The sequence below is a fragment of the Somniosus microcephalus genome, unplaced genomic scaffold, assembly GCF_052327205.1.
Source record: "Somniosus microcephalus isolate GS21.2 unplaced genomic scaffold, FLI_Smic_1.0 unresolved_chr9, whole genome shotgun sequence".
Taxonomy (NCBI): domain Eukaryota; kingdom Metazoa; phylum Chordata; class Chondrichthyes; order Squaliformes; family Somniosidae; genus Somniosus; species Somniosus microcephalus.
Genome location: NW_028225187.1, coordinates 9,162,593 through 9,234,681, shown reverse-complemented (window position 1 = coordinate 9,234,681; position 72,089 = coordinate 9,162,593). Strand labels below are relative to the sequence as shown.

Sequence of the window (72,089 nt, the reverse complement as noted above, 5' to 3'; positions counted from 1 at the left end):
GTCTGAGCAGATCCTGTGTATTCGCAGGGCTTGTCCATAGGGGATGGCTTCTTTAACGTGGTTCGGGTGGAAGCTGGAGAAGTGAAGCATCGTGAGGTTGTCCACCCACCAGGTACATGGTACATACTCATGTGACTCGGCCAACGTTGTCTACCTCATACGTTGCAGGAAAGGATGCCCTGGAGCATGGTACATCGGCGAGACCATGCAGACCCTGCGACAACGGATGAACGGACACCGCACAACAATTACCAGGCAGGAGTGTTCCCTCCCAGTCGGGGAACACTTCAGCAGTCAAGGACATTCAGCCTCCGATCTTCGGGTAAGCATTCTCCAAGGTGGCTTTCGAGACACATGACAACGCAAAATCGTCGAGCAGAAACTGATAGGCAAGTTCCGCACCCATGAGGACGGCCTTAACCGAGATCTTGGGTTCATGTCATGCTACATGTAACCCCACCTGATGCAGGGTCATCCAGACTCGAGTCGACATTGGCTTGTTCTCTCTACACAGATGCGGCTGGACCTGCTGTGATTTCCAGCCAAAAAAAATGTTTTTTGTCTGTTTTTTTGTTTTTCATACAGACCCCAGCATCTGCAATATTTGACCCCTTGTGACCCCACCTCATTGTTCTTTGATGTAATGTTTCCCTGACTGACCTGTTTGGACACCATTCACACCTTTGACTGCTGTGATTATCTCTCTGCCGAGGTGCGATAAATGGCAGTTGGAAAGGTTACCTATGTCATGATTCTCTCACTATATAAGCTGTGTCTTTATGCATTTCTCCATTTCACCTGAAGAAGGAGCAGCGCTCCGAAAGCTTGTGATTTCAAATAAAGCTGTTGGACTATAACCTGGTGTTGTGTGATTTCTTACATTTGTTTAATCATTGAGTACATTCCTAACTGAGATGGATTTGGACATTACGGGTATCAAGGTATATGGGGCTAGGTCTGGAAGCTTCAGTTGAGGTAGAGGATCAGCCGTGATCTTAGTGAATGGTGGAGCAGGCTCGAGGGCCGAATGGCCAAATTCTGCTCCAATTTCTTATGTTCTCTGTGGTGTATTTGCCTTTAAGAGCCCCTGTGTACTGTAATTCCGGTAGTGGCCACTCGGGCTATATAAGCCTGTATAGTGTCTTGTATCTGTTAGTTCACCTCCAGAGTTTGTCCAGTAAACACCTGTTAACCAACTCCTGCATTCAGTGTCTCCATTAACACACAGATACAACAGTGGTGACGAATTGGAAACGGACTTACCTGCAATTCGGCAGCACCTCAAGGAGATCGATTCCTCAGACGAAGGAAGAAGAATAAAAGAAAAAAAAAGAAAAAGCTGTGGTATCACCAGCTAGCCGGGCTGGTGGCAGGTACTGCAATAATCCGTCCTGCGCGGCGGGCTGTGGCTCGATCGGCTGGCTCTACAGCGGGGCCAAGCAGTCAAGGCGCAGGCAAACAGAGACGAAGGGTGGAGCACTCGGGAGAAGGCCAGCTCTGCAAAGCAGGTCGGCGTTCGGACCATGCAGAGGGAGGGGAAAGTCCCAGAGAGTCTGGCGGGAACAAGTCTCCGACTACAAAAAATATTTGTATAAATAAAAACCGCGGAGAACAGCGTTGTCAGCAGCAACAGCGGCGGGAAAGCGTGGGAGGCGCCATTTTTCTTTTCTCAGCAAGGAAGAAAGGAAAGCGCGGGAGGTGCCATTTTTTTTCAGGATGCCTAAGACTGGCAATATTATTATTTTCGATAGTGATGTAGAGGATTGGACCACATATGTGGAAAGAGTGGAGGTATATTGCACAGCAAATGAAATAGAGGATGATAAAAAGGCATCGATACTCCTAAATCTAATGGGCGCAAAGGAATATGGGCTGTTACAAAACTTAATCACTCCAGCCAAAACGATGGACAAGAATTTTAAGGAAATTGTTGATACCCTATAGGAACACTTAAACCCAACACCGCTGCTGATAGCGGAATGGTTCAAATTCTTCAGGAGGAATCAGCACAAGAATGGAAGTAACGCTGATTACCTCACCGAATTAAGGAAGCTATCAAAGCACTGCCAATTCGGAGCAGGACTGGCAGATTCTCTTCGAGACAAATTCGTCTGCGGTCTCCTAAGTGAAGGAACACAGAAAAGGCTACTTTCTGAGAAAGATTTAACACTGGACAAGGCTTTCAGTATGGCTGTATCATACGAAGCAGCAGCGAGATGAGCTGCAGAGATACAGCAAAAGCCACAGGATTTCGGCACCCATGAAATGACACAGGGTTTCGAGAGATGTTATCGGTGCGGCAGATCCACCCATGACCAGAGGGACTGCTGGTTCAAGGGCAGAGCATGCAGGCAATGCGGAAAGATGGGACACATTGCACGTGTATGCCGATCTGGAAACAAAAAATCCACTGACAAAAAGAAATCAATAAAGAAAAGTACAAAAAGGTACAAATGATGATGGACAGTAGCTCCGAAGACCAGAAGAGCGATAGCGACTCCGAAAACAAGAGACTAAGCTGTCTCAAATTAAATAATGCAATTACCAAAGAAGATTACCAGATCATTTGGGTTACCCTCACGATAGCAGGGTCCCCAGTTAAAATGGAGCTAGATACAGGATCAGCTCTGACCGTCATAAGTCGACAGGATTACAAGCGACTGTTTCCGCATATACCATTGAAAGACACATCCATTATCTTAAAAACATATATGGGGCAGAAAGTATACCCCAGAGGCAAAATAAGGGTGCCTGTTGTATACAACGGCAAGGAAATACAGAAGTTGTATTTATACGTTCTGCAAAATGGTGGTCCACCGCTGTTGGGACGTGAATGGATCAGAAAGATACGTTTAGACTGGCACTCCATTCAGGCACTGACGGTGACCAGTAAGAAAAAAAATGATGATGACATCATACCTGAACGATTGAAACACAACTTGGCCAACGCCAAAGAAGTGTTCCAACAGGAACTAGGAACCTTGAAAGGCGTCACCGCCTCAATAAAGGTGGAAGATGCGGCAAATCCCAAGTTTTTTAAAGCAAGGCCGGTGCCATACGCAATTCGCCCAGCAGTCGAGGCAGAGCTGGAGAATTTGGAAAGGACAGGCGTGTTATCCAAGATAGATTAGAGCGAGTGGGCAACACCCATCGTCCCGGTCATGAAGAAAACTTTGAATAATGATAAATCTGAAGAACAAAGAAAAATTCGCATCTGTGGGGACTTCAAGGTGACTGTAAACCCGGTCCTTCACACGGTACAGTAACCTCTACCGAGGATAGAAGATATTTTCACCTCACTATCCGGAGGGAAACGTTTCACAAAAATTGACTTGGCACAGGCATATCTACAGATGGAGGTTGAGGAGGCCTCTAAAAAGTATCTCACAATAAACACACACAAAGGCCTGTACCACTACAATCGACTGGTTTTCGGAGTAGCATCAGCTTCAGCTATCTGGCAGAGAGCTATGGAGCAAGTCCTGCAAGGGAATCCTGGGACTCAATGCTACCTAGACGACATCCTTGTAACAGGAGAAAACGACAACGAGAACCTTGCCAATTTGGAGCAGGTGCTCACTAGGCTGAGAGAACGGGGCCTACGAGCAAACCGCCCGAAGTGCGAATTTTTCCAGAAACAAATATCATATTGTGGCCACGTAATTAACGAAGAAGGGTTGCATAAGTCACCTGAAAAAATTGAAGTGGTCATAAAAGCCCCAGCACCTGAAAATGTCTCACAATTAAGGTCGTTCCTGGGATTGATAAATTACTATCATAAATTATTACCGAACTTGTCAACTGTTCTGCACCCTCTTAACGAACTGCTACAAACGGGAGTAATTTGGGAATGGAACGAAGACTGTAAACGTGCCTTCCATAAATGTAAAGGATTGATCACGTCCAAGGAAGTTTTGGCTCATTAAAACCCATCACTGCTAATCAGACTGGCGTGCGATGCATCCCCTTACGGCGTAGGAGTGGTATTATCGCATAGATTCCCTGATGGCTCAGAGCGGCCGATAGCTTTTGCATCACGCTCATTGAACTCAGCTGAGCGTAACTATGCCCAGATCGACAGGGAAGCACTCAGCCTGGTATGGGGAGTGAAGAAATTCAACCATTACCTACATGGACAAAAAGTTACCTTGTTGACTGACCATCAACCCCTCGTCTCCATATTCAACCCTAAAAAGGGCGTTCCCATTTTGACGGCACAAAGGCAACAGAGTTGGTCCCTTTTCCTAGGGGCACACCGATATGACATAGAATACAAAGGATCAAAACAGCATTGAAATGCAGACGGTTTATCGCGTCTACCGTTGCCAATGGTAGAAGAAGCACCTACAGTGGACCCAGTGGAAATGTTCCACTCTACCATCGTAGATTGTCTACCAGTAACAAATTCTGCCATTGAAAAGGAAACGAGAAATGACCCGACTCTTTCACGAGTCTACGATTTAACGGTAAAGGGATGGCCAGCACACGGCGAACCACTGTTGCCAGCATTCTCACAAACAAGGGAACAGCTGTCAGTGTGCCGAGGAACCTTGATGTGTGGATCCAGAGTGGTGATTCCACCCAAACTCCAGGATAAAGTGCTAAAGGAGCTTCACGAGGGGCATCTGTGTGGAGTGAAAATGAAGAACCTAGCCAGAGCGTTTGTGTGGTGGCCAGGTTTCGATGGAGACAATGACCAAGGGCTGTCTAGGATGCCAGAAGGTCCAAAACGCCCCACCACAAGCCCCTCTACATCCATGGGAGTGGTCCTCAACTCCATGGCAAAGGGTACACATCGACTTTGCTGGTCCATTTATGGACTCAATGTTCTTAATCGCGGTTGACGCACACTCCAAGTGGCTGGAGGTAATAAAGATGTCCTCCCCCACCACGGAAAAAACCATCACAGTATTAAGGACCATATTTGCCAGGAATGGGCTGCCTGAACATATCTGTTCTGATAATGGACCACAATTTGTGTCCGAAGAATTCAGAAAGTTCTTAAAAAACAATGGGGTTAAGCACGATACATCCGCCCCATACCATCCCGCCACCAATGGATTGGCTGAAAGGTTTGTCCAGACCTACAAGAAGGCCATAAAGGCTATGGGTAATGAAGGCATTAATATACAGCATAAGGTAGACAACTTCTTGTTTGCCTACAGGAATGCAAGACATATGGTTACAAACCAAACTCCCGCCATGATGTTTTTCAATAGTAGACTAAGATGCCGGCTGGATTTGATCAAGCCAAACATCAGAAGGGACGTAGAGAACCGGCAATTTCAAGGCATGAATGAAAGGCCAACTAGAACCTTCCAGATAGGTCAACACGTTTTGGCCCGGGACTACTGTACCGAGAAATGGCAGCCTGGAAATATTTGCACACGACTAGGATCACTAATGTATACCGTGGACATTGGAGAAAGCATAATAAGGCGCCATGCTGACCAGATCATGGAGTCATCTGAAAAGGGACAACCTACACCACAACTCTATACACCTAATGATGAAGCAGAGATAGCCATAGTATCTACCTCTGATCCGGTGATACTGGAACCAGATGAACCCGACACTGGCATTCAAGCCGAATCGACCTTGCCAAAAAAACCTACTACACCACCGAAAACTACTAGACCACCGAGGCGTTATCCGGACTGAGTCAGGAAGCCTCCAGAGAGACTGAATTTATAATTGATTAACTGCAGCAAATGTTTACATTATTATTCTTGTACACATGTTAATAACAATTACTTAAAATGTTATGTACTGGTTGTCTGAAATGGGAGGAATTGTGGTGTATGTGCCTTTAAGAGCCCCTGTTTACTGTAATGCCGGTAGTGGCCACTCGGGCTATATAAGCCTGTATAGTGTCTTGTATCTGTTAGTTCACCTCCAGACTTTGTCCAGTAAACACCTGTTAAACCAACTCCTGCATTCTGTGTCTCCATTCACACACGGATACAACATTCTCATGTACCGATCTTGGCCGGCAGGGTTGAGAAATGTTGCTCGTCTAGCTTAGTTCATTAAATAAGCATCGCAGCAGGAAGCAGCATCAACTGGAAGATGGCTGCACAGACGACGTGCATTTTCTTCAATGGGTTGCAAAATAAATATTTCCAATGGTTAAAATTGCTTTCACGGTTTCAAGAGCATTAAATAATGTAGTATTTCTCCAGTGGCCTAGGCCTCTCGTGATGCTGTGATGTAATAATGGGGTGAAGAGCTTGTTTTATTTTCTGCTTGAATCGCCAAGGGTGTCTAGTACTCATACTTCCACAATCCTAAACACAGTTTTCATAATCATTCTTCTCATGCCCTACCACTTGTTTGTTGCTGGTTAGCAACAGTCTTTCTTTCCCTCCTTCCTTCGTTATTTGTTAGATTATGGCTTGTGCTAAGTTTCGGTTCTTTTGCACTGGCAATATCCACAAATTAATAACAAAAGGATCATTAATACGGCGCCTTGCACAACTACTAATACATATGATATGATCCTTATCTAGGGGTGTATATCAACATTTAGCCCCCAGTTCCAGATCTTATTGTACCAAGGAGTCTCTGCTAACGTTTTACTAATGTCTTTTTGTTGTTTCTTTACGTCTTCTTCTATTTAATGATAATACTTTAAAATTTCCTTCGTTTCCTGCTCTAATTTCTTCCAAGCTTTTTCTTCCTCTAACTTAGGAATTGCCTTGGGCTCTGATATGACATAAGTTTCAACCTCTTTATTAAGTCCCATATTATCAAGCGACCAGGTTTTCCCTTGCTGTGGTCTTAGTGGGTGTATATATTGGTGCCCTATCTGTGTAGATATCTTTGGATAGAAACAAACGTTTGGTTGGGGAATGCGACAAGTCAGATCTTGATATTCATATTTCTGTTCAGTTGTGGTGACACAAAATGGCCCATTGTTCCTCGTTGCTACCGTTGTCCGGTGTATCCCTCGTGGGTGTAGCTCAAGGGTGCAATTGGTGGTTTTCGTAAATCCGCACTCGGCTGTGTCTCCTTCGGTGGGGGTGTGGTTACGCACCCATGTCCTTCCATTATGGTGGCACCCGTCCATTAACACCCCCTTAAGGTTCCATTCTTCTGGTTATTATCTTCATCCCTTTTCCAAATTGCCTTGGTAGGGACATCATGATATTTAACCAAACTCTCCCTTTGAATCTCTCCTATGTTAATCACGTCGCATAGGGGCTGTCCCTCTTCTGGGAGTTGTGGGATGGCTAGTACAAAGCCAATCACCTTAGTCCATTGGGTCAGACAATTGCCTACCCTGTATACTTGTCCCATTTTACGCCCTTTGCATAGGCTTTTATTTGTGTCAATCCAAGTTTCCAGATCCTCATTAGTAATCCAGTCAGGGATTTGTCCATTATTTATTTGCTTCATGTTATGCTGAGCATTTGACCATAGCCATGAACCATACTTTGCACATATCAATTCCTTATGGGTTTTGCGTGATGTATTGCTGACCTGACCAATAAATCTATTAATTGTTTTTTCATAGTAGGCTACTATCCCTTCCACCCGAACAATTTTTTTGTCGTTTGTTTTCCTTCCAGTGCCTTTGCTGGCTATTTCCGGTGGCTTGTTTTAGTAACTTGTCTATTTTTGCTTCTGGTTCCTCTACTCCTTCGTTTACTCCTTCTAAGTCAAAACTATTAACTTGTGCTAACCTGGCCGCATACCCTGCTCCAGCCATTTCAAATATTCCCCGTTTCTTACGTCTTTGTAAGATAGATTTTCCCTGTGGACCCCCTGATTGTTTTACCCACAGGGAGTTCCATAATTCTTTTGTATGCTTGTTGCACATCACGGGCATCTCAAAAGTACACATATTAATGGCAAGCTAAATAACTCTATGTGTTACACTAAAATACACCTCATCTTGTGTTTTTCTTATGATGGAACCCCCTCATGCTACTTTTTCCATTGACGGGCAAGGTAGTGGGGTTGTGGATGATGGCGGGATGTTTTTCACACAGAAAGTGCCATTTAAACATGTGCCCCATTGTCCGGTGCTCATCTTAACCAAACACTCCGGTGGTAGCCTGTATCCTCCGTCACCATATCTGGTCCTCCTACCACTCTGATTTTATGTACAGATTTCGTTACTTCATACTGTAAATCCTGCTGGACAGCGCATCTCTCCCTCTTTATTCCCAACAGACTCAGCGCTTATAATTAGCCATAAAATCCCGATGAGCGCGCAAATGATATTCCACTTCATCTTTCTACGTGTTTATCGTTCCTGTAATGATAGACAAAGGGGCCAGTCATCATAAGCTGGTTAGAATTATTCTATTCTTAATTGCTTTGTCAGTTCGGGATGTTGTACATCTTGTTCATTTATTGGTCTGTGGCTCTGTTTCCAGATATACTTGAAGATGCAAACCATGGTGTATAATATTAACATCACGCACAGCCCTATCATTGATATATGAAGTTAATCCCCTTCCATTCTTTATACATTCTAGCATATTCCTCACTCACCTCAAAAGGCACCATCTCTGGCTTAATCATTGTCCTTGTTATATACCTGTAACTGAGTCCAGTACTTCCAGTAGGTCACTTGCAGTCAGAATCAGGGGAATTTATAATGGGGAACAAAGAAATGGTAGACAAATTATAAACATATTTTGGTTCTGTCTTCACAAAGAAGGACAAAAATAACATCCCAGAGATGTCGGGAACATTGGGTCTGATGAAAGGGAGGAACTGAAAGAAATCAGTATTTGTAGGGAAATGGCGTAAGGGAAATTGACAGGATTGAATGCCGATAAATCCCCAGGGCCTGATAATCTACTTCCTAGGGTACTTAAGGAAGTGGCCCTAGAAATAGTCGATGCATTGCTGATCATCTTCTAACATTCGATAGATTCTGGAACAGAACACATGGATTGGAGGGTAGCTAATTTTACAATTATTCAATTATTCAAAAAAGTGGTAGGGAGAAAACGGGGAATTACAGACTGGTAAGCCTGACATCGGTAGTGGGGAAAATGCTAGAGTCCATTATAAAAGATGTAATAGAAGAGCACTTGGAAAACAGTGACAGGATCGGACAAAGTCAACATGGATTTACAAAAGGAAAATCGAGCTTGACTAATCTATTGGAATTTTTTGAGGATGCAACTGGTAAAACAGATAAGCGAGAACCAGTGGATGTTGTGTATTTGCACATTTAGAAGGCTTTGGAAACGGTCCCGCATAAGAGATTAGCGTGTAAAGTTAAGGCACATGGGATTGGGGGCAAGGTATTGACTTGGATAGAGAACTGGTTGGCAGACAGAAAGCAAAGAGTTGGAATAAACGGGTCTTTTTCTGAGTGGCAGGCAATGACTAGTGGCGTACTGCAGGGGTCGGTCCTTGGACCCCAGCTATTCACAATATATATTAATGATCTATACAAGGGCACTAGATGTAATATCTCAAACTTTGCAGATGACACAAAGCTGGTTGGGCGTGTGTGCTGTGAGGAGGATGCAGAGAAGCTCCAGGATGATTTCGACAGGGTCGGTGATTGGGCAGAATCATGGCAGATGCAATATAACGTGGATAAATGTGAGGTTATCCACTTTGGGTTGCAAAAACAGGAAGGCAGATTATTATCTGAATGGCAATAGATTGGGAGAAGGGGAAGTGCAACGAGACCTAGGTGTCCTTGTGCACTAATCGCTGAAGGTAAGCATGCAGGTGCAGCAGGTGGTTATGGAGGCAAATGGTATGTTGGCCTGTGTAGCGAGAGGTTTTGAGAAGAGTAACAAGGATGTCTTGCTGCAGTTGTACAGGGCCTTGGTGAGACCACATCTTGAGTATTGTGTGCAGTTTTGGTCGCCTTATCTGAGGAAGGATGTTCTTGCCATGGAAGGAGTTCAGTGAAGATTCACCAGACTGGTCCCTCGGATGGCAGGAATGACGTATGAGGGGAGATTTGGTCGATTGGGCTTATACTCGCTGGAGTTTAGAAGAATGAGAGGCGATCTCATTGAAATTTATAAAATTCGAACAGGACTAGACAAACTAAATGCTGGAAGGATGTTCCCGATGGTCGGGGAGTTCAGAACCAGGGGTCACAGTCTAACGATAAGGAGTAAGCCATTTATTGCAGAAATGAGGAGGAATTTCTTCACCCAGAGAGTGATGAACCTGTGGAATTCGCTACCACAGAAGGCAGTAGAGGCCAATTCATTAAATATATTCAAGAAGGAATTAGATATATTTCTTAAGGCTAAAGGGATCAAGGGTTATGGGGAGAAAGCAGGGATTTGGATGATCAGCCATGATCGCATTGAATGGTGGAGCAGGCTCGAGGGGCCGAATGGCCTACTCCTGCTTCTATCTTCTATATTTCTATGTTTCTAAGTTTCCACCTTCCTTTACCTGTTCCAGACTCGTATATACAAGCGCATGTGTCACTGTTCATCAATACCTCGTAGGGTCCTGACCATCTAGGTGCTAACCCTGGTTTGTCAGGGATTCGTTTTGCCATTACCTTGCTACCTATTACTGGAACCTCCTTCTGGTCGTCCCGTGTATGCTGTTCTAGATCTCATATAATCTGTTGGTCTCTGGCCTCATTTCTGAGAGCGTGTAATTGCATACACAATTTTTTATTAAATCTCCTAGTTCTATCCTTCAGGGGCCCTGCATCCTCACACCCGGTAGTGTCTCCTTCCGGCAGTGTCATTGTTCGTCCGGTCATTAGTTCAAAAGATGTCAGCCCCGTAGTTCTATTCAGGATTGCCCTAAGCCTCACCAGTATACTCGGGAGTAACTCCGCCCATCCCTTTCCTGTGTCTTCTATTGCTTTATCTAAGGATAATTTGAAAGTTCGATTCATCCTTTCCACCATCCTTGAACTCTGAGGGTGGTATGGTGTGTGGAACCTTTGTCTGATACCTAATAATGCACATGTTTCCTTTATAACCTTCCCTGTAAAGTGTGTTCCCTGGTCTGAATCAAACTGCAGCGGGACCCCCCATCGTGGTACTACCTGCTCTGCCATTATTCGTGCTATTGTTGTTTCTGTACAATCTCTAGTGGCGAATGATTCAACCCATCTACTAAATTGATCTATTATTACCAAGCAGTATATTTTTCCCTTTGATTTTGGTAGAGGTCCAGTAAAGTCCATCTGCCACTTCTCCCATGGGCCTCCTGGTCTTGGCTGATGTGCACACTTTACATTGACAGGTTACCCTATGTTATGCTGTGCACATATGCGGCAGTGTCTAAAGAATCTGCCCACAGCTTGTTTCATCGCTGGAGGTTGTTTAACATATTGGATATATCTGTGTGTTGTCTAGCATGGTACATTTTCATCCATTCTTGTTGTATACAGCTTGTTGTACATATTTGCTGCTCTTTCCTCCATATTCACCCCGCCCTTTCTCTTGCACCCCTTCGTTCCCACAGCTGCTTCTCCTCCTAGGAGACTTCCTTATGTAATTATGTCTATATCCTCTGGTAATGCAATAATAGCGGCTATGTCTATTTGCATTTCTGGTTCTGTTTCACTCTTGTTTACCGCTGCAATCTGTTGCTGTACCACATTTCTGGCTGCAGGATCGGCGGCTCTGTTTCCCTTCTCTGTGGGGGAATTCCCCCGCTGGTGGTATTTTCACTTCACTACCGCCGTTTCCGTGGTTAGCCACGAGGTGGCTACCAATCTCTTTACTAAGCCCTCATGCAGTAAGTGTTTGCCCCCCAGGCGATGTACCCCATCTACTCCAGGCAGCCATAAAAGCATGTACTATGCCATTAACATAGCGACTATTGGTATAGATATTCACCCGTTTTCCTGCTGCTAATTTTAATGCCTCTGTCAATGCCGTTAACTCGGCACCTTGTGCTGAACTATCCCCTGGTAGTCTTCCTTCCCTCTGGATGGTGCCGTTTCCCATCACCACAGCCCAACCTGTTTGTGGTGTTCCGTTAACATATTTAGGAGACCCATCCACATATAGCTGTAAGTCCGTTTCCGTCAAAGGTAATTCCTTGATCCTGTCTGCATATTCTAGTTCCTCTTCACAGGTGCAACAGTGTTCCTCTCCTGCCATTCCTATCATAGATGTGGGGTTCTGGCTCATGTCTAACTATCTGTATAGATTTATCTTTGGCTAACAGGACAGCCTCCCAAGCAGCCTTCCTGCCGTTTGAGGTGTTGCAGCAATAAGTTTACAAGATAACTTCCATATAACAAAAGAAAGAAGATAATCCATTGTGACTCTTCTTAGAGCCTAAGGGGTTAATTTATCAGATCATAATTTTCCTTCTGTCACTGGGGCAATACCAGCTTAAAATTAAGAAACTTAAATTTAATAATGTCCAATATCTTTAAAGTTCATACTAAAGTTGTTGCTTGGTGAACTTAAACAGCTGTCTGTGGAAAGGGTTAACTCCTTTGCAGATTTTTAAGAAGCTGGAGCGAAACATTTTCAGCTGCACGCAATTGCGTCACTTCACATAAATTAAAGAAAACTTTCCTGATCGAAATAGACAGTTGTGTTTTCACACTTTAACTAAACACGAACACTTGGGCTTCATTGGTCAGATTCCCTTTCTCAGCTGCCCGCTTGACTGCCCTGGCTGCCCATGCATTGCCCTGTTGGTGTTGGTCAGTAATCTTCTTGTGTGTTTTAATTTATTATACCTTGTATCCTAGGTAGATTACTCGATCCTTCCCTACCTGTATCTTTCCAGAGTTTACCTTTAGTCCCACATTCTGTAGGGTTTCCAGTACCGTAGTCAAATAAGTATTGTCGCCGGACCTGCCAATATCGGATGTTCTTGCAAACTGGAGTTATCTTATTCAATTCGGACTACACCAATTTATACCAATTAAAATTTCACCCTGGCCACAATGAAAGTCTGGTATTAATAGTTTAATTATCCTCATAACTCCAATTTGATCCAGATCAATTTTATTTTACCAATCAGTATCACTTGGAAAAGAAAGAAATAAACCATTTTTAACAAAGAAGCAATCACATATGCATTGTAAATATTCAAATTCATTTTCTTCCAGGCACATTGACAACTGTAACTTCAAGGCTGAAGCTTATCTTTTGTAAAACAGTGAACAGATAAAACAAAACAAAATAGCACATTCTTGCAGAAAACAGTAAATTACGTCATATTTCTTATTGTCCTTTCTTCAGATGTCTTTCCAAAATACTGTAAAAAAAACATTGAATATAACTGGAGAAAAATTAGTTTTTCACATTTAAGCTAATCAAACTGCTTTAGAAGTTTTCACCAAAGCAGCCGCAACTCCAAGGTTAAATCTTTGACTGAAATTTAATCTTTGCTTAATCAAACTTTTTTTGTTCTTCTCAGTTTTTTACACACCAGCTTAACTTAAATTGGAGTAGTTTTTTTCAATTCTGGGGGCACAATCTTATTCACGCAGTCTTAGAACTTCCAAAATCCAAGACAAGACAAAAGTTTTAAACGTTTTTAATAGAGAAGTGGGTGGAGCTAAAACACTCATAACAGAATCTTTCATTTAAAGACAGACTTTCAGATAATGAAATACAGTAACTTCTAAAAAATTCAGTCAGGAAAAATGTCACACTTTAACACACACTTGCATACAAACTGAAATTCCAGCATTTGTTTAAGGTTCCTTTCACTCAGCAATCTTGGGTTTTATTTGTCTCGGCACAGACGTTAATAACTTCCATGTCGGCAAAAATTTAAGTCGCTCTTTTTTTTCCCCCTTTTTAAATCGGTGACTCAGCAGCTTTGCCTGGCTTTCCAAATCCGTGTTTTTTCCCCTTCCTTTGCTGAGTTTTCAGATTCGTTAGCCTGCAAATTATATCTTTTTACTTCTTTATCTCTTCCTTCTGTTTCAATTCCTTACGTTGTTTCTGGTAACAAACCAAGATTCCCCATTCACCCTTTTCCCTCTTTATCTTTGGTTTGTCCTCTCCACCAAGCCCTTTGGCTCTCTGCACTGTCTTCGGGATCCCACCCTTTTTTTTCATAGTTTCGATAAGTTTTTGATCTTTGTCCGCTAAATAGTGAGTGATGGAGTCAGGATCTCCCCAAGGGGATAGTCCCTCCTCCTCTATCTCTGCATCCTTTTGAGGCATTCTATAGAACTTCTGACCTACTTCTCAATGGTTCTTATGTCTCTCTATCATTCACACACACACAATTATTTTGCGCACTCACTCATCACGGGATTACGATTCTGTTGTGTTTTTAGTTCCTTACATCTACATGATCCTGGCCATCACGTGGGACTATGTCCTCTTAATTCGGGCTCAGGCTAGGTGTTTGGGATAGGCAGCCATCCTTGTCCATGTCGATCACCCCATGACTCCCAAGGATTCAATATTCATAGGACTTTACCGGCCATTTAGCCACCTATCCGACCGAAAGGGTTTTGCCCCCTCCGCGGCTTAGAGGATTTTGCTGCCTCCCCGGCTTAGTGGATTTTGCACCTTCCCAGCTTATCAGACTGCACCCCTTTCTCGAGTCTGTCTACCTATGTGCTTTTAATCGCAGACCTACCGATTCTCACAGGACGTTGTGAGCTTTCGAATTTATGGGTGTTAATTTAAATGTACTCATCCTTTCTAGCTCAACTTTCGTGTGGGATCGGCCAGTGTCTACAATCCTGCCGACTACGCCGATTGATGTAAGCTACAAGAGGACCAAGTGATATACAAGGTCGAAGCTTAGCTATTGTATAACTGACATAAACTCAAGAACCTGCCACACAACTTTCTAATCACGTTATTCGCACCAACATAAGCTGCAAATGCTGCAAACTTGGAGCAGCCTTGGCCTTCCCCTTTCTCTCAACGCATTCCTGCAGCGCCGCCTCTCCAGCGCCAGATGGTGGTCTTAGGCCTTTACACAACAAGGAATACCTTCACACAAGACGGAACACCGTTGCACAACACGGAGAACCTTTACACAACAGGAAACACATTACTCAATTTCGGACATCTTTACAAAGCAGACAACATCTCTAAACAACAGAGAACATCTTTACGCAACAGTGAACAACTTTATATAACGGGGAACATCTTTACACAACAGGGAATTTCTTTACACAGCAGAAAGCACCTTCATGCAAGTCTATCTCCTCATCTCAGTCTCCGTTTCCCTGTCTGTCTACAAACCCTCTCTGTTTCTCTCGAAGTCTCGGATTACCCTCAGTCTCTGTCTCTCCCTTGTGTTATTCGGTCTGTCTCTCTCTCTCTCTCTCTCTCTTGTTTATTCAGTGTATTTCTCTATCCCTCCCTTTGTGTGGCGAGAAAGACTCTTGCTAATTTTCTGTGTGTCATTTTGTGTCTGTCCCATTGTCGGTGGAGTAATATTGAGTGTCCTTGTGAAATTACGCAGCCATGTGAGCCTGCCAACACGGGTGCTGCGGGGTCCGGGTTTCTGGACTGTTTGACGGCCATGCTGTAGCTTTCAACACAGCCTGGATGCTGAAATTTGTCTCGCTAACACACAGCACCATGGGGCATCGGAAGCTAAACACCAGCCGGCATTCTGCACTATCCGACAGCAGAATGGCGCAGCGGAAGCGTGCTGGGCCCCTAACCCAGAGATCGATGGATCAAAACCATTCTCTGCTATTAGCATTCTTATTTACACCAACAATAAAAACCTCTTTTGCTACACACAATCAAATCGCACTGATTTTATCACACTTTACTTACAACAACTTCCTGCTTGCAATACACAACAGGGATAAATTATTAATTAAATTTACAAAGGGTGTGCTCCAACAAAGATCTATTTATCAGTGTTGCCCTGTGAACAGGTAGCTTCTTCTGATCTAGTGGGTTGCATCAGAAGAGAGTTTGCCGATCACGAATTTAATTTCCTTTTGTTTCCCCTTTTACTTACAAGACCAAGCCACTTTTCAATCACCAGTCACTAGTTTCAGATTCCAGATAGCTTTGATGTGGTAGCGTGGCCGAGCAGTCTGAGGCGCTAGATCAAGATTTCAGTCTTTTCGGGGGCGAGGGTTCGAATCCCACTACTTCCTGATATTGCGGCATTTGTAAATTTCGTCGCTTGGCCAACAGCCGTAAACCGTGCAGGCACGGCGGTTTTGTTAAGTATTATGTCACGTTTTCCTTCAGTTGTTATTGGCAGATAGATCTGATTGCAGAATTTCCTCTTGTGCATAATTGGCCTGAACACCGTCCCGAACACTACAAACACCACCACCCAACCAACTGAATTCAGCTCGTTCACTCACTCGTCTCCACACCTGCTGCCTCTCACTTATTCAGATATGCACCACTTTTACAATTTTGTTTCTTCCATTTCTTACAATCTACCGACCGCGCCCCCCATTGCTGTCAAACTCGCACCCACCATCTCTCCGTCGTTTCCCCGTTCGCCCTTCCAATCTTGCCGGTTCAACAGCCCCTCCCATTTGCTCCTGTGCTCCAATCCGATTAATGTAACACGAGTATCTTTTGTTCAATCTAACCTATCCAGACAGAGAAAGTTACATGAAGACATGGTTAAGAGAAGATCCATTCTGTAAAAGAAAGGGAGGGTGGGATCTGGACTCTGACTTCAGGATGTGAGTCAGATGTGTTTTTCATACCATTAGTCTGAGGAAGTTGTGATTCGCTGGGCAAACTTTTCCTATTGTTCTCTCCTCATAATTAGGAAATATTTCAGGCTCAATGCGTCAGGTTTTATTTATCACACTTTAGGCTTTACTTACAACAACTTCCTTCTTGCAGTAAACACAAGAACCTGCCACACAACTTTCAAATAACTTTATTCGCAACAACATAAGCTGCAAATGCTGCAAACTTGGAGCAGCCTTGGCCTTCCCCTTTCTCTCAACGCATTCCGGCAGCGCCGCCTCTCCAGCACCAGATGGTGCTCTTGGCCTTTACACAACAGGGATTACCTTCACACAAGATGGAACACCGTTACACAACACGGAGAAACTTTACACAACAGGAAACACATTACTCAATATCGGACATCTTTACAAAGCAGACAAAATCTCTAAACTACAGGGAAAATCTTTACACAACAGAGAACATCTTTACACAACAGGGAACATCTTTATATTACAGGGAACATCTTTACACAACCGGGAATTCCTGGACACAGCAGAAAGCACCTTCATGCAAGTCTCTCTCTTCATCTCAGTCTCCGTTTCCGATGTCTGTCTACAAACCCTCTCTGTTTCTCTCGCAGTCTCGGATTTCCCTCAGTATCTGTCTCTCCCTCGTGTTATTCGGTCTGTCTCTCTCTCTCACTTTCTCTGGTTTCTTCAGTGTCTTTCTCTGTCCCTCCCTTTGTGTGGCCAGAAAGACCCTTGCTTGTTTTCTGTGTGTCATTTTGTGTCTGTCCCATTGTCGGTGGAGTAATACTGAGTGTCCTTGTGACATTATGCAGCCATGTGAGCCTGTCAACACGGGTGCTGCGCTGTCCGGGTCTCTGGGCTGTTTGAGGGCCATGCTATATCTTACAACACAGCCTGGATGCTGAAATTTGTCTCGCTAACAGACAGCACCGTGCGGCATCTGAAACTAAACACCAGCCGGCAGTTTGCACCGGCCAACAGCAAAGCGGCGCAGCGGAAGCGTGCTGGGCCCATAACTCTAGCGGTCGATGGCTCGAAGCCATCTTATGCTATTTGCATTCTTACTTATACCAACAATAAAAAGCTCCATTGCTGCCCACAATCACATCGCAATTAATTTTTTACCACTGTTTACAATTGACTTACTCCAACGTCCTGTTTGTAGTACACAACAGGGATAAATTATGAATTCAATTTACAATAGGTGTGTTTCACAAACATCTATTTATTAGTCTTGCCATGCGAACACGTAGCTTCTTCTGATCCAGTGGGTTGCATCAGAAGTGAGTTTGCCGTCCCGGAATATAATTTCCTTTTGTTTCCACTTTTTATTTTACAAAACCAAGCCACCTTTCAATCATCAGTTACGTGTTTCAGAAATCGCGGTGTGCTGTGGTAGCGGGGCCGAGCGGTCAACAGCGCTGGATTTGTACTCCAATTTCGCCGGGAGCTTGAAGTTCGAATCCCACCACTGCCACATGTTGCAGCGCTCGTAAATTGCTTCGCAAAACAGTGCAGGCTGGCTGGTTTTGTTCACTATCATATCACTTTTTCCTTCAGTTGTTATTCACAGGCAGATACGGTTTGCAGAATTTCGTCTGGTCCATAATTGGCCGGAAACCAGCATTGGAAACTGCAACCATCGTTACCCAACCAACTGAATTCAGACCGTTCACTCACATCTCTCACTAATTGCTGCCTCTCACTTATTCAGATATACAGCACTTTTACATTTGTGTTTCTTCCATTTCTTGCAATCTATCGATCGCGCCCCCCATTGCTGTCACTCTCGCACCCACCATCTCTCCGTCATTTCCCCGTTCGCCCTTCCAAACTTGCCGGTTCAACAGCACCTCCCATTTGCTCCTGTGCTCCAATCCAATTAATGTAACACGAGTATCTTTTGTTCAATCTAAACTATCCAGACAGCGAAAGTTACATTAATACATTGTTAAGAGAAGATCCATTCTGTAATGCAAAAAAAAACTTGGAGGTGATCTGGACTCTATGTTCAGGATGAGAGTCAGATGTGCTTTTCAGACCATTAGTCTGAGGAAATGTGATTCGGAGGGCAAATATTTCCTATTATTCCCTCCTCTTATAATTATGGTAAACTTCAGGCTCATTGAGGCAGGTACCTTTATTGCACTTTTCGCTTCACTTACAGCAACTTCCTTCTTGCAATAAACACAAGAACCTGCAACAAAACTTTCAAAACACTTTTCTCGAACCAACATAAGCTGCAAATGCTGCAAACTTGGAGCAGCCTTGGCCTTCCCCTTTCTCTCAACGCATTCCTGCAGAGCCGCCTCTCCAGCACCAGATGGTGGTCTTGGCCTTTACACAACAAGGAATACCTTCACACAAGACGGAACACCGTTGCACAACACGGAGAACCTTTACACAACAGGAAACACATTACTCAATATCGGACATCTTTACAAAGCAGACAACATCTCTAAACAACAGGGAAAACCTTTACACAACAGAGAACATCTTCACACAATAGGGAACATCTTTACACAACAGGGAACATCTTTACCCTGCAGAAAGCTCCTTCATGCAAGTCTCTCTCTCTCTCTTCATCTCAGTCTCCGTTGTCCTGTCTGTCTACAAACCCTCTCTGTTTCTGTCGCTTGCTCGGTTTTCCCTCCGTCTCTATCTCTCCCTCGCTTTATTAGGCCTGTCTCTCTCTCTCTGGTTTCTTCAGTGTCTTTCTCTGTCCCTCCCTTTGTGTGGCCAGAAAGACCCTTGCTAGTTTTCTGTGTGGCATTCTGTGTCTGTCCCATTGTGGGTGGAGTAATACTGAGTGCCCTTGTGACATTGTTCAGCCATGTGAGATTCCCAGCACGGGTGTTGCGGGGTCCGGGTCTCTGGGCTGTTTGAGGGCCATGCTGTCGCTTTCAACACAGCCTGGATGCTGAAATTGGTCTCGCTAACACACAGCACCCTACGCCATCGGAACCGAAACACCAGCCGGGATTCGGCACCAACCGACAGCAGAGCAGCGCAGCGGATCGTGCTGGGCCCATAACCCAGAGGTCGATAAATCGAAGCCATCCTCTGCTATCAGCAGTCTTATTTACACCAACAATAAAAACCTCTATTGCTGCACACAATCAAATCGCACTTTTTCTTATCACACTTTACTTACACCAACTTCCTGCTTGCAATACACAACACGGATAAATTATGAATTAAATTTATATTGGGTGTGTTCCAACAAAGATCTATTAATTAGTGTTGCCCTGTGAACAGGTAGCTTCTTCTGATCTGGTGGGTTGCATCAGAAGAGAGTTGCCGACCACGAATTTAATTTCCTTTTGTTTCCCCTTTTATTTAAAAGACCAAGCCTCATTTCATTCACCAGTTACTATTTTCAGATTCCTCAACCGATTGCTGTGGTAGCGTGGCCGAGCGGTTTAAGGCGCTGGATTTAGGTTTCCGTCTCTTCGGAGGCGCGGTTCAGAATCCCACCGCTGCCAGTTATGGTTGAATTTATAAATTTCGTTTCACAGAAAGCGTTATACTATGCAGGCCAGACAGTTTTGCCAATATCTATATCACTTCTTAAACTTTCGATGCTATCATTTCTGTTCACGCACACGTCTCCACGTGCGCTGTATCTCACTTACTCAGATTCCACCACTTCTTACAATTTTGTTGCTCCTTGCTGCCATCATCTCACCGCCGCTTCCCTGTTCGCCCTTCTAAACTTCCCGGTTGAACAGCACCTCCCCTCTGCTCCTGCGCTCCATTCCGATAATTATATCACGAATATATTCTCAAGCTGACACAGAGGGAGAAATAGACTGGATTTTAGGCGGTTTTATTTTTCCAGAGAGCAGTAATGCGTTGCACTCCGGTGTTGTGGGAGCTGACTCTCTGATCGCCTTCAAGAAGGATGGGAAAAAACATGGCAAATGGAAGTTAACGCAGAGAAGTGTGACATAATATATTTTGTTAGGACGAATGAGGAGAGGCAAAATCAACGAAATGGTAGAATTTCAGACGGGTGCATGAACAGAGAGACCCGGCGGTGTATGTGCACAAATCTTTGATGCTGGCAGGACACGGCTGTTAAAAAGCACATGGGAACCTTGGCTTTATCAATAGAGGAATAGAGAAGAAAACTAAAGAAGTTATGCTAAATCTTCCTAAAACACTGGTTACCCTCAGCGGGACTATTGTGTTCAATTATGGCATACACTTTGGGAAGGATGGCTAGGCCTTGGAGAGGGTGCAGGGCAGATTTCTAGAATGGTACCAAGTTATGTGGAGAGATTGGAGAACCTAGGATTGTTCTCCTTAAAGCAGAAACGGTAGAGATTTTCAAAAACTTGAAGTGGTGTGATAGGTCAAGTAGGAAAACTATTTCCTCTGACAATTGGAAAGGTAACCAGAGATAATAGATGTAATATATACTGGCGCGCAGGTGCTTGTTAAGTGCAGGAACACATTACCTAAAATGGTAGTGGAGTCAGATTCAAAGCAACCTCAAAAGGCAATTGGACATGTTTTTGAACTGCAATAATCTGCAGGCTTGTGGGAAAAACGCTGGGGTGTGGGATGAAATTTGACAGTTCTTTCGAAGAGCCGGCACAGGCATGACAGTCGATGACTTTAACTCCTCCATAATGTTAAAGGACTACATGCGCTCTACTCTCAGTCTACTATTTTTCCTATAGGGACGAGGCCAAATATTTCCAGAAGACGTCCTTCTCATTTCCCCTTCCACTGTTCCTGACGATGCCAGAATTCTTCTCTTCACCCACAGTTGCTTCAGGCGCTCCTTCTTCAGCACATACTGAGAAAACACAGGGAGATCAGAAAGAAGAGGCTGCCAGGTCTTCTGTACTGCATTACAAGCTGGTACCAGTAGGGGATATAGCTCAGTGGTAGAGTATTATGCTTCGCATGTATGAAATTCTAGGTTCACTTCCCAGCATCCCCAAATGTTGTTTTCTGCAAAATGTTGTTTTAGGCGTTCCAGAATCTGAGGCCTCGGTTAAACATCTTTTCCAGTCCTTAAAATCTATCGACCGCGCCACTCATGCTGCCACTCTCGCAACCACCATCTCACAGCCACTTCCCCGTTTGCCCTGAAAGACTTCCCTGTTGAAAAGCGCATCTCATCTGCTCCTGTGCTCCAATCCGTTTAATATAACAAGAATAACAAGAATCAGAGCAGCACGGTGGCATAGTGGTTAGCACCTGTTACCTCACAGCGTCAGGTAATCCAGGTTCGAATCCGGCCTCACGTGACTGTCTATGTAGAGTTTGCACATTCTGCCCGTGTTTGTGTGGGTTTTCTCCGGGTGCTCCGGTTTTCTCCCACAGTCCAAAACATGTGCGGGTCAGGTTGATTGGCTATGATAAATTGACCCTTAATATTTGGGGGATAAAATACGTGGGGTTACAGGGATAGGGTGGGATATGTGTCGGTGCGTGCTCAATGGGCCGAAATGGCCTTTATCTGCACTGTGGGATTTCTGTGATTCTCTGAATATATTATCAACCTGTCTAATCAACACAGGGAACGTTACATTAAGACAACGATAGGTGAAAATACACAGGTGGCGAGCTGGACTGTCTGTCCAGGATGAGGGTTAGCTTTGTTTTTCATTCCATTAGTCTGAGGAACTTGTGATTGTGAGAGCAAATATTTCCTATTATCTATTGTATAAAAATGGAGTTCTTGTTTCCGTGAAATGGACAGTGGTGAGCATACTGCTGCTGCCTTCTTGCTTCCAAAGGGAACAATCGCTTCAGCGATCAGTCTCATGCCTGGCACACTGGATAATCTACTTCCCTTTTACCAATATTCCAAGTGCGGCTTTCTTGCCATTAAAATCCACCTGGAAAATCGGCCACAGTAGATAATCCATTCTGAACATCATTTTCTACACTTTCCTCAGTTTATCAATTTCATTGATAACAACGGAAAGATTTGAAGCAACAACAATTGCCAGAGAACGTCAGCTTACTTGCATCTCCCCGCACCCCGATCATGAGACAACAACCAACAAATCACATACAGCGGTTCGAGAACGCCCCCATTACATCTGCCCAATCAGGGCCTGAGGATTGAACTGCTCTGTCACATGCAGTTCCAGTACGTTGGAGGACTCAGCTGTGAGCGGATGACTTGTTGCTGTCGCTGGCGCCGCGGCCGAGAAGCGAGCAGCCCCTGCAATCTCTTGTTTTCAGCCCAATGCTACAGGTGTGAATTTCTAATGACAAAATCTTTGACGCTAACTGATTAGGTTGTTGTATTTGAATGCGGTTTAGTGCCTCGCACGGGCCTTGTGATTTTCTTTTTGCGTACGGTTAGCAGTGTGTGATCGCTTAACATTTTGCGACTGAAATTAAATGCAATATCTGATTCAAATTGTTGCTTCATATGGCGTTCGTTCAAATTGAGGAAATTCGACACTACGAACGGGATTCAAATCGCCTTTTCTCTTGTGTGCTGCATTTGTCCCTTTGTATGGCCGCGTGCCTCAGGGAATGTGGTTGGAGAATAAATCTTTGGCTGCATTGTTTTTCCTGCTGGTTGTCCATCCAGCTAAACATAGTTTTCTGTGGTGAAATGAATTCAGCAGACGCTACGAAGGAAGAACATATAAATTCTTTCATGGCTTGACTGGGCGGATTCTGAGAGGTTGTTTACCCTGGCTGTGGAGCCCGAACTAGGGGTCAAAGTTTCAGAATAAGGGGCCGGCCATTTAAGATTGAGATGAGGAGAAATTGCTTCATTGTAAGGGTTGTGTATCTTTGGAGTTTTCTAACGCAGAGGGCTGTGGTGGTTCAGTCGTTGAGTACATTCCTAACTGAGATGGATATGTACATTACGGAAATCAAGGTATATGGGGCTAGGTCGGTAATTTTCAGTTGAGGTAGAGGATCAGCCATGATCTTATTGAATGGCGGAGCATGATCGAGGGCCGCATGGCCAAATCCTGCTCCTATTTCTTATGATCTAATGTACCGATTTAGGCCGGCGGTGTTGAGAACTGTGGCTCGTCTGCCTTAGTTCATTAAATAAGCATCGCAGTAGGAAGCAGCATCAACTGGAAGATGGCTGCGCGGAATACGTGCATTTTCTTCAATGGGTTGCAAAATAAAATATTTTCGACGGTTAAAATTGCTTTGACGGTTTCAAGAGCGTTAAATAACGTAGTATTCTCCTTTGGCTTAGGCCTCTCGTAATGTCATAATGGGGTGAAGTGCTTGTTGTACTTTCTGCTTGAAACTTTGTTTAATTGTAGCTTTGAATCTCGGCAGAGAAACCGAAAGGCAACAGTTCAAATTAAGTAAAAAGCGATCATTTGGGACGACGTCCTCGGTGCCGCAGTCGGCAAAATTCGAACCTGCGCGGGGAAACCCCAATGGATTTCTAGTCCATCGCCTTAACCACTCGGCCACGACTACCCAGACGGTGGTTTGGACCAACGCAGCTTCTCATTTGCTTCGAAATCGGTGCCTCTGCTGTGAACACTCTGGCACATAATCACATGTGTTCATGTGGAATAATTCCAATTGCAAACATTTTCGTGTCTGTCTCTGTGGTGCAATGGGCCAGCGCGTTTGGCTGTTAACTGAAAGGTTGGTGGTTCGAGCCCACCCAGAGACGTGAGTAACTTTTAATTTTTGCAAACTCATCTATTGTTTAAAAATGGAGTCTTTGATTCCGTGAAATGAACAGTGGTGAGCATACTGCTGCTGCCTTCCTGTTTCCAATGGGAACAATCGCTTCATCGATCAGTCTTCTGCCAGGCAGCATGGATATTCTACATCCCTTATACCAATACTCCAAGTGCAGCGTTCTTGCATTAAATTCCAGCAGGAAAATCGGCCACAGTGGATAATCCATTCTGAAAACCCTTTTCTACACTTTCCTCAGGTTTACACATACATGGATTAGAATGGAAAGCTTGCAACTATTACAATTGCCAGAGAACTGCAGCTTCCTTGCATCGCTCTGCACCCTGATCACATGACAACAACCAACCAATCACATAGAGCGGCGCGAGAACACCCCCATTGAATGTGTCCAATCAGGGCCTGAGGATTGAACTGCTCTTTCACATGCTGTTCCAGTACGTTGGAGGACTCAGCTGTGAGCGGATGACTTGTTGCTGTCGCTAGCGCCGCGGCCGAGAAGCGAGCAGCCCCTGCAATCTCTTGTTTTCAGCCAAATGCTAGAGGTATGAATTTCTAATGACAAAATCTTTGACGCTAACTGATTTGGTTGCTGTATTTGAATGCGGTTTAGTGCCTCGCACGGGCCTTGTGATTTTCTTTTTGCGTGCGGTTTGCAGTGTGTGATCGCTTAACATTTTGCGACTGAAATTAAATGCAATATCTGATTCAAATTGTTGCTTCATATGGCGTTCGGTCAAATTGAGGAAATTCGACACTACGCACGGGATTCAAATCGCCTTTTCTCTTGTGTGCTGCTTTTGTCCCTTTGTATGGCCGCGTGCCTCAGGGAATGTGGTTGGAGAATAAATCTTTGGCTGCATTGTTTTTCCTGCTGGTTGTCCATCCAGCTAAACATAGTTTTCTGTGGTGAAATGAATTCAGCAGACGCTACGAAGGAAGAACATATAAATTCTTTCATGGCTTGACTGGGCGGATTCTGAGAGGTTGTTTACCCTGGCTGTGGAGCCCGAACTAGGGGTCAAAGTTTCAGAATAAGGGGCCGGCCATTTAAGATTGAGATGAGGAGAAATTGCTTCATTGTAAGGGTTGTGTATCTTTGGAGTTTTCTAACGCAGAGGGCTGTGGTGGTTCAGTCGTTGAGTACATTCCTAACTGAGATGGATATGTACATTACGGAAATCAAGGTATATGGGGCTAGGTCGGTAACTTTCAGTTGAGGTAGAGGATCAGCCATGATCTTATTGAATGGCGGAGCATGATCGAGGACCGCATGGCCAAATCCTGCTCCTATTTCTTATGATCTAATGTAGCGATTTAGGCCGGCGGTGTTGAGAACTGTGGCTCGTCTGCCTTAGTTCATTAAATAAGCATCGCAGTAGGAAGCAGCATCAACTGGAAGATGGCTGCGCGGAAGACGTGCATTTTCTTCAATGGGTTGCAAAATAAAATATTTTCGACGGTTAAAATTGCTTTGACGGTTTAAAGAGCGTTAAATAACGTAGTATTCTCCTTTGGCTTAGGCCTCTCGTAATGTCATAATGGGGTGAAGTGCTTGTTTTCTTTCTGCTTGAAACTTTGTTTGATTGTAGCTTTGAATCTCGGCAGAGGAACCGAAAGGCAGCAGTTCAAATTAAGTAAAAACCGATCATTTGGGATGACTTCCTCGGTGCCGTAGTCGGCAGGATTCGAACCTGCGCGGGGAAACCCCAATGGATTTCTAGTCCATCGCCTTAACCACTCGGCCACGACTACCCTGACAGTGCTTTGGACCCACGCAGCTTCTCATTTGCTTCGAAATCGGTGCCTCTGCTGTGAACACTCTGGCACATAATCACATGGGTTCATGTGGAATAATTCCAATTGCAAACATTTTCGTGTCTGTCTCTGTGGTGCAATGGGCCAGCGCGTTCGGCTGTTAACTGAAAGGTTGGTGGTTCGAGCCCACCCAGAGACGTGAGTAACTTTTAATTTTTGCAAACTCATCTATTGTTTAAAAATGGAGTCTTTGATTCCGTGAAATGAACAATGGTGAGCATACTGCTGCTGCCTTCCTGTTTCCAATGGGAACAATCGCTTCATCGATCAGTCTTCTGCCAGGCAGCATGGATATTCTACATCCCTTATACCAATACTCCAAGTGCAGCGTTCTTGCATTAAAATCCAGCAGGAAAATCGGCCACAGTGGATAATCCATTCTGAAAACCCTTTTCTACACTTTCCTCAGGTTTACACATACATGGATTAGAATGGAAAGCTTGCAACTATTGCAATTGCCAAAGAACTGCATCTTCCTTGCATCGCCCTGCACCCTGATCACATGACAACAACCAACCAATCATATAGAGCGGCGCGAGAACACCCCCATTGAATGTGTCCAATCAGGGCCTGAGGATTGAACTGCTCTGTCACATGCAGTTCCAGTGAGTTGGAGGACTCAGCTGTGACCGGATGACTTGTTGCTGTCGCTAGCGCCGCGGCCGAGAAGCGAGCAGCCCCTGCAATCTCTTGTTTTCAGCCAAATGCTAGAGGTATGAATTTCTAATGACAAAATCTTTGACGCTAACTGATTTGGTTGCTGTATTTGAATGCGGTTTAGTGCCTCGCACGGGCCTTGTGATTTTCTTTTTACGTGCGGTTTGCAGTGTGTGATCGCTTAACATTTTGCGACTGAAATTAAATGCAATATCTGATTCAAATTGTTGCTTCATATGGCGTTCGGTCAAATTGAGGAAATTCGACACTACGAACGGGATTCAAATCGCCTTTTCTCTTGTGTGCTGCTTTTGTCCCTTTGTATGGCCGCGTGCCTCAGGGAATGTGGTTGGAGAATAAATCTTTGGCTGCATTGTTTTTCCTGCTGGTTGTCCATCCAGCTAAACATAGTTTTCTGTGGTGAAATGAATTCAGCAGACGCTACGAAGGAAGAACATATAAATTCTTTCATGGCTTGACTGGGCGGATTCTGAGAGGTTGTTTACCCTGGCTGTGGAGCCCGAACTAGGGGTCAAAGTTTCAGAATAAGGGGCCGGCCATTTAAGATTGAGATGAGGAGAAATTGCTTCATTGTAAGGGTTGTGTATCTTTGGAGTTTTCTAACGCAGAGGGCTGTGGTGGTTCAGTCGTTGAGTACATTCCTAACTGAGATGGATATGTACATTACGGAAATCAAGGTATATGGGGCAAGGTCGGTAACTTTCAGTTGAGGTAGAGGATCAGCCATGATCTTATTGAATGGCGGAGCATGATCGAGGGCCGCATGGCCAAATCCTGCTCCTATTTCTTATGATCTAATGTAGCGATTTAGGCCGGCGGTGTTGAGAACTGTGGCTCGTCTGCCTTAGTTCATTAAATAAGCATCGCAGTAGGAAGCAGCATCAACTGGAAGATGGCTGCGCGGAAGACGTGCATTTTCTTCAATGGGTTGCAAGATAAAATATTTTCGACGGTTAAAATTGCTTTGACGATTTCAAGAGCGTTAAATAACGTAGTATTCTCCTTTGGCTTAGGCCTCTCGTAATGTCATAATGGGGTGAAGTGCTTGTTATACTTTCTGCTTGAAACTTTGTTTGATTGCAGCTTTGAATCTCGGCAGAGGAACCGAAAGGCAGCAGTTCAAATTAAGTAAAAAGCGATCATTTAGGACGACGTCCTCGGTGCCGTAGTCGGCAGGATTCGAACCTGCGCGGGGAAACCCCAATGGATTTCTAGTCCATCGCCTTAACCACTCGGCCACGACTACCCTGACAGTGGTTTGGACCCACGCAGCTTCTCATTTGCTTCGAAATCGGTGCCTCTGCTGTGAACACTCTGGCACATAATCACATGGGTTCATGTGGAATAATTCCAATTGCAAACATTTTCGTGTCTGTCTCTGTGGCGCAATGGGCCAGCGCGTTCGGCTGTTAACTACAAAGGTTGGTGGCTCGAGCCCACCCAGAGACGTGAGTAACTTTTAGTTTTTGCAAACTCATCTATTGTTTAAAAATGGAGTCTTTGATTCCGTGAAATGAACAGTGGTGAGCATACTGCTGCTGCCTTCCTGTTTCCAATGGGAACAATCGCTTCATCGATCAGTCTTCTGCCAGGCAGCATGGATATTCTACATCCCTTATACCAATACTCCAAGTGCAGCGTTCTTGCATTAAAATCCAGCAGGAAAATCGGCCACAGTGGATAATCCATTCTGAAAACCCTTTTCTACACTTTCCTCAGGTTTACACATACATGGATTAGAATGGAAAGCTTGCAACTATTACAATTGCCAGAGAACTGCAGCTTCCTTGCATCGCCCTGCACCCTGATCACATGACAACAACCAACCAATCACATAGAGCGGCGCGAGAACACCCCCATTGAATGTGTCCAATCAGGGCCTGAGGATTGAACTGCTCTGTCACATGCAGTTCCAGTAAGTTGGAGGACTCAGCTGTGACCGGATGACTTGTTGCTGTCGCTAGCGCCGCGGCCGAGAAGCGAGCAGCCCCTGCAATCTCTTGTTTTCAGCCAAATGCTAGAGGTATGAATTTCTAATGACAAAATCTTTGACGCTAACTGATTTGGTTGCTGTATTTGAATGCGGTTTAGTGCCTCGCACGGGCCTTGTGATTTTCTTTTTGCGTGCGGTTTGCAGTGTGTGATCGCTTAACATTTTGCGACTGAAATTAAATGCAATATCTGATTCAAATTGTTGCTTCATATGGCGTTCGGTCAAATTGAGGAAATTCGACACTACGAACGGGATTCAAATCGCCTTTTCTCTTGTGTGCTGCTTTTGTCCCTTTGTATGGCCGCGTGCCTCAGGGAATGTGGTTGGAGAATAAATCTTTGGCTGCATTGTTTTTCCTGCTGGTTGTCCATCCAGCTAAACATAGTTTTCTGTGGTGAAATGAATTCAGCAGACGCTACGAAGGAAGAACATATAAATTCTTTCATGGCTTGACTGGGCGGATTCTGAGAGGTTGTTTACCCTGGCTGTGGAGCCCGAACTAGGGGTCAAAGTTTCAGAATAAGGGGCCGGCCATTTAAGATTGAGATGAGGAGAAATTGCTTCCTTGTAAGGGTTGTGTATCTTTGGAGTTTTCTAACGCAGAGGGCTGTGGTGGTTCAGTTTCTAACTGAGATGGATATGGACATTACGGAAATCAAGGTATATGGGGCAAGGTCGGTAACTTTCAGTTGAGGTAGAGGATCAGCCATGATCTTATTGAATGGCGGAGCATGATCGAGGGCCGCATGGCCAAATCCTGCTCCTATTTCTTATGATCTAATGTAGCGATTTAGGCCGGCGGTGTTGAGAACTGTGGCTCGTCTGCCTTAGTTCATTAAATAAGCATCGCAGTAGGAAGCAGCATCAACTGGAAGATGGCTGCGCGGAAGACGTGCATTTTCTTCAATGGGTTGCAAAATAAAATATTTTCGACGGTTAAAATTGCTTTGACGGTTCCAAGAGCGTTAAATAACGTAGTATTCTCCTTTGGCTTAGGCCTCTCGTAATGTCATAATGGGGTGAAGTGCTTGTTATACTTTCTGCTTGAAACTTTGTTTGATTGCAGCTTTGAATCTCGGCAGAGGAACCGAAAGGCAGCAGTTCAAATTAAGTAAAAAGCAATCATTTGGGACGACGTCCTCGGTGCCGTTGTCGGCAGGATTCGAACCTGCGCGCGGAAACCCCAATGGATTTCTAGTCCATCGCCTTAACCACTCGGCCACGACTACCCTGACAGTGGTTTGGACCCACGCAGCTTCTCATTTGCTTCGAAATCGGTGCCTCTGCTGTGAACACTCTGGCACATAATCACATGGGTTCATGTGGAATAATTCCAATTGCAAACATTTTCGTGTCTGTCTCTGTGGCGCAATGGGCCAGCGCGTTCGGCTGTTAACTGAAAGGTTGGTGGTTCGAGCCCACCCAGAGACGTGAGTAACATTTAATTTTTGCAAACTCATCTATTGTTTAAAAATGGAGTCTTTGATTCCGTGAAATGAACAGTGGTGAGCATACTGCTGCTGCCTTCCTGTTTCCAATGGGAACAATCGCTTCATCGATCAGTCTTCTGCCAGGCAGCATGGATATTCTACATCCCTTATACCAATACTCCAAGTGCAGCGTTCTTGCATTAAAATCCAGCAGGAAAATCGGCCACAGTGGATAATCCATTCTGAAAACCCTTTTCTACACTTTCCTCAGGTTTACACATACATGGATTAGAATGGAAAGCTTGCAACTATTACAATTGCCAGAGAACTGCAGCTTCCTTGCATCGCCCTGCACCCTGATCACATGACAACAACCAACCAATCACATAGAGCGGCGCGAGAACACCCCCATTGAATGTGTCCAATCAGGGCCTGAGGATTGAACTGCTCTGTCACATGCAGTTCCAGTAAGTTGGAGGACTCAGCTGTGACCGGATGACTTGTTGCTGTCGCTAGCGCCGCGGCCGAGAAGCGAGCAGCCCCTGCAATCTCTTGTTTTCAGCCAAATGCTAGAGGTATGAATTTCTAATGACAAAATCTTTGACGCTAACTGATTTGGTTGCTGTATTTGAATGCGGTTTAGTGCCTCGCACGGGCCTTGTGATTTTCTTTTTGCGTGCGGTTTGCAGTGTGTGATCGCTTAACATTTTGCGACTGAAATTAAATGCAATATCTGATTCAAATTGTTGCTTCATATGGCGTTCGGTCAAATTGAGGAAATTCGACACTACGAACGGGATTCAAATCGCCTTTTCTCTTGTGTGCTGCTTTTGTCCCTTTGTATGGCCGCGTGCCTCAGAGAATGTGGTTGGAGAATAAATCTTTGGCTGCATTGTTTTTCCTGCTGGTTGTCCATCCAGCTAAACATAGTTTTCTGTGGTGAAATGAATTCAGCAGACGCTACGAAGGAAGAACATATAAATTCTTTCATGGCTTGACTGGGCGGATTCTGAGAGGTTGTTTACCCTGGCTGTGGAGCCCGAACTAGGGGTCAAAGTTTCAGAATAAGGGGCCGGCCATTTAAGATTGAGATGAGGAGAAATTGCTTCATTGTAAGGGTTGTGTATCTTTGGAGTTTTCTAACGCAGAGGGCTGTGGTGGTTCAGTCATTGAGTACATTCCTAACTGAGATGGATATTTACATTACGGAAATCAAGGTATATGGGGCAAGGTCGGTAACTTTCAGTTGAGGTAGAGGATCAGCCATGATCTTATTGAATGGCGGAGCATGATCGAGGGCCGCATGGCCAAATCCTGCTCCTATTTCTTATGATCTAATGTAGCGATTTAGGCCGGCGGTGTTGAGAACTGTGGCTCGTCTGCCTTAGATCATTAAATAAGCATCGCAGTAGGAAGCAGCATCAACTGGAAGATGGCTGCGCGGAAGATGTGCATTTTCTTCAATGGGTTGCAAGATAAAATATTTTCGACGGTTAAAATTGCTTTGACAGTTTCAAGAGCGTTAAATAACGTAGTATTCTCCTTTGGCTTAGGCCTCTCGTAATGTCATAATGGGGTGAAGTGCTTGTTATACTTTCTGCTTGAAACTTTGTTTGATTGCAGCTTTGAATCTCGGCAGAGGAACCGAAAGGCAGCAGTTCAAATTAAGTAAAAAGCGATCATTTGGGACGACGTCCTCGGTGCCGTAGTCGGCAGGATTCGAACCTGCGCGGGGAAACCCCAATGGATTTCTAGTCCATCGCCTTAACCACTCGGCCACGACTACCCTGACAGTGGTTTGGACCCACGCAGCTTCTCATTTGCTTCGAAATCGGTGCCTCTGCTGTGAACACTCTGGCACATAATCACATGGGTTCATGTGGAATAATTCCAATTGCAAACATTTTCGTGTCTGTCTCTGTGGCGCAATGGGCCAGCGCGTTCAGCTGTTAACTGAAAGGTTGGTGGCTCGAGCCCACCCAGAAACGTGAGTAACTTTTAGTTTTTGCAAACTCATCTATTGTTTAAAAATGGAGTCTTTGATTCCGTGAAATGAACAGTGGTGAGCATACTGCTGCTGCCTTCCTGTTTCCAATGGGAACAATCGCTTCATCGATCAGTCTTCTGCCAGGCAGCATGGATATTCTACATCCCTTATACCAATACTCCAAGTGCAGCGTTCTTGCATTAAAATCCAGCAGGAAAATCGGCCACAGTGGATAATCCATTCTGAAAACCCTTTTCTACACTTTCCTCAGGTTTACACATACATGGATTAGAATGGAAAGCTTGCAACTATTACAATTGCCAGAGAACTGCAGCTTCCTTGCATCGCCCTGCACCCTGATCACATGACAACAACCAACCAATCACATAGAGCGGCGCGAGAACACCCCCATTGAATGTGTCCAATCAGGGCCTGAGGATTGAACTGCTCTGTCACATGCAGTTCCAGTAAGTTGGAGGACTCAGCTGTGACCGGATGACTTGTTGCTGTCGCTAGCGCCGCGGCCGAGAAGCAAGCAGCCCCTGCAATCTCTTGTTTTCAGCCAAATGCTAGAGGTATGAATTTCTACTGACAAAATCTTTGACGCTAACTGATTTGGTTGCTGTATTTGAATGCGGTTTAGTGCCTCGCACGGGCCTTGTGATTTTCTTTTTGCGTGCGGTTTGCAGTGTGTGATCGCTTAACATTTTGCGACTGAAATTAAATGCAATATCTGATTCAAATTGTTGCTTCATATGGCGTTCGGTCAAATTGAGGAAATTCGACACTACGAACGGGATTCAAATCGCCTTTTCTCTTGTGTGCTGCTTTTGTCCCTTTGTATGGCCGCGTGCCTCAGGGAATGTGGTTGGAGAATAAATCTTTGGCTGCATTGTTTTTCCTGCTGGTTGTCCTTCCAGCTAAACATAGTTTTCTGTGGTGAAATGAATTCAGCAGACGCTACGAAGGAAGAACATATAAATTCTTTCATGGCTTGACTGGGCGGATTCTGAGAGGTTGTTTACCCTGGCTGTGGAGCCCGAACTAGGGGTCAAAGTTTCAGAATAAGGGGCCGGCCATTTAAGATTGAGATGAGGAGAAATTGCTTCATTGTAAGGGTTGTGTATCTTTGGAGTTTTCTAACGCAGAGGGCTGTGGTGGTTCAGTTTCTAACTGAGATGGATATGGACATTACGGAAATCAAGGTATATGGGGCAAGGTCGGTAACTTTCAGTTGAGGTAGAGGATCAGCCATGATCTTATTGAATGGCGGAGCATGATCGAGGGCCGCATGGCCAAATCCTGCTCCTATTTCTTATGATCTAATGTAGCGATTTAGGCCGGCGGTGTTGAGAACTGTGGCTCATCTGCCTTAGTTCATTAAATAAGCATCGCAGTAGGAAGCAGCATCAACTGGAAGATGGCTGCGCGGAAGACGTGCATTTTCTTCAATGGGTTGCAAAATAAAATATTTTCGACGGTTAAAATTGCTTTGACGGTTCCAAGAGCGTTAAATAACGTAGTATTCTCCTTTGGCTTAGGCCTCTCGTAATGTCATAATGGGGTGAAGTGCTTGTTATACTTTCTGCACGGTGGCATAGTGGTTAGCACTGTTGCCTCACAGCGCCAGGGACCCGGGTTCGAATCCGGCCTCAGGTGACTGTCTGTGTGGAGTTTGCACATTCTCCCTGTGTTTGCGTGGGTTTCCTCCGGGTGCTCCGGTTTCCTCCCACAGTCCAAAGATGTGCGGGTTAGGATGATTGGCTATGATAAATTGACCCTTAGTGTTAGGGGGATTAAATACGTGGGGTTACGGGGTAGGGTGGGATATGTGTTGGTGTAGGGGTTACGGGGATCGGGTGGGATGTGTGTCGGTGCAGGCTCGGTGGGCCGAAATGGCCTCTATCTGCACTGTGGGGTTTCTGTGATTTCTGTGATTGCAGCTTTGAATCTCGGCAGAGGAACCGAAAGGCAGCAGTTCAAATTAAGTAAAAAGCGATCATTTGGGACGACGTCCTCGGTGCCGTTGTCGGCAGGATTCGAACCTGCGCGGGGAAACCCCAATGGATTTCTAGTCCATCGCCTTAACCACTCGGCCACGACTACCCTGACAGTGGTTTGGACCCACGCAGCTTCTCATTTGCTTCGAAATCGGTGCCTCTGCTGTGAACACTCTGGCACATAATCACATGTGTTCATGTGGAATAATTACAATTGCAAACATTTTCGTCTCTGTCTCTGTGGCGCAATGGGCCAGCGCGTTCGGCTGTTAACTGAAAGGTTGGTGGTTCGAGCCCACCCAAAGACGTGAGTAACTTTTAATTTTTGCAAACTCATCTATTGTTTAAAAATGGAGTCTTTGATTCCGTGAAATGAACAGTGGTGAGCATACTGCTGCTGCCTTCCTGTTTCCAATGGGAACAATCGCTTCATCGATCAGTCTTCTGCCAGGCAGCATGGATATTCTACATCCCTTATACCAATACTCCAAGTGCAGCGTTCTTGCATTAAAATCCAGCAGGAAAATCGGCCACAGTGGATAATCCATTCTGAAAACCCTTTTCTACACTTTCCTCAGGTTTGCACATACATGGATTAGAATGGAAAGCTTGCAACTATTACAATTGCCAGAGAACTGCAGCTTCCTTGCATCGCTCTGCACCCTGATCACATGACAACAACCAACCAATCACATAGAGCGGCGCGAGAACACCCCCATTGAATGTGTCCAATCAGGGCCTGAGGATTGAACTGCTCTGTCACATGCAGTTCCAGTACGTTGGAGGACTCAGCTGTGACCGGATGACTTGTTGCTGTCGCTAGCGCCGCGGCCGAGAAGCGAGCAGCCCCTGCAATCTCTTGTTTTCAGCCAAATGTTAGAGGTATGAATTTCTAATACCAAAATCTTTGACGCTAACTGATTTGGTTGCTGTATTTGAATGCGGTTTAGTGCCTCGCACGGGCGTTGTGATTTTCTTTTTGCGTACGGTTTGCAGTGTGTGATCGCTTAACATTTTGCGACTGAAATTAAATGCAATATCTGATTCAAATTGTTGCTTCATATGGCGTTCGGTCAAATTGAGGAAATTCGACACTACCAACGGGATTCAAATCGCCTTTTCTCTTGTGTGCTGCTTTTGTCCCTTTGTATGGCCGCGTGCCTCAGGGAATGTGGTTGGAGAATAAATCTTTGGCTGCATTGTTTTTCCTGCTGCATGTCCATCCAGTTAAACATTGTTTTCTGTGGTGAAATGAAATCAGCAGATTGTACGAAGGAAGAACATATAAATTCTTTCAGGGCTTGACTGGGCGGATAATGAGAGCCTTTTTGCCCTGGCTCTGGAGCCCAGAGCTAGCATTCAATGTTTCAGAATAAGGGGCCGGCCATTTTGGATAGAGATAATGAGAAATTTCTTCATTCTAAGGGTTGTGTATATTTGGAATTCTCTACTGCAGAGGGCAGTGGCTGTTTAATCATTGAGTACATTCCTAACTGAGATGGATTTGGACATTACGGGTATCAAGGTATATGGGGCTAGGTCTGGAAGCTTCAGTTGAGGCAGAGGATCAGCCGTGATCTTAATGAATGGTGGAGCAGGCTCGAGGGCCGAATGGCCAAATTCTGCTCCTATTTCTTATGTTCTCTGTGGTGTATTTGCCTTTAAGTGCCCCTGTGTACTGTAATGCCGGTAGTGGCCACTCGGGCTATATAAGCCTGTATAGTGTCTTGTATCTGTTAGTTCACCTCCAGTGTTTGTCCAGTAAACACCTGTAAACCAACTCTTGCATTCCGTGTCTCCATTAACACACAGATACAACAGTGGTGACGAATTGGAAACGGACTTACCTGCAATTCGGCAGCACCTCAAGGAGATCGATTCCTCAGACGAAGGAAGAAGAATAAAAGGAAAAAAAAGAAAAAACTGTGGTATCACCAGCGAGCCGGGCTGGTGGCAGGTACTGCAATAATCCTTCCTGCGTGGCGGGCTGCGGCTCGATCGGCTGGCTCTACAGCGGGGCCAAGCAGTCAAGGCGCAGGCAAACAGAGACGAAGGGTGGAGCACTCGGGAGAAGGCCAGCTCTGCAAAGCAGGTCGGCGTTCGGACCATGCAGAGGGAGGGGAAAGTCCCAGAGAGTCCGGCGGGAACAAGTCTCCGACTATAAAAAATATTTGTATAAATAAAAACCGCGGAGAACAGCGTTGTCAGCAGCAACTGCGGCGGGAAAGCGTGGGAGGTGCCATTTTTCTTTTCTCAGCAAGGAAGAAAGGAAAGCGCGGGAGGCGCCATATTTTTTCAGGATGCCTAAGACTGGCAAGATTATTATTTTCGATAGTGATGTAGAGGATTGGACCACATATGTGGAAAGAGTGGAGATATATTGCACAGCAAACGAAATAGAGGATGATAAAAAGGCATCGATACTCCTAAATCTAATGGGCACAAAGGAATATGGGCTGTTACAAAACTTAATCACTCCAGCCAAACCGATGGACAAGAATTTTAAGGAAATTGTTGATACCCTGTAGGAACACTTAAACCCAACACTGCTGCTGATAGCGGAATGGTTCAAATTCTTCAGGAGGAATCAGCACAAGAATGAAAGTAATGCTGATTACCTCACCGAATTAAGGAAGCTATCAAAGCACTGCCAATTCGGAGCAGGACTGGCAGATTCTCTTCTAGACAAATTCGTCTGCGGTCTCCGAAGTGAAGGAACACAGAAAAGGCTACTTTCTGAGAAAGATTTAACACTGGACAAGGCTTTCAGTATGGCTGTATCATACGAAGCAGCAGCGAGATGAGCTGCAGAGATACAGCAAAAGCCACAGGATTTCGGCACCCATGAAATGACACAGGGTTTCGAGAGATGTTATCGGTGCGGCAGATCCACCCATGACCAGAGGGACTGCTGGTTCAAGGACAGAGCATGCATGCAATGTGGAAAGATGGGACACATTGCACGTGTATGCCGATCTGGAAACAAAAAATCCACTGACAAAAAAAAAATCAATGAAGAAAAGTACAAAAAGGTACAAATGATGATGGACAGTAGCTCCGAAGACCAGAAGAGCGATAGCGACTCCGAAAACAAGAGACTAAGCTGTCTCAAATTAAATAATGCAATTACCAAAGAAGATTACCAGACCATTTGGGTTACCCTCACGATAGCTGGGTCCCCAGTTTAAATGGAGCTAGATACAGGATCAGCTCTGACCGTCATAAGTCGACAGGATTACGAGCGACTGTTTTCGCATATACCCTTGAAAGACACATCCATTATCTTAAAAACATATATGGGGCAGAAAGTATACCCCAGAGGGAAAATAAGGGTGCCTGTTGTATACAACGGCAAGGAAATACAGAAGTTGCATTTATACGTTCTGCAAAATGGTGGTCCACCGCTGTTGGGACGTGAGTGGATCAGAAAGATACGTTTAGACTGGCACTCCATTCAGGCACTGACGGTGACCAGTAAGAAAAAAAATGATGATGACATCATACCTGAACGATTGAAAGACAACTTGGCCAACGCCAAAGAAGTGTTCCAACAGGAACTAGGAACCTTGAAAGGCGTCACCGCCTCAATAAAGGTGGAAGATGCGGCAATTCCCAAGTTTTTTAAAGCAAGGCCGGTGCCATACGCAATTCGGCCAGCAGTCGAGGCAGAGCTGGAGAATTTGGAAAGGACAGGCGTGTTATCCAAGATAGATTAGAGCGAGTGGGCAACACCCATCATCCCGGTCATGAAGAAAACTTTGAATAATGATAAATCTGAAGAACAAAGAAAAATTCGCATCTGTGGGGACTTCAAGGTGACTGTAAACCCGATCCTTCACACGGGAAAGTAACCTCTACCGAGGATAGAAGATATTTTCACCTCACTATCCGGAGGGAAACGTTTCACAAAAATTGACTTGGCACAGGCATATCTGCAGATGGAGGTTGAGGAGGCCTCAAAAAGTATCTCACAATAAACACACACAAAGGCCTGGAGCACTACAATCGACTGGTTTTCGGAGTAGCATCAGCTTCAGCTATCTGGCAAAGAGCTATGGAACAAGTCCTGCAAGGGAATCCTGGGACCCAATGCTACCTAGACGACATTCTTCTAACAGGAGAAAACGACAACGAGAACCTTGCCAATTTGGAGCACGTGCTCACTCGGCTGAGAGAACGGGGCCTACGAGCAAACCGCCCGAAGTGCGAATTTTTCCAGAAACAAATATATTGTGGCCACATAATTAACGAAGAAGGGTTGCATAAGTCACCTGAAAAAATTGAAGCGGTCATAAAAGCCCCAGCTCCTGAAAATGTCTCACAATTAAGGTCGTTCCTGGGATTGATAAATTACTATCATAAATTATTACCGAACTTGTCAACTGTTCTGCACCCTCTTAATGAACTGCTACAAACGGGAGTAATTTGGGAATGGAACGAGGACTGTAAACGTGCCTTCCTAAATGTAAAGGATTGATCACGTCCAAGGAAGTTCTGGCTCATTAAAACCCATCACTGCTAATCAGACTGGCGTGCGATGCATCCCCTTACGGCGTAGGAGTGGTATTATCGCATAGATTCCCTGATGGCTCAGAGCGGCCGATAGCTTTTGCATCACGCTCATTGAACTCAGCTGAGCGTAACTATGCCCAGATCGACAGGGAAGCACTCAGCCTGGTATGGGGAGTGAAGAAATTCAACCATTACCTACAAGGACAAAAAGTTACCTTTTTGACTGACCATCAACCCCTCGTCTCCATATTCAACCCTAAAAAGGGCGTTCCCATTTTGACGGCACAAAGGCAACAGAGGTGGTCCCTTTTCCTAGGGGTACACCGATATGACATAGAATACAAAGGATCAAAACAGCATTGAAATGCAGATGGTTTCTCGCATCTACCGTTGCCAATGGTAGAAGAAGCACCTACAGTGGACCCAGTGGAAATGTTCCACTCTACCATAGTAGATTGTCTACCAGTAACAAATTCTGCCATTGAAAAGGAAACGAGAAATGAACCGACTCTCTCACGAGTCTACGATTTAACGGTAAAGGGATGGCCAGCACATGGCGAACGACTGTTGCCAGCATTCTCACAAACAAGGGAACAGCTGTCAGTGTGCCGAGGAACCTTGATGTGTGGATCCAGAGTGGTGATTCCACCCAAACTCCAGGATAAAGTGCTAAAGGAGCTTCACGAGGGGCATCTGTGTGGAGTGAAAATGAAGAACCTAGCCAGAGCGTTTGTGTGGTGGCCAGGTTTCGATGGAGACAATGACCAAGGGCTGTCTAGGATGCCAGCAGGTCCAAAACGCCCCACCACAAGCCCCTCTACATCCATGGGCGTGGTCCTCAACTCCATGGCAAAGGGTACACATCGACTTTGCTGGTCCATTTATGGACTCAATGTTCTTAATCGCGGTTGACGCACACTCCAAGTGGCTGGAGGTAATAAAGATGTCCTCCCCCACCACGGAAAAAACCATCACAGTATTAAGAACCATATTTGCCAGGAATGGGCTGCCTGAACAGACCTGTTCTGATAATGGACCACAATTTGTGTCCGAAGAATTCAGAAAGTTCTTAAAAAGCAATGGGGTTAAGCACTATACATCCGCCCCATACCATCCCGCCACCAATGGATTGGCTGAAAGGTTTGTCCAGACCTTCAAGAAGGCCATAAAGGCTATGGGTAATGAAGGCATTAATCTACAGCATAAGGTAGATAACTTCTTGTTTTCCGACAGGAATGCAACACGTATGGTTACAAGCCAAACTCCCGCCATGATGTTTTTCAATAGTAGACTAAGATGCCGGCTGGATTTGATCAAGCCAAACATCAGAAGGGACGTAGAGAACCGGCAATTTCAAGGCATGAATGAAAGGCCAACTAGAACCTTCCAGATAGGTCAACACGTTTTGGCCCGGGACTACCGTACCGAGAAATGGCAGCCTGGAAATATTTGCACACGACTAGGATCACTGATGTATACCGTGGACATTGGAGAAAGCATAATAAGGCGCCATGCTGACCAGATCATGGAGTCATCCGAAAAGGGACAACCTACACCACAACTCTATACACCTAATGATGAAGCAGAGATAGCCATTGTATCTACCTCCGATCCGGTGATACTGGAACCAGATGAACACGACACTGGCATTCAAGCCGAATCGACCTTGCCAAAAGAACCTACTACACCACCGAAAACTACTACACCACCGAGGCGTTATCCGGACTGAGTCAGGAAGCCTCCAGAGAGACTGACTTATAATTGATTAACTGCAGCAAATGTTTAGATTATTGTTCTTGTACACATGTTAATAACAATTACTTAAAATGTTATGTACTGGTTGTCTGAAATGGGAGGAATTGTGGTGTATGTGCCTTTAAGAGCCCCTGTGTAATGTAATGCCGGTAGTGGCCACTCGGGCTATATAAGCCTGTATAGTGTCTTGTATCTGTTAGTTCACCTCCAGACTTTGTCCAGTAAACACCTGTTAAACCAACTCCTGCATTCCATGTCTCCATTAACACACGGATACAACATTCTCATGTACCGATCTTGGCCGGCAGGGCTGAGAACTGTGGCTCGTCTGGCTTAGTTCATTAAATAAGCATCGCAGCAGGAAGCAGCATCAACTGGAAGATGGCTGCACAGACGACGTGCATTTTCTTCAATGGGTTGCAAAATCAATATTTCCAATGGTTAAAATTGCTTTCACGGTTTCAAGAGCATTAAATAATGTAGTATTTCTCCAGTGGCCTAGGCCTCTCGTGATGCTGTGATGTAATAATGGGGTGAAGAGCTTGTTTTATTTTCTGCTTGAATCGCCAAGGGTGTCTAGTACTCATACTTCCACAATCCTAAACACAGTTTTCATAATCATTCTTCTCACGCCCTACCACTTGTTTGTTGGTGGTTAGCAACAGTCTTTCTTTCCCTCCTTCCTTCGTTATTTGTTAGATTATGGCTTGTGCTAAGTTTCGGTTCTTTTGCACTGGCAATATCCACAAATTAATAACAAAAGGATCATTAATACGGCGCCTTGCACAACTACTAATACGTATGATATGATCCTTATCCAGGGGTGTATATCAACATTTAGCCGCCAGTTCCAGATCTTATTGTACCAAGGAGTCTCTGCTAACGTTTTACTAATGTCTTTTTGTTGTTTCTTTACGTCTTCTTCTATTTAATGATAATACTTTAAAATTTCCTTCGTTTCCTGCTCTAATTTCTTCCAAGCTTTTTCTTCCTCTAACTTAGGAATTGCCTTGGGCTCTGATATGACATAAGTTTCAACCTCTTTATTAAGTCCCATATTATCAAGCGACCAGGTTTTCCCTTGCTGTGGTCTTGGTGGTTGTATATATTGGTGCCCTATCTGTGTAGATATCTTTGGATAGAAACAAAAGTTTGGTTGGGGAATGCGACAAGTCAGATCTTGATATTCATATTTCTGTTCAGTTGTGGTGACACAAAATGGCCCATTGTTCCTCGTTGCTACCGTTGTCTGGTGTATCCCTCGTGGGTGTAGCTCAAGGGTGCAATTGGTGGTTTTCGTAAATCCGCACTCGGCTGTGTCTCCTTCGGCGGGGGTGTGTGTACGCACCCATGTCCTTCCATTATGGTGGCACCCGTCCATTAACACCCCCTTAAGGTTCCATTCTTCTGGTTATTATCTTCATCCCTTTTCCAAATTGCCTTGGTAGGGACATCATGATATTTAACCAAACTCTCCCTTTGAATCTCTCCTATGTTAATCACGTCGCATAGGGGCTGTCCCTCTTCTGGGAGTTGTGGGATGGCTAGTACAAAGCCAATCACCTTAGTCCATTGGGTCAGACAATTGCCTACCCTGTATACTTGTCCCATTTTACGCCCTTTGCATAGGCTTTTATTTGTGTCAATCCAAGTTTCCAGATCCTCATTAGTAATCCAGTCAGGGATTTGTCCATTATTTATTTGCTTCATGTTATGCTGAGCATTCGACCATAGCCATGAGCCATACTTTGCACATATCAATTCCTTATGGGTTTTGCGTGATGTATTGCTGATCTGATCAATAAATCTATTAATTGTTTTTTCATAGTAGGCTACTATCCCTTCCACCCGAACAATTTTGTTGTCGTTTGTTTTCCTTCCAGTGCCTTTGCTGGCTATTTCCGGTGGCTTGTTTTCGTAACTTGTCTATTTTTGCTTCTGGTTCCTCTACTCCTTCGTTTACTCCTTCTAAGTCAAAACTATTAACTGTTGCTAACCTGGCCGCATACCCTGCTCCAGCCATTTCAAATATTCCCCGTTTCTTACGTCTTTGTAAGATATATTTTCCCTGTGGACCCCCTGATTGTTTTACGCACAGGGAGTTCCATAATTCTTTTGTATGCTTGTTACACATCACGGGCATCTCAAAAGTACACATATTAATGGCAAGCTAAATAACTCTGTGTGTTACACTAAAATACACCTCATCTTGTGTTTTTCTTATGATGGAACCCCCTCATGCTACTTTTTCCATTGACGGGCAAGGTAGTGGGGTTGTGGATGATGGTGGGATGTTTTTCACACAGAAAGTGCCATTTAAACATGTGCCCCATTGTCCGGTGCTCATCTTAACCAAACACTCCGGTGGTAGCCTGTAGCCTCCGTCACCATATCTGGTCCTCCTACCACTCTGATTTTATGTACAGATTTCGTTACTTCATACTGTAAATCCTGCTGGACAGCGCCTCTCTCCGTCTTTATTCCCAACAGACTCAGCGCTTATAATTAGCCATAAAATCCCGATGAGCGCGCAAATGATGTTCCACTTCATCTTTCTACGAGTTTATCGTTCCTGTAATGATAGACAAAGGGGCCAGTCATCATAAGCTGGTTAGAATTATTCTATTCTTAATTGCTTTGTCAGTTCGGGATGATGTACATCTTGTTCATTTATTGGTCTGTGGCTCTGTTTCCAGATATACTTGAAGATGCAAACCACGGTGTATAATATTAACATCACGCACAGCCCTATCATTGATATATGAAGTTAATCCCCTTCCATTCTTTATACATTCTAGCATATTCCTCACTCTCCTCAAAAGGCACCATCTCTGGCTTAATCATTGTCCTTGTTATATACCTGTAACTGAGTCCAGTGCTTCCAGTAGGTCACTTGCAGTCAGAATCAGGGGAATTTATAATGGGGAACAAAGAAATGGAGACAAATTAAAAACATATTTTGGTTCTGTCTTAACAAAGAAGGACAAAAATAACATCCCAGAGATGTCGGGAACATAGGGTCTGATGAAAGGGAGGAACTGAAAGAAATCAGTATTTGTAGGGAAATGGCGTAAGGGAAATTGACGGGATTGAATGCCGATAAAAGGGCCTGATAATCTACTTCCTAGGGTACTTACGGAAGTGGCCCTAGAAATAGTCGATGCATTGCTGATCATCTTCCAACATTCGATAGATTCTGGAACAGAACACATGGATTGGAGGGTAGCTAATTTTACAATTATTCAATTATTCAAAAAAGTGGTAGGGAGAAAACGGGGAATTACAGACTGGTAAGCCTGACATCGGTAGTGGGGAAAATGCTAGAGTCCATTATAAAAGATGTAATAGAAGAGCGCTTGGAAAACAGTGACAGGATCGGACAAGGTCAACATGGATTTACAAAAGGAAAATCGAGCTTGACTAATCTATTGGAATTTTTTGAGGATGCAACTGGTAAAACAGATAAGCGAGAACCAGTGGATGTTGTGTATTTGGACATTCAGAAGGCTTTGGATAAGGTCCCGCATAAGAGATTAGCGTGTAAAGATAAGGCACATGGGATTGGGGGCAAGGTATTGACTTGGATAGAGAACTGGTTGGCAGACAGAAAGCAAAGAGTTGGAATAAACGGTTCTTTTTCTGAGTGGCAGGCAGTGGCTAGTGGGATACTGCAGGGATCGGTCCTTGGACCCCAGCTATTCACAATATATATTAATGATCTATACAAGGGCACTAGATGTAATATCTCAAACTTTGCAGATGACACAAAGCTGGTTGGGCGTGTGTGCTGTGAGGAGAATGCAGAGAAACTCCAGGATGATTTGGACAGGGTCGGTGATTGGGCAGAATCATGGCAGATGCAATATAACGTGGATAAATGTGAGGTTATCCACTTTGGGTTGCAAAAACAGGAAGGCAGATTATTATCTGAATGGCAATAGATTGGGAGAAGGGGAAGTGCAACGAGACCTAGGTGTCCTTGTGCACTAATCGCTGAAGGTAAGCATGCAGGTGCAGCAGGTGGTTAAGGAGGCAAATGGTATGTTGGCCTGTGTAGCGAGAGGTTTTGAGAAGAGTAACAAGGATGTCTTGCTGCACTTGTACATGGCCTTGGTGAGACCACATCTTGAGTATTGTGTGCAGTTTTGGTCGCCTTATCTGAGGAAGGATGTTCTTGCCATGGAAGGAGTTCAGCGAAGATTCACCAGACTGGTCCCTCGGATGGCAGGAATGACGTATGAGGAGAGATTTGGTCGATTGGGCTTATACTCGCTGGAGTTTAGAAGAATGGGAGGCGATCTCATTGAAAGTTATAAAATTCGAACAGGACTAGACAAACTAGATGCTGGAAGGATGTTCCCGATGGTCAGGGAGTTCAGAACCAGGGGTCACAGTCTAACGGTAAGGAGTAAGCCATTTATCACAGAAATGAGGAGGAATTTCTTCACCCAGAGAGTGATGAACCTGTGGAATTCTCTACCACAGAAGGCAGTAGAGGCCAATTCATTAAATATATTCAAGAAGGAGTTAGATATATTTCTTAAGGCTAAAGGGATCAAGGGTTATGGGGAGAAAGCAGGGATTTGGATGATCAGCCATGATCGCATTGAATGGTGGAGCAGGCTCGAGGGGCCGAATGGCCTACTCCTGCTTCTATCTTCTATGTTTCTATGTTTCTAAGTTTCCACCTTCCTTTACCTGTTCCAGACTCGTATATACAAGCGCATGTGTCACTGTTCATCAATACCTCGTAGGGTCCTGACCATCTAGGTGCTAACCCTGGTTTGTCAGGGATTAGTTTTGTCATTACCTTGCTACCTATTACTGGAACCTCCTTCTGGTCGTCCCGTGCATGCTGTTCTAGATCTCATATAAACTGTTGGTCTCTGGCCTCATTTCTGAGAGCGTGTAATTGCATACACAATTTTTAATTAAATCTCCTAGTTCTATCCTTCAGGGGCCCTGCATCCTCACACCCGGCAGTGTCTCCTTCCGGCAGTGTCATTGTTCGTCCGGTCATTAGTTCAAAAGATGTCAGCCCCGTAGTTCTATTCGGGGTTGCCCTAAGCCTCACCAGTATACGCGGGAGTAACTCCGCCCATCCCTTTCCTGTGTTTTCTATTGCTTTATCTAAGTATAATTTGAAAGTTCGATTCATCCTTTCCACCATCCTTGAACTCTAAGGGTGGTATGGTGTGTGGAACCGTTGTCTGATACCTAATAATGCGCATGTTCCCTTTATAACCTTCCCTGTAAAGTGTTTTCCCTGGTCTGAATCAATCTGCAGCGGGACCCCCCATCGTGGTACTACCTGCTCTGTCATTATTCGTGCTACTGTTGTTTCTGTACAATCTCCAGTGGCGAATGATTGAACCCATCTACTAAATTGATCTATTATTACCAAGCAGTATATTTTTCCCTTTTATTTTGGGAGAGGTCCAGTAAAGTCCATCTGCAACTTCTCCCATGGGCCTCCTGGTCTTGGCTGATGTGCACACTTTACATTGACAGGTTACCCTATGTTATGCTGTGCACATATGCGGCAGTGTCTAAAGAATCTGCCCACAGCTTGTTTCATCGCTGGAGGTTGTTTAACATATTGGATATATCTGTGTGTTGTCTAGCATGGTACATTTTCATCCATTCTTGTTGTATACAGCTTGGTGTACATATTTGCTGCTCTTTCCTCCATATTCCCCCCGCCCTTTCTCTTGCACCCCTTCGTTCCCACAGCTGCTTCTCCTCCTAGGAGACTTCCTTGTGTAATTATGTCTATATCCTCTGGTAATGCAATAATAGCGGCTATGCCTATTTGCATTTCTGGTTCTGTTTCACTCTTGTTTACCGCTGCAATCTGTTGCTGTACCACATTTCTGGCTGCAGGATCGGCGGCTCTGTTTCCCTTCTCTGTGGGGGAATTCTCCCGCTGGTGGTATTTTACCTTCACTACCGCCGTTTCCGTGGTTAGCCCCGAGGTGGCTACCAATCTCTTTACTAAGCCCTCATGCAGTAAGTGTTTGCCCCCCAGGCGATGTACCCCATCTACTCCAGGCAGCCATATAAGCATGTACTATGCCATTAACATAGCGACTATTGGTATAGATATTCACCCGTTTTCCTGCTGCTAATTTTAATGCCTCTGTCAATGCCGTTAACTCGGCACCTTGTGCTGAACTATCCCCTGGTAGTCTTCCTTCCCTCTGGATGGTGCCGTTTCCCATCACCACAGCCCAACCTGTTTGTGGTGTTCCGTTAACATATTTAGGAGACCCATCCACATATAGCTGTAAGTCCGTTTCCGTCAAAGGTAATTCCTTGATGCTGTCTGCATATTCTAGTTCCTCTTCACAGGTGCAACAGTGTTCCTCTCCTTCCATTCCTATCATAGATGTGGGGTTCTGGCTCATGTCTAACTATCTGTATAGATTTATCTTTGGCTAACAGGACAGCCTCCCAAGCAGCCTTCCTGCCGTTTGAGGTGTTGCAGCAATAAGTTTACAAGATAACTTCCATATAACAAAAGAAAGAAGATAATCCATTGTGACTCTTCTTAGAGCCTAAGGGGTTAATTTATCAGATCATAATTTTCCTTCTGTCACTGGGGCAATACCAGCTAAAAATTAAGAAACTTAAATTTAATAATGTCCAATATCTTTAAAGTTCATACTAAAGTTGTTGCTTGGTGAACTTAAACAGCTGTCTGTGGAAAGGGTTAACTCCTTTGCAGATTTTTAAGAAGCTGGAGCGAAACATTTTCAGCTGCACGCAATTGCGTCACTTCACATATATTAAAGAAAACTTTCCTGATCGAAATAGACAGTTGTGTTTTCACACTTTAACTAAACACGAACACTTGGGCTTCATTGGTCAGATTCCCTTTCTCAGCTGCCCGCTTGACTGCCCTGGCTGCCCATGCATTGCCCTGTTGGTGTTGGTCAGTAATCTTCTTGTGTGTTTTAATTTATTATACTTTGTATCCTAGGTAGATTACTCCATCCTTCCCTACCTGTATCTTTCCAGAGTTTACCTTTAGTCCCACATTCTGTAGGTTTTCCAGTACCGTAGTCAATTAAGTATTGTAGCGGGACATGACAATATCGGATGTTCTTGCAAACTGGAGTTATCTTATTCAATTCGGACTACACCAATTTATACCAATTAGAATTTCACCCTGGCCACAATGAAAGTCTGGTATTAATAGTTTAATTATCCTCATAACTCCAATTTGAACCAGATCAATTTTATTTTACCAATCAGTATCACTTGGAAAAGAAAGAAAGAAACCATTTTTAACAAAGAAGCAATCACGTATGCATTGTAAATATTCAAATTCATTTTCTTCCAGGCACATTGACAACTGTAACTTCAAGGCTGAAGCTTATCTTTTGTAAAACAGTGAACAGATAAAACAAAACCAGATCGCACATTCTTGCAGAAAACAGTAAATTACGTCATATTTCTTATTGTCCTTTCTTCAGATGTCTTTCCAAAATACTGTAAAAAAACATTGAATATAACTGGAGAAAAATTAGTTTTTCACATTTAAGCAAATCAAACTGCTTTAGAAGTTTTCACCATAGCAACCGCAACTCCAAGGTTAAATCTTCGACTGAAATTTAATCTTTTGTTAATCAAACTTTTTTTGTTCTTCTCAGTGTTTTACACACCAGCTTAACTTAAATTGTAGTAGTTTTTTTCAATTCTGGGGGCACAACCTTATTCACGCAGTCTTAAAACTTCCAAAATCCAAGACAAGACAAAAGTTTTAAACGTTTTTAATAGAGAAGTGGGTGGAGCTAAAACACTCATAACAGAATCTTTCATTTAAAGACAGACTTTCAGACAATGAAATACAGGAGCTTCTAAAAAATTCAGTCAGGAAAAATGTCACACTTTAACACACACTTGCATACAAACTGAAATTCCAGCATTTGTTAAGGTTCATTTCACTCAGCAATCTTGGGTTTTATTTGTCTCGGCACAGACGTTAATAACTTCCATGTCGGTAAAAATTTAAGTCGCTCTTTTTTTTCCCCCTTTTTAAATCAGAGACTCAGCAGCTTTGCCTGGCTTTCCAAATCCGTGTTTTTTCCCCTTCCTTTGCAGAGTTTTCAGATTCGTTAGCCTGCAAATTATATCTTTTTACTTCTTTATCTCTTCCTTCTGTTTCAATTCCTTACGTTGTTTCTGGTAACAAACTAAGATTCCCCATTCACCCTTTTCCCTCTTTATCTTTGGTTTGTCCTCTCCACCAAGCCCTTTGGCTCTATGCACTGTCTTCGGGATCCCACCCTTTTTTTTCATAGTTTCGATAAGTTTTTGATCTTTGTCCGCTAAATAGTGAGTGATGGAGTCAGGATCTCCCCAAGGGGATAGTCCCTCCTCCTCTATCTCTGCATCCTTTTGAGGCATTCTATATAACTTCTGACCTACTTCTCAATGGTCCTTATGTCACTCTATCATTCACCCACACACAATTATTTTGCGCACTCACTCATCACGGGATCACGATTCTGTTGTGTGTTTAGTTCCCTACATCTACATGATCCTGGCCATCACGTGGGACTATGTCCTCTTAATTCGGGCTCAGGCTAGATGTTTGGGATAGGCAGTCATCCTTGTCCATGTCGATCACCCCATGACTCCCAAGGATTCAATATTCATAGGACTTTACCGGACATTTAGCCACCTATCCGACCTAAAGGATTTTGCCCCCTCCGCGGCTTAGAGGATTTTGCTGCCTCCCCGGCTTAGTGGATTTTGCACCTTCCCAGCTTATCAGACTGCACCCCTTTCTCGAGTCTGTCTACCTATGTGCTTTTAATCGCAGACCTACCGATTCTCACAGGACGTTGTGAGCTTTCGAATTTATGGGTGGTAATTTAAATGTACTCATCCTTTCTAGCTCAACTTTCGTGTGGGATCGGCCAGTGTCTACAATCCTGCCGACTATGCCGATTGATGTAAGCTACAAGTGGACCAAGTGATATACAAGGTCGAAGCTTAGCTATGGTATAACTGACATAAACACAAGAATCAGCCACACAACTTTCTAATCACGTTATTCGCACCAACATAAGATGCAAATGATGCAAACTTGGAGCAGCCTTGGCCTTCCCCTTTCTCTCAATGCATTCCTGCAGCGCCGCCTCTCCAGCACCAGATGGTGGTCTTAGGCCTTTACACAACAAGGAATACCTTCACACAAGCCGGAACACCGTTGCACAACACGGAGAACCTTTACACAACAGGAAACACATTACTCAATATCGGACATCTTTACAAAGCAGACAACATCTCTAAACAACAGGGAAAACCTTTACACAACAGAGAACATCTTTACGCAACAGTGAACAACTTTATATAACGGGGAACATCTTTACACAACAGGGAATTTCTTTACACAGCAGAAAGCACCTTCATGCAAGTCTATCTCCTCATCTCAGTCTCCGTTTCCCTGTCTGTCTACAAACCCTCTCTGTTTCTCTCGAAGTCTCGGATTTCCCTCAGTCTCTGTCTCTCCCTTGTGTTATTCGGTCTGTCTCTCTCTCTCTCTCTCTCTTGTTTATTCAGTGTATTTCTCTGTCCCTCCCTTTGTGTGGCCAGAAAGACACTTGCTAGTTTGCTGTGTGTCACTCTGTGTCTGTCCCATTGTCGGTGGAGTAATACTGACTGTCCTTGTGACATTATGCAGCCATGTGAGCCTGCCAACACGGGTGCTGCGGGGTCCCGGTCACTGGGCTGTTTGAAGGCCATGCTGCAGCTTTGAACACAGCTTGGATGCTGAAATTTGTCTCGCTAACAGACAGCACCGTGCGGCATCTGAAACTAAATACCAGTCGGCAGTTTGCACCGGCCAACAGCAAAGCGGCACAGCGGAAGCGTGCTGGGCCCATTACTCCAGCGGTCGATGGGTCGAAACCATCTTCTGCTATTTGCATTCTTACTTCTACCAACAATAAAAAGCTCCATTGCTGCCCACAATCACATCGCACTTAATTTTTTACCACTGTTTACAATTGACTTACTCCAACGTCCTGCTTGTAATACACAACAGGGATTAATTATGAATTCAATTTACAACAGGTGTGTTTCACAAACATCTATTTATTAGTGTTGCCATGCGAACACGTAGCTTCTTCTGATCCAGTGGGTTGCATCAGAAGTGAGTTTGCCGTCCCGGAATATAATTTCCTTTTGTTTCCACTTTTTATTTTACAAATCCAAGCCACCTTTCAATCACCAGTTACTTGTTTCAGAAATCGCGGTGTGCTGTGGTAGCGGGGCTGAGCGGTCAACGGCGCTGGATTTATTCTCCCATTTCGCCGGGAGCTTGAAGTTCGAATCCCACCGCTGCCACATGTTGCAGCGCTCATAAATTGCGTCGTAAACAGTGCAAGCTGGCTGGTTTTGTTCACTATCATATCACTTTTTCCTTCAGTTGTTATTGACAGGCAGATACGGTTTGCAGAATTTCGTCTGGTCCATAATTGGCCGGAAACCAGCATTGGAAACTGCAACCATCGTTACCCAACCAACTGAATTGAGACCGTTCACTCACATCTCTCACTAATTGCTGCCTCTCACTTATTCAGATATGCAGCACTTTTACATTTGTGTTTCTTCCATTTCTTGCAATCTATCGATCGCGCCCCCCATTGCTGTCACTCTCGCACCCACCATCTCTCCGTCGTTTCCCCGTTCGCCCTTCCAAACTTGCCGGTTCAACAGCACCTCCCATTTGCTCCTGTGCTCCAATCCAATTAATGTAACACGAGTATCTTTTGTTCAATCTAACCTATCCAGACAGCGAAAGTTACATGAATACATTGTTAAGAGAAGATCCATTCTGTAATGAAAAAAAAAATTGGAGGGGATCTGGACTCTATGTTCAGGATGAGAGTCAGATGTGCTTTTCATACCATTAGTCTGAGGAAATGTGATTCGGAGGGCAAATATTTCCTATTATTCCCTCCTCTTATAATTATGGTAAATTTCAGGCTCATTGCGGCAGGTATTTTTATCGCACTTTCCGCTTCACTTACAGCAACTTCCTTCTTGCAATAAACACAAGAACCTGCAACAAAACTTTCAAAACACTTTTCTCGCACCAACATAAGCTGCAAATGCTGCAAACTTGCAGCAGCCTTGGCCTTCCCCTTTCTCTCAACGCATTCCTGCAGCGCCGCCTCTCCAACACAACAAGGAATACCTTCACACAAGACGGAACACCGTTGCACAACACGGAGAACCTTTACACAACAGGAAACACATTACTCAATATCGGACATCTTTACAAAGCAGACAACATCTCTAAACAACAGGGAAAACCTTTACACAACAGAGAACATCTTCACACAATAGGGAAGATCTTTACACAACAGGGAACATCTTTACCCTGCAGAAAGTTCCTTCATGCAAGTCTCTCTCTCTCTCTTCATCTCAGTCTCCGTTGTCCTGTCTGTCTACAAACCCTCTCTGTTTCTGTCGCTTGCTCGGTTTTCCCTCCGTCTCTATCTCTCCCTCGCTTTATTAGGCCTGTCTCTCTCTCTCTGGCTTCTTCAGTGTCTTTCTCTGTCCCTCCCTTTGTGCGGCCAGAAAGACCCTTGGTAGTTTTCTGTGTGGCATTCTGTGTCTGTCCCATTGTGGGTGAAGTAATACTGAATGTCCTTGTGACATTGTTCAGCCATGTGAGCTTCCCAGCACGGGTGTTGCGGGGTCCGGGTCTCTGGGCTGTTTGAGGGCCATGCTGTAGCTTTCAACACAGCCTGGATGCTGAAATTGGTCTCGCTAACACACAGCACCGTGCGCCATCGGAACGGAAAAATCAGCCGGGATTCGGCACCAACCTACAGCAGAGCGGAGCAGCGGAAGCGTGCTGGGCCCATAACCCAGAGGTCGATAGATCGAAGCCATCCTCTGCTATTAGCAGTCTTATTTACACCAACAATAAAAACCTCTATTGCTGCACTCAATCAAATCGCACTTATTCTTATCACACTTTACTTACACCAACTTCCTGCTTGCAATACACAACACGGATAAATTATGAATTAAATTTATATTGGGTGTGTTCCAACAAAGATCTATTAATTAGTGTTGCCCTGTGAACAGGTAGTTTCTTCTGATCTGGTGGGTTGCATCAGAAGAGAGTTGCCGACCACGAATTTAATTTCCTTTTGCTTCCCCTTTTATTTAAAAGACCAAGCCTCATTTCATTCACCAGTTACTATTTTCAGATTCCTCAACTGATTGCTCTGGTAGCGTGGCCGAGCGGTTTAAGGCGCTGGATTTAGGTTTCCGTCTCTTCGGAGACGCGGTTCAGAATCCCACCGCTGGCAGTTATGGTTGAATTTATAAATTTCGTTTCACAGAAAGCGTTATACGATGCAGGCCAGACAGTTTTGCCAATATCTTTCTCACTTCTTAAACTTTCGATGCTATCATTTCTGTTCACACACACGTCTCCACGTGCGCTGTATCTCACTTACTCAGATTCCACCACTTCTTACAATTTTGTTTCTCCTTGCTGCCATCATCTCACCGCCGCTTCCCTGTTCGCCCTTCTAAACTTCCCGGTTGAACAGCACCTCCCCTCTGCTCCTGCGCTCCATTCCGATTATTATATCACGAATATATTCTCAAGCTGACACAGAGGGAGAAATAGACTGGATTTTAGGCGGTTTTATTTTTCCAGAGAGCAGTAATGCGTTGCACTCCGGTGTTGTGGGAGCTGACTCTCTGATCGCCTTCAAGAAGGATGGGAAAAAACATGGCAGATGGAAGTTAACGCAGAGAAGTGTGACGTAATATATTTTGTTAGGACGAATGAGGAGAGGCAAAATCAACGAAATGGTAGAATTTCAGACGGGTGCATGAACAGAGAGACCCGGCGGTGTATGTGCACAAATCTTTGATGCTGGCAGGACACGGCTGTTAAAAAGCACATGGGAACCTTGGCTTTATCAATAGAGGAATAGAGAAGAAAACTAAAGAAGTTATGCTAAATCTTCCTAAAACACTGGTTACCCTCAGCGGGACTATTGTGTTCAATTATGGCATACACTTTGGGAAGGATGGCTAGGCCTTGGAGAGGGTGCAGAGCAGATTTCTAGAATGGTACCAAGTTATGTGGAGAGATTGGAGAACCTGGGATTGTTCTCCTTAAAGCAGAAACGGTAGAGATTTTCAGAAACTTGAAGTGGTGTGATAGGTCAAGTAGGAAAACTATTTCCTCTGACAATTGGAAAGGTAACCAGAGATAATAGATGTAATATGTACTGGCGCGCAGGCGCTTGTTAAGTGCAGGAACACATTACCTAAAATGGTAGTGGAGTCAGATTCAAAGCAACCTCAAAAGGCAATTGGACATGTTTTTGAACTGCAATAATCTGCAGGCTTGTGGGAAAAACGCTGGGGTGTGGGATGAAATTTGACAGTTCTTTCGAAGACCCGGCACAGGCATGACAGTCTATGACTTTAACTCCTCCATAATGTTAAAGGACTACATGCGCTCTACTCTCAGTCTACTATTTTTCCTATAGGGACGAGGCCAAATATTTCCAGAAGACGTCCTTCTCATTTACCCTTCCACTGTTCCTGACGATGCCAGAATTCTTCTCTTCACCCACAGTTGCTTCAGGCGCTCCTTCTTCAGCACATACTGAGAAAACACAGGGAGATCAGAAAGAAGAGGCTGCCAGGTCTTCTGTACTGCATTACAATACGGTACTAGTAGGGGATATAGCTCAGTGATAGAGTGTATGCTTCGCATGTATGACAATTCTGGGTTCACTTCCCAGTATCTCCAAATGCTGTTTTCTGCAAAATGTTGTTTTCGGCGTTCCAGAATCTGAGGCCTCGATTAAACATTTTTTCCAGTCCTTAAAATCTATCGACCGCGCCACTCATGCTGCCAGTCTCGCAACCACCATCTCACAGCCACTTCCCCGTTTGCCCTGACAGACTTCCCTGTTGAAAAGCGCATCTCATCTGCTCCTGTGCTCCAATCCGTTTAATATAACAAGAATAACAAGAGCCAGGGCAGCACGGTGGCATAGTGGTTAGCACCTGTTACTTCACAGCGACAGGTAACCCAGGTTCAAATCCAGCCTCACGTGACTGTCTGTGTAGAGTTTGCACATTCTGCCCGTGTTTGTGTGGGTTTTCTCCGGGTGCTCCAGTTTTCTCCCACAATCCAAAACATGTGCGGGTAAGGTTGATTGGCTATGATAAATTGACCCTTAATGTTAAGGGGATTAAATACGTGGGGTTACAGGGATAGGGTGGGATATGTGTCGGTGCGGGCTCAATGGGCCGAAATGGCCTTTATCTGCACTGTGGGGTTTCTGTGATTCTCTGAATATATTATCAACCTGTCCAATCTTCACAGGGAACGTTACTTTAAGACAACGATAGGAGAAAATACACAGGTGGCGAGCTGGACTGTCTGTTCAGGATGAGGGTTAGCTTTGTTTTCCATTCCATTAGTCTGAGGAACTTGTGATTGTGAGAGCAAATATTTCCTATTATCTATTGTATAAAAATGGAGTTCTTGTTTCCGTGAAATGGACAGTGGTGAGCATACTGCTGCTGCCTTCTTGCTTCCAATGGGAACAATCCCTTCAGCGATCAGTCTCATGCCTGGCACCCTGGATAATCTACTTCCCTTTTACCAATATTCCAAATGCGGCTTTCTTGCCATTAAAATCCACCTGGAAAATCGGCGACAGTAGATAATGCATTCTGAACATCATTTTCCACACTTTCCTCAGTTTATCAATTTCATTGATAAGAACGGAAGGATTTGAAGCAATAACAATTGCCAGAGAACCTCAGCTGACTTGCATCGCCCCGCACCCCGATCATGAGACAACAACCAACAAATCACATACAGCGGTTCGAGAACGCCCCCATTACATCTGTCCAATCAGGGCCTGAGGATTGAGATGCTCCGTCACAATCAGCTCCAGTAGGTTGGAGGACTCGGCTGTGAGCGGATGACTTGTTCGTGTCGCTGGCGCCGCGGCCGAGAAGCGAGCAGCCCCTGCAATCTCTTGTTTTCAGCTAAATGCTAGAGGTATGAATTTCTAATGACAAAATCTTTGACGCTAACTGATTTGGTTGCTGTATTTGAATGCGGTTTAGTGCCTCGCACGGGCCTTGTGATTTTCTTTTTGCGTAAGGTTTGCAGTTTGTGATCGCTTAACATTTTGCGACTGAAATTAAATGCAATATCTGATTCAAATTGTTGCTTCATATGGCGTTCGGTCAAATTGAGGAAATTCGACACTACGAACGGGATTCAAATCGCCTTTTCTCTTGTGTGCTGCTTTTGTCCCTTTGTATGGCCGCGTGCCTCAGGGAATGTGGTTGGAGAATAAATCTTTGGCTGCATTGTTTTTCCTGCTGGTTGTCCATCCAGCTAAACATAGTTTTCTGTGGTGAAATGAATTCAGCAGACGCTACGATGGAAGAACATATAAATTCTTTCATCGCTTGACTGGGCGGATTCTGAGAGGTTGTTTACCCTGGCTGTGGAGCCCGAACTAGGGGTCAAAGTTTCAGAATAAGGGGCCGGCCATTTAAGATTGAAATGAGGAGAAATTGCTTCATTGTAAGGGTTATGTATCTTTGGAGTTTTCCAACGCAGAGGGCTGTGGTGGTTCAGTCGTTGAGTACATTCCAACTGAGATGGATATGTACATTACGGAAATCAAGGTATATAGGGCTAGGTCGGTAATTTTCAGTTGAGGTAGAGGATCAGCCATGATCTTATTGAATGGCGGAGCATGATCGAGGGCCGCATGGCATAATCCTGCTCCTATTTCTTATGATCTAATGTACCGATTTAGGCCGGCGGTGTTGAGAACTGTGGCTTGTCTGGCTTAGTTAATTAAATAAGCATCGCAGTAGGAAGCAGCATCAACTGGAAGATGGCTGCGCAGAAGACGTGCATTATCTTCAATGGGTTGCAAAATAAAATATTTTCGACGGTTGAAATTGCTTTGACGATTTCAAGAGCGTTAAGTAAGGTAGTATTCTCCTTTGGTTAGGCCGCTCGTAATGTTGTAAAGTGCTTGTTATACTTTCCGCTTGAGACTTTGTTTGATTGTAGTTTTGAATCTCGGCAGACGAACCGAAAGGCAACAGTTCAAATTAAATAAAGACAGATCATTTGGGACGACGTCCTCTGTGCCGTAATCGGCAGGATTCTAACCTGCGCGGGGAAACCACACTAGATTTCTAGTTCATCGCCTTCACCACTCGGCCACGACTTCCCTGATGGTGCCTTGGACCCACGCAGCTCCACATTTGCTTCGACATCGGTGCCTCTGCAGTGAACGCTCTGGCACATAATCACATGGGTTCATGTGGAATAATTCCAATTGCAAACGTTTTTTTGTCTGTCTCTGTGGCGCAATGGACCAGCGCGTTCGGCTGTTAACTGAAAAGTTGGTGATTCTAGCCCACCCAGAAACATGAGTAACTTTTAATTTTTGCAAACTCATCTATTGTTTAAAAATGGAGTCTTTGATTCCGTGAAATGAACAGTGGTGAGCATACTGCTGCTGCCTTCTTGCTTCCAATGGGAACAATCGCTTCATCGATCAGTCTTCTGCCAGGCAGCATGGATATTCTACTTCCCTTATACCCATATTCCAAGTGCAGCGCTCTTGCATTAAAATCCAGCAGGGAAATCGGCCACAGTGGAGAATCCATTCTGAAAACCCGTTTCTACACTTTCCTCAGGTTTACACATACATGGATTAGAATGGAAAGCTTGAAACTATTACAATTGCCAGAGATCTTCAGCTTCCTTGCATCGCTCCGCACTCTGATCAGGTGACAACAACCAACCAATCACATAGAGCGGCGCGAGAACACCCCCATTGAATGTGTCCAATCAGGGCCTGAGGATTGTAGTGCTCTGTCACAAGCAGTTCCAGTACGTTGGAGGACTCAGCTGTGAGCGGATGACTTGTTGCTGTCGCTGGCGCCGCGGCCGAGAAGCGAGCAGCCCCTGCAATCTCTTGTTTTCAGCCAAATGCTAGAGGTATGAATTTCTAACGACAAAATCTCTGACGCTAACTGATTTGGTTGCTGTATTTGAATGTGGCTTAGTGCCTCGCACGGGCCTTGTGATTTTCTTTTTGCGTACGGTTTGCAGTGTGTGATCGCTTAACATTTTGCGACTGAAATTAAATGCAATATCTGATTCAAATTGTTGCTTCATATGGCGCTCGGTCAAATTGAGGAAATTCGACACTACCAACGGGATTCAAATCGTCTTTTCGTTCGTGTGCTGCTTTTGTCCCTTTGTACGGCCACGTGCGTTAGGGAATATGAACAAAAGAACATAAGAAATAGGAGCTGGAGTCGACCAATCGGCCCCTCGAGCCTGCTCCGCCATTCAATAAGATCATGGCTGATCTGATCCTAACCGTCAATCCACTATCACAGAACCATCTCCTGAATCTAACAGAACTGGACGCACGAAATAGGAGCACGATCAGGCTACATGGCCCGTGGGCCCGCTCCGCTACCCACAGGGCCATGACTGATCCGACCCTAGACTCATGTTCAAATTCATGCCCGCTCTCCTTTACTTCTAGGAAACTGTCTATTTCTGTTTTAAATTTATGTAATGATGGAGCTTCTACAGCTTTTTGGGGCAGCATATTCCATGGACCTATCACCCTCTGAGTTAAGTAGTTCCTCCTCATCTCAGTTTTCAAAGAGCAGCCCCTTATTCTAAGACTATGCCCCCTAGTTCTAGTTTCACCCATCATCGGGAACATCTTCCCTGCATCCACCCGATCCAACCCCTTCACAATCTTATATGTTTCAATAAGATCGCCTCTCATTCTTCTGAACTCCAATGAGTAGAGACCCAATCTACTCAACCTCTCCTCATATGTCCATTCCCTCATCCCCGGGATTAACCGAGTGAACCTTCTTTGTACTGACTCGAGAGCAAGTATGTCCTTTCTTAAGCATGGACGCCAAAACTGTACGCAGTATTCCAGGTGCGGTCTCACCAATACCTTGTACAACTGAAGCAATACCTCCCTATTTTTATATTCTATCCCCCTAGCAATGAAAGCCAACATTCCATTGGCCTTCTTAATCACTTGCTGCACCTGCATACTAACCTTTTGAGTTTCGTGCACCACGACCCCCAGATCCCTTTGTACTTCGGTACTTTCAAGTTTCTTGCCATTAAGATAATAACTTGCTCTACGATTTTTCCTGCCAAAGTGCACAACCTCACACTTTCCAGTATTGTATTCCATCTGCCAAATCTCTGCCCTCTTACTTAGCCTGTCTATGTCCCCTTGCAGGTTTTTTATGTCCTCCTCACTCAGTACTTTCCCTCCCATCTTCGTATCATCTGCAAACTTTGATATGTTACACTCGGTCCCCTCCTCCAAATCGTTAAGAAAGATTGTAAAGAGTTGGGGACCCAGCACTGACCCCTGCAGAACACCACTCGTTACTGATTGCCAGTCTGAGAATGAACCATTTAACCCAACTCTCTGCCTTCTGTTAGGTAGCCAATCCTCTATCCATGCCAGAATATTACCTCCAATCCCGTGATTTTTTATCTTAAGCAATAATCTTTTGAGTGGCACCTTGTCAAATGCCTTTTGGAAGTCTAAATACACTACGTCCACTGGTTCCCCTTTATCCACCCTATATGTTACTTCCTCAAAGAACTCCAGCAAATTTGTCAAACATGACTTCCCCTTCATAAAACCATGCTGACTTTGTCCTATTACATTATGATTATCCAAATGTCCTGTTACTGTCTCCTTAATAATGGACTCCAAAATTTTACCTACCACAGATATTAGGCTAACTGGTCTATAGTTTCCAGCCTTCTGTCTACTGCCCTTTTTAAATAAGGGTGTTACATTAGCAGCTTTCCAGTCTGCTGGGACCTTTGCCGAGTCCAGTGAGTTTTAGAAAATTATTACCAATGCATCCACAATCCCTACCGCCACTTCCCTCAAGACCCTTGGATGTAAGCCATCAGGTCCAGGTGATTTATCCGCCTTGTGTCCCATTATTTTACCGAGTACCACTTCCTTAGTCATTTTGATCGTGTATAGCTCCTCCCCCCCTTTAGCCCCCTGTTTGTCCAGTGTTGAGATATTCTTAGTGTCCTCTACTGTAAAGACTGATATAAAATATTCATTCAGCGTTTTTGCCATCTCCATATTTCCCACCATTAATTTCCCAGTCTCATCCTCTAAGGGACCAACATTTACATTAGCCACGCTTTTTCTTTTTATATAACTATAAAAACTCTTACTATCTGTTTTTATATTTTATGCTAATTTACTTTCATAATCTATCTTCCCTTTCTTAATCAACCTTTTTTTATTTTTTGCTGTCTTTTAAAGCTTACCCAATCCTCTATCCTCCCACTAGATTTGGCTACCTTATATGCCCTTGTTTTTAGTCGAATACTATCCTTAATTTCTTTACTGAGCCACGGATGGCTCTCTTTTCCTTTACACCCTTTTCTTCTCAGTGGAATATATTTTTTTGGAAGTTTTAAAATAACTCCTTAAATGTACACCACTGATCATGTATCATCTTACCCTTTAATCTATTTTCCCAATCCACTCTACTCAATTCCGCTCTCATACCTTCATAGTCTCCTTTATTCAAGCTTAGCACGCTTGTTTGAGATCCAACCTTCTCACCCTCTAATTGAATATGGAATTCAACCATGTTATGGTCACTCATTTCAAGGAGATCCTTTACTAGGACATTTTTAATTAATCCTGTCTCGTTACACAGGACCAGATCTAAGGTTGCTTGCACCATGGTCGGTTCAATTACATACTGCTCAAGAAACCCATCCCTAATACACTCAATGAATGTGGTTGGAGAATAAATCTTTGGCTGCATTGTTTTTCCTGCTGGTTGTCCATCCAGCTAAACATAGTTTTCTGTGGTGAAATGAATTCAGCAGACTCTACGAAGGGAGAACATATAAATTATTTCAGGGCTTGAATGGGCAGATGCTGAGATGTTGTTTACCCTGGCTGTGGAGCCCGAACTAGGGGTCAAAGTTTCAGAATAAGGGGCCGGCCATTTAAGATTGAGATGTGGAGAAATTGCTTCATTGTAAGGGTTGTGTATCTTTGGAGTTTTCTAACGCAGAGGGCTGTGGCGGTTCAGTCATTGAGTACATTCCTAATGGAGATGGATATGTACATTACGGAAATCAAGGTATATGGGGCTAGGTCGGTAATTTTCAGTTGAGGTAGAGGATCAGCCATGATCTTATTGAATGGCGGAGCAGGATCGAGGGCCACAAGGCCAAATCCTGCTCCTATTTCTTATGATCGAATGTACCGATCTTGGCTGCCGGTGCTGAGAACTGTGGCTCCTCTGGCTTAGTTCATTAAATAAGCATCGCAGTAGGAAGCAGCATCAACTGGAAGATGGCTGCGCAGAAGACGTGCATTTTCTTCAATGGGTTGCAAAATAAGATATTTTCGACGGTTAAAATTGCTTTCACGGTTTCAAAAGCGTTAAATAATGTAGTTTTCTTCTGTGGCCTCGGCCTCTCGTAATGTCGTGATTTAATAATGGGATGAAGTGCTTGTTACACTTTCTGCTTGAATTGTTGTTTGATTGCAGCTGAATCTCGGCACAGGAACCGAAAGGCAGCAGTTCAAATTAATAAAAACGGATCATTAGGGACGACGTCCATCGGTACCGTAAATCGGCCGGATTCAAACCTGCGTGTAGAAACATACAAGAGATTTTTAGTCCATCACCTTAACCACTCAGCCACGACTAACTGGATGGTGGATTGAACCCACGCAGCTTCTCACTTGCTGCGAAATCGGTGCCTCTGCTGTGAACGCTCTGGCACATAATCACATGGGTTCATGTAGAATAATTGCAATTGCAAGTATTTCCGTGTCTGTCTTCGTGGCGCAATGGGCTAGCACGTTCGGCTGTTAACTGAACTGTTGAATGGTTCGAACCCATCCAGGAACGTGAGTAGTTTTTAATTTTTGCAAACACATCTATTGTTTAAAAATGGAGTCTTTGATTCCGTGAAATGAACAGTGGTGAGCAGACTGCTGCTGCCTTCCTGCATCCAATGGGAGCAATCGCTTCATCGATCAGTCTTCTGCCAGGCAGCCTGGATTTTCTGCTTCCCTTACATACCAATATACCAAGTGCAGCGTTCTTGCATTAAAATCTAGCAGGAAAATCGGCCACAGTGGATAATCCATTTTGAATACCCTTTTCTACACTTTCCTCAGTTTTACACATACATGGATTAGAATGGAAAGCTTGAAACTATAACAATTGCCAGAGAACTTCAGCTTCCTTGCATCGCTCTGCACCCTGATCACGTGACAACAACCAACCAATCACATAGAGCGGCGCGAGAACGCCCCATTGAATGTGTCCAATTCGGGCCTGAGGATTGAACTGCTCCGTCACAAGCAGTTCCAGTGCGTTGGAGGACTCAGCTGTGAGCGGATGACTTGTTCCTGTCGCTGGCGACACGGCCGAGAAGCGAGCAGCCCCTGCAATCTCTTGTTTTCAGCCAAATGCTAGAGCTCTGAATTTCTAATCACAAAATCTTTGACGCTAACTGATTTTTTTGCTGTGTTTGAATGCGGTTTAGTGCCTCGCACGGGCCTTGTGATTTTCTTTTTGTGTACGGTTTGCAGTGTGTGATTGCTTAACATTTTGAGACTGAAATTAAATGCAATCTCTGATTCAAATTGTTGTTTCATATGGCTTTCGGTCAAATTGAGGAAATTCGACACTACGAATGGGATTCAAATCGCCTTTTCTCTCTTGTGCTGCTTTTGTCCTTTTGTACGGCCCCGTGCTTGTCACAAAATCTTGGACGCTAGCTGGTTTGTTTACTGTGTTTGAACATTAATAAATAGATACAAAAGGAAAATACTGTGGATGATGGAAATCTGAAATAAAAAAAGAAAATGCTGGAAATACTCAGCAGTTCATGCAGAAACTTTGGAGAGAGAAACAGTGTTAACGTTTCAGGTTGAAGACCCTTCCTCAGAACTGGAATAAGCTGGAGACCGATGTTTCTTGGAACACACCGATTGTAAATTTAATTAATAATTTATCCCAAAATCAACAGCACGAAGAAAACAGATCATTAACACATTGTTGCTTGTGGGACATTTTATGTGCAACTAGGCTGCAGCCTTTCCAACATTACAACAATAACTACGCTTCAAAATGCTTCATTGGTTGTAACGCGCTCTGGGACATCTTGAGGAGCTGAAAGGCACTAAGGCAATGCAAGTCTGATCAGAGCGTGCGAGCATCAGGGGAAACATTGCAAGTTGACAACAAATAATATCATGACAACCGTCGGCAGAATGTCAGTGAGAGGAAATATATTGTGTTTGAGGGAAGAAATAAAAAATGGTAGCAAGAAAGATAATCATTTCCATAGGGACATATTGCAGAATGTTGCCAATTGTTTTAATAAAATTCAGAGCATAGCCGGCACATTTGATCTTCCTTCTACTGCTCTCACAACTGAACTATTCCTGCCGCATTGAGATTGAAATTTACCATTAGTATAAGAGGAGAGAATATTAGGGGATATTTGCCCTCCTAATCAAAAGTTCCTCAGACTAATGGAATTTAAACAACATCTGACCCTCATCCTGATCATGGAGACCAGCTCACCACCTGTTTATAGAGAATGAATATTCCCTTAACCTTGTCTTAATGTAAAGTTCACTGTCTTGCTAGGTCAGGTTGAGAATATATTCTTGTAATATTGAACCGATTGGAGTGCAGGAGCAGATGTGATCTGCTGTTCAACCGGGAAGTTTGGTAGGGCGAACGGGGAAGCGGCTGAGAGATGGTGGGTTTGAGAGTGGCAGCAAGCATGGCGCGGTCGATAGATTGTAAATAATGGAAGAAATGTTTAACCGAGGCCTGAGACGCTGGAACTCATAAAATAACGTTTTGCTGAAAATGACGGTGTTAAAAACAATATTTGGAAATGCGGGGGATTGAACCCAAGAATTCATACATGCATGCACTCTATCACTGAGTAACAGCCTCAGCAGATGTTTTGCTGTGATGTAGGACAGAAGGACCGGCAGTATTATTTTTCTAATCTCCCTTTGTGTTCCAAGTCTGTGCTGAAGTCGGTGAAGAGAAGAATTCTGGCCTCATCACTCCAGGAACAGAGAAAGGGGAAATGAGAAGGAAGACTTGCGGCATTAATGTGCATCTTCCCTCAAGGAAAAAGTAGACTGAGAGGAGACCTCATATATGCCTTTAACATTATGGAGGGGTTAAAGTAATAGAATATTACATCACAACAGGGGCCATTCGGCCTGTCGTGCCTGTGCCAGCTCTTTGAAAGAGCAGTCCAATTTCATCCAATAACCCAGCATTATTCCCACCACCCTGCGAGTTATCTTCAAGTAAATGTCCAATTGCCTTTTGAAGTTTCTGTCGAATCTGACTCCACTGCCATTTTAGGTAAAGTGGTCCTGCTCTTAACAACCGCCTGTGCGCCAATATATATTACACCCATTACCTCTGGTTACCATTCCACTTGTCAGAGTATCTCCACATGCTCTATCAAAACCCCTCATGTTATTGAATATCTCTATTAAGCCTCCACTTAAACGTCTCTGCTCCAGGAGAACAATCCGAGGTTCTCCAATCTCTCCACATAACTGAAATCCCTTAACCCTGGTACCATCCTAGTAAATCTTCTCTGCGCTCCCTTCAAGGCCTTGCAATTCTGGCCAAAGTGTATGTCCATAATTGAAAAAAATACTCCAGCTGAGACAAACTAGTGTTTTAAGAAGGTTTAGCATAAATTCTTTACTTTTCTTCTCTATTACTCTATTGAAAAAGCCAAGCATCCCATATGCTTTTTAACAGTCCTCTAATCGTATCCTGCCACCAGCAAAGATTTGTGCACATGCACATCCAGGTCGCTCTGTTCATGCACCCCTTTAAAATTGTACTATTTCTTTCATATTTCCTCTCCATATTCGTCCTTCCAAAATATATCACGTCACACTTCTTTGCATTAACTTCCATCTGCCATGTGTTTTCCCATCATTCTTGAAGGCGATCAGGGAGTCAGCACCCACAACACCGACTGGCAAAGCATTCCTGAGGCTCAACGCTCTCTGGGAAAAGTAACACCGCCTAAAATCCAGTCTAATCCTCCCTCTGTGTCACGCTGAGAATATATTCTTGTTATATTGATTGGATTCGAGTGCAGGCGCAAGTGGGAGGTGCTGTTCCACCGGTAAGTTTGGAAGGGTGAACGGGGAAGTGGCGGTGAGATGGTGGCCGTGAGAGTGGCAGCAAGGAGGGTGTGGTCGATGGGTTTTAAGAAATGTAAGCAACAAAATTGTACAAGTGGTGGAATCTCTGAGGACGTGAGACACAGCGTGTGTGGAGATGTGTGAGTGAATTGAAATGTCAGCTTTGAAAGTTAAAGAGTGGCATAAACACTGTCAAAGCTGGCCAGCCTGCACAGTTTAATGCTTTTAGTGACGAAATTTACAAAAGCCACAATATCTGGCAGCGGTAGGATTAACCACATCACATAAATCCAATAACCCTGGTACCATTCTAGTCGATCTCCTCTGCACCCACGCCAGGGCCTTGCCATCATTCCCAAGGTGTACACCCATAATTGAACAGTCATACATTTCGTCGCTTCACCAACAGCAGTAAACCGTGCAGGGTGAGCGGTTCAGCAAATTATCATATCACTTCTTCACCATTTGCTCGTGGATGTCCATGCTATCCTTTCCATTCAGTTGTTACTGACAGGCTGAAAAGATTTGCAGAATTTCCTCCGGTCCATAATTGGCCTGAATCCAGCACCGGACACTACAAACACCGTCATCCAACCAACTAAATTCAGACCGTTCACTCACTCATCTCCACAGCCGCTGTGGCTCACTTATTCAGATATCCAACACTTATACATTATCGTTTCTTCCATTTCTTACAACCACGAAGTGCGTGGATTCTTTAGCGCAGTCAAGACCACTTATGGCCCAAGCACACAAGGTCCTATCCCACTGCGGGCCAAGAATAGAGAGGTACTCATCAAAGGCAGGGATGCAGTCAGTGCCCGCTGGAAGGAACACTTCGAAGATCTCCTTAACCGAGACACTTTTTGACGCGAGAGTGCTCAACTCCGCCCTGCAGCATGCTACCTGCCAACATTTCCGCTCAACCCCAGACCGGCATGTGATTGAAAAGACCATCTGACAACTGAAGAACAGCAAGGCCTCAGGAGCAGATGGAATCCCTGCCGAGGCACTAACGCATGGCAGAGAAGCACTACTGGCTCGAATTCATGAACTAAATTCTCTTATCTGGAAGTGGCCCAAAGCGCTGTACAGCCAATGCAGTTCTTTAAAGTGTAGTTCCCGTTGTGATGTTGGAAATGCCGCAGTCATTTTGTGCACAGCAAGCTCCCATAAGCAGCAATGTGATAATGACCAGATATCTCTCTTTTCCTTCATAATGTTACTTTAGGGATAAATAATGAATTAAATTTGCAATTGGTGTGTTCAAACATTCATCTATTTATTGACTCACACATCTCCTCGCGCGCTCTATCTCACTAACTCTGATTCCACCACTTTTACAATGTTGTTGCTCCTTGCTGCCACCATCTCACCGCGGCCTCCCTGTTCGCCCTTCCAAACTTACCGGTTGAACAGCACCTCCCATCTGCTCCTGTGCTCCATTCCGAGTAATATATCAAGAATATATTCTCAAGCTGACACAGCGGGAGGAATAGACTGGATTTTAGGCGGTGATACTTTTCCAGAGAGCAGTAATGCGTTGCACTCCGGTTTTGTGGGTGCTGACTCTCTGATCGCCTTCAAGAAGGATGGGAAAACACATGTCAGATGGAAGTTAATGCAGAGAACTGTGACGTGATATATTTTGTTAGGGTGAATGAGGAGAGGCAATATGAAGGAAATAGTAGAATTTCAAAGGGTGCATGAACAGAAAGACCTGGAGGTGTATGTGCACAAACCTTTGAAGGTGGCAGGACACGGCTGTTAAAAAGCACACAGGCTGCTTGGCTTTATCAATAGAGAAATAGAGAAGAAAAGTAAAGAAGTTATGCTAAATCTTCCTAAAACACTGGTTAGCCTCAGCGGGAGTATTATGCTCAATTATGGGCATACACATTGGGAAGGATGGCAAGACCTTGGCGACGGTGCAGAGGAGATTTATTAGAATGGTACCAGGGTTAAGAGATTTAGTTTGTGGAGAGTTTGGCGAACCTGGGATTGTTCTCCTCAAAGCAGAGACGGTAAAGGGGAGGCTGAATAGATATATTCAAAAACTTGAGGTGATTTGATAGGTCAAGTAGGAAAACTATTTCCTGACAATTAGAATGGTAACCAGAGGTCAAAGATGTAATATATATTGGCGCACAGACGGTTGTTATGTGCAGGAATGCATTACCTGAAAAGGTATTCAGATTCGAAGCAACTTCAAAAGGCAATTGGATATGTTTTTGAAGAGAACTAGTCTGCAGGCTTGTGGGGAAAACGCTGGGGTGTGGGACGAAATGGGACAGCTCTTTCAAAGAGCCGGCACAGGCACGACAGGCCAAAGGGCCCCTGTTGTAATGTAACATTCTATGACTTTCACTCCTCCAAAATGTTAAAGGCCTACGTCAGCTCTCCTCTCAGTCTACTTTTTTCCTAGAGCGAAGAGGCCAAATAGCTCCCGAAGGTTTCCTTCTCATTTCTCCTTCCTCTGTTCCTGGAGTGACGAGGCCAAAAAATTATTCTCTTCACCCACAGTTGCATCAGGTGCTCCTTCTTCAGCACAGACTTAGAAAGCAAAGGGTGATTAGAAAGAAAAGGCTGCCAGGTCTTCTGTACTACATTACAGCAAAGCATCAGTTGTGGATGTAGCTCAGTGGTAGATGACATGCATCGTCCCTCTGATCGTCTGTCCTTCCTAGGGTCCTACCATTCTTTCTGTGTTACATTGCCTTCTTAGTCCTCCAAAAATGCATCACCTCGCAATTTTCAGGCTTAAATTCAATTTGCCACTGTTCTGCCCACCTAAACATCCCGTTTATATCGTTCTGTAGCCAGCGGCTTCCCTCCTCGCTATGTACCACTCCAACAAGTTTCGTCTCATCTGTAAACTTAACGATCATACCTCCTACCTTCATATCTAAATCATTAATGTACACTACAACAGCAAAGGAACTTACACAGATCCCTGCGGTACACCAATGGACACAGACTTCCAGTCACAAAAGCAATTTTCGGCCATCATACTCTGCCTGCTGCCACTAAGCCAATTTTGGATCCAATGTGCCAAATTGCCCTGGATCATAGGGGCTCTTACCTTCTTGACCAGTCTCCCATGTGGGACTTTGTCAAAAGCCTTACTGAAGTCCATGTAGACTATATCAACTACACTACACTCATCCACACACCTCGTCACCCCCTCGAACAATTATATCAAATTGGTTAGATATGATCTCCCCCTGACAAAGCCATGCTGACTACCCTTGATTAATCGTTGCCTCTTCAAGTGGAGACTAATTCTGTCCCTCAGAATGTTTTCAAATATTTTCCCTACCACTGGTGTTAGACTCACTGGCCTCTAATTCCCTGGTTTAACCCTACTACCCTTCTTGAATAATGGTACAATGTTAGCTGTCCCGCAGTCCTCTGGCTCCTGCCTTGTGACCAGAGAGTTTCTGAAAATTGGTTTCCGAACCCATGCAATCTGCTCCCTAGCCTCAAACAGCAAACTGGGATACTACTCGTCTGGGACTGGGGATTAACCACATTGAAGCTGGATAAAACTGCGAGTACCTCCTCCTTCTCAATACTAATTTGTTCAAGTATATCAAAATACCTCTGCCTGATTTCTATGCCTATATCGTCCTTCTCCATATTTAACACAGATGCCAAATATTCATTTAAATCCTCACCTGCATCTTCAGACAATCCATTCTGAAAACCCTTTCCGACACTCTCATTAGTTTTACACTTACATGGATAAGAACGGAAACATAGAAACATAGAAGATAGGAGCAGCAGTAGGCCATTCGGCCACTCGAGCCTGCTTTGCCATTCAATGCGATCATGGCTGATCATCCAAATTCAGTACTCGATCCCTGCTTTCTCCGCATACCCCTTGATCACTTTAGCCTTAAGAAATATATCCAACTCCTTCTTGAATATATTTAATGTATTGGCCTCTACTGCCTTCTGTGGTAGAGAATTCCACAGGTTCACCACTCTCTGGGTGAAGAAATTCCTCCTCATTTCTGTCCTAAATGGCTTACCCCTTATCCTTAGACTGTGACACCTGGTTCTGGACTCCCCGACCAGCTTGAAGCAATAACAATTGCCAGATAATTTTAGCTTCCTGGCATCGCCCGCACCCTGATCACGTGGCAACAACCAACCAATCACATGCAGCGGCGCCAGAATGCCCCCATTGAGTGTGTCCAATCAGGGCCTGAGGATTGAGCTGCTCCGTCACAAGCAGCTCCAGTACGTTGGAGGACTCGGCTGTGAGCGGATGACTTGTTCCTGTCGCTGGCGCCGTGGCCGAGAAGCGAGCAGCCCCTGCAATCTCTTGTTTTCAGCCAAATGCAAGAGATATGAATTTCTAATCACAAAATCTTTGTCGCGAGATGATTTGGTTGCTGTATTTGAATGCGATTTACTGACTCGCATGGGCCGTGTGCTTTTGTTTTTCCGTGCAGTTTTCGGTGAGTGATCGCTTTAAGTTTTGAGACTGAAACGAAGTGCAATGTCTGATTCAAGTTGCTGCTTCATATGGTGTTCGGCCAAATTGAGGCAATTCGACACTACGAAAGGGATTGAAATCGCCTCTTCTCTCGTGTGCTGCTTTTTTCACTTTATACGGCCACCTGCGTGCCAGAAAAAGTGGTTGGAGAATAAATCTGCAGCTGCATTCTATTTCCTGCTGCGTGTCCATCCAGTTAAACATTGTTTTCTGTGGTGAAATGAAATCAGCAGATTGTACGAAGGAAGAACATATAAATTCTTTCAGGGCTTGACTGGGCGGATAATGAGAGCCATTTTGCCCTGGCTCTGGAGCCCAGAGCTAGCATTCAGTGTTTCAGAATAAGGGGCCGGCCAATTTGGATAGAGATAATGAGAAATTTCTTCATTCTAAGGGTTGTGTATATTTGGAATTCTCTACTGCAGAGGGCAGTGGCTGTTTAATCATTGAGTACATTCCTAACTGAGATGGATTTGGACATTACGGGTATCAAGGTATTTGGGGCTAAGTTTGGAAGCTTCAGTTGAGGTAGAGGATCAGCCGTGATCTTAATGAATGGTGGAGCAGGCTCGAGGGCCGAATGGCCAAATTCTGCTCCTATTTCTTATGTTCTCTGTGGTGTATTTGCCCTTAAGAGCCCCTGTGTACTGTAATGCCGGTAGTGGCCACTCGGGCTATATAAGCCTGCATAGTGTCTTGTATCTGTTCGTTCACCTCCAGAGTTTGTCCAGTAAACACCTGTAAACCAAGTCCTGCATTCCGTGTCTCCATTAACACACAGATACAACAGTGGTGACGAATTGGAAACGGACTTACCTGCAATTCGGCAGCACCTCAAGGAGATCGATTCCTCAGACGAAGGAAGAAGAATAAAAGAAAAAAAAAAGAAAAAACTGTGGTATCACCAGCTAGCCGGGCTGGTGGCAGGTACTGCAATAATCCTTCCTGCGCGGCGGGCTGGGGCACGATCGGCTGGCTCTACAGCGGGGCCAAGCAGTCAAGGCGCAGGCAAACAGAGACGAAGGGTGGAGCACTCGGGAGAAGGCCAGCTCTGCAAAGCAGGTCGGCGTTCGGACCATGCAGAGGGAGGGGAAAGTCCCAGAGAGTCCGGCTGGAACAAGTCTCCGACTATAAAAAATATTTGTATAAATAAAAACCTCGGAGAACAGCGTTGTCAGCAGCAACAGCGGCGGCAAAGCGTGGGAGGCGCCATTTTTCTTTTCTCAGCAAGGAATAAAGGAAAGCGCGGGAGGCGCCATTTTTTTTCAGGATGCCTAAGACTGGCAATATTATTATTTTCGATAGTGATGTAGAGGATTGGACCACATATGTGGAAAGAGTGGAGATATATTGCACAGCAAATGAAATAGAGGATGATAAAAAGGCATCGATACTCCTAAATCTAATGGGCACAAAGGAATATGGGCTGTTACGAAACTTAATCACTCCAGCCAAACCAATGGACAAGAATTTTAAGGAAATTGTTGCTACCCTACAGGAACACTTAAACCCAACACCGCTGCTGAAAGCAGAATGGTTCAAATTCTTCAGGAGGAATCAGCACAAGAATGAAAGTAATGCTGATTACCTCACCAAATTAAGGAAGCTATCAAAGCAATGCCAATTCGGAGCAGGACTGGCAGATTCTCTTCGAGACAAATTCGTCTGCGGTCTCCTAAGTGAAGGAACACAGAAAAGGCTACTTTCTGAGAAAGATTTAACACTGGACAAGGCTTTCAGTATGGCTGTATCATACGAAGCAGCAGCGAGATGAGCTGCAGAGATACAGCAAAAGCCACAGGATTTCGGCACCCATGAAATGACACAGGGTTTCGAGAGATGTTATCGGTGCGGCAGATCCACCCATGACCAGAGGGACTGCTGGTTCAAGGACAGAGCATGCAGGCAATGTGGAAAGATGGGACACATTGCACGTGTATGCCGATCTGGAAACAAAAAATCCACTGACAAAAAAAAAATCAATAAAGAAAAGTACAAAAAGGTACAAATGATGACGGACAGTAGCTCCGAAGACCAGAAGAGTGATAGCGACTCCGAAAACAAGAGACTAAGCTGTCTCAAATTAAATAATGCAATTACCAAAGAAGATTACCAGACCATTTGGGTTACCCTCACGATAGCAGGGTCCCCAGTTAAAATGGAGCTGGATACAGGATCAGCTCTGACCGTCATAAGTCGACAGGATTACGAGCGACTGTTTCCGCATATACCCTTGAAAGACACATCCATTATCTTAAAAACATATATGGGGCAGAAAGTATACCCCAGAGGGAAAATAAGGGTGCCTGTTGTATACAACGGCAAGGAAATACAGAAGTTGTATTTATACGTTCTGCAAAATGGTGGTCCACCGCTGTTGGGACGTGAATGGATCAGAAAGGTACGTTTAGAATGGCACTCCATTCAGGCACTGACGGTGACCAGTAAGAAAAAAAATGATGATGACATCATACCTGAACGATTGAAAGACAACTTGGCCAACGCCAAAGAAGTGTTCCAACAGGAACTAGGAACCTTGAAAGGTGTCACCGCCTCAATAAAGGTGGAAGATGCGGCAATTCCCAAGTTTTTTAAAGCAAGGCCGGTGCCATATGCAATTCGCCCAGCAGTCGAGGCAGAGCTGGAGAATTTGGAAAGGACAGGCGTGTTATCCAAGATAGATTGGAGCGAGTGGGCAACACCCATCTTCCCGGTCATGAAGAAAACTTTGAATAATGATAAATCTGAAGAACAAAGAAAAATTCGCAACTGTGGGGACTTCAAGTGACTGTAAACCAGGTCCTTCACACGGTAC

General features: G+C 44.4%; 7 non-coding genes across 7 annotated transcripts; 3 read left to right on the top strand and 4 right to left on the bottom strand.

Moving 5' to 3' along the window:
- Positions 1–25,938: 25,938 nt before the first annotated feature.
- Positions 25,939–26,020, bottom strand: trnas-aga (transfer RNA serine (anticodon AGA)). The gene has a single exon. It is a non-coding gene; the product is annotated as a tRNA-Ser (tRNA).
- A 128-nt stretch (positions 26,021–26,148) lies between these two features.
- Positions 26,149–26,222, top strand: trnan-guu (transfer RNA asparagine (anticodon GUU)). Its single transcript has one exon. It is a non-coding gene; the product is annotated as a tRNA-Asn (tRNA).
- Positions 26,223–27,925: 1,703 nt separating this feature from the next.
- On the bottom strand, positions 27,926–28,007 carry trnas-aga (transfer RNA serine (anticodon AGA)). The gene has a single exon. It is a non-coding gene; the product is annotated as a tRNA-Ser (tRNA).
- Positions 28,008–30,111: 2,104 nt separating this feature from the next.
- On the top strand, positions 30,112–30,185 carry trnan-guu (transfer RNA asparagine (anticodon GUU)). The gene has a single exon. It is a non-coding gene; the product is annotated as a tRNA-Asn (tRNA).
- A 1,703-nt stretch (positions 30,186–31,888) lies between these two features.
- Positions 31,889–31,970, bottom strand: trnas-aga (transfer RNA serine (anticodon AGA)). Its single transcript has one exon. It is a non-coding gene; the product is annotated as a tRNA-Ser (tRNA).
- Positions 31,971–34,195: 2,225 nt separating this feature from the next.
- On the bottom strand, positions 34,196–34,277 carry trnas-aga (transfer RNA serine (anticodon AGA)). Its single transcript has one exon. It is a non-coding gene; the product is annotated as a tRNA-Ser (tRNA).
- Positions 34,278–34,405: 128 nt separating this feature from the next.
- On the top strand, positions 34,406–34,479 carry trnan-guu (transfer RNA asparagine (anticodon GUU)). Its single transcript has one exon. It is a non-coding gene; the product is annotated as a tRNA-Asn (tRNA).
- Positions 34,480–72,089: the final 37,610 nt, after the last annotated feature.